This window comes from Bubalus kerabau, chromosome 4 (genome assembly GCF_029407905.1).
Source record: "Bubalus kerabau isolate K-KA32 ecotype Philippines breed swamp buffalo chromosome 4, PCC_UOA_SB_1v2, whole genome shotgun sequence".
NCBI lineage: Eukaryota > Metazoa > Chordata > Mammalia > Artiodactyla > Bovidae > Bubalus > Bubalus kerabau.
This window is the reverse complement of record NC_073627.1, coordinates 74,674,914-74,747,002: the sequence shown is the minus strand read 5'-3', so window position 1 is coordinate 74,747,002 and position 72,089 is coordinate 74,674,914. Positions and strand designations below refer to the sequence as shown.

Below are 72,089 nucleotides of genomic sequence, written 5' to 3'. Positions count from 1 at the left end.
GGGAGAGGGAGAGAGAGGGAGGGCGGGCGATAGCGAAATACGGAGAAGGGTCAGGGTGGGGAGCAAACTTAGTCTGTTATAACCTAATCAGAAGTGACATCCCATCACTTTACCTATAATATTTTGATTAAAGTCAGTCATCATTTTTTAGCCCAGTCCCAAGGTGATGGGATAAAACACAGTGTGGTGGGAATACTAGAAGGAAGTGTTCTTTGGGAGTCAACACAGAAGTTGCCAATTATACTGTGTGCTTTCATGAAAGAAAATGCCTTTGAATTTCATTTCCTTCCCATGCAAAATGGGGCTGCTCAAGCCTATCTCCTAGCACGTCTTGGTTTCTAACGTGTTATCATCAACTCATTTATTCTGTATTCCAAGCTCTGCATTGGCATTGGAGGAAAAAAATGACATATAGAGCCCCTGACCTCAAGCATATTCCCATGTGGTCAAGATGATTAAGTTCCTCTGATCTTCAAAATGATTGTCATTGGCCAGGAACCTGTGATGAGAAACGTCCATGAGCCGGAAGATCCTTAACACGTATCTAGCACTTCCCCAACAGAGACTAGATTAGGACGCTCCATCCAAGAGAGAATTCTGTCCTACTTTGAAAAGGAAAATGGGACCACCCTACCCTGGGGAGATGGTTGGACTCCTCTGGCTAAAATGAGGGTTTCTCAAATCCAGGTAGCCTCTGGATACCCTAGGATCTGCCAAGTCGTAATGGTGCTTAGATTTCTTTTCCTACTGTTCTTCTTTTTCTATTTCTTTCCTTCCTCACCTCCATTCTTTCCTTCTCTCTTTTTAAAAAATTTTCAGCATTTTAGTAACTCTTCTTATATTTCTCTGTGAGAAGACCAATTAAAAACTATTTTGGTGGGGGGCAGGTATATATTTTAACACTGGTCGTCTCAGAGTTATCTGAAAGATATGATGGTTCTTATTTGAGCCTTTGAAAAGCAAAAATTGTAAACCCAAGTTGATATTTCTTAATAAATTCAGTTTGGCAGACAAAATATCTCAAGTGGGTTAGTCTTCAGAAGTTGACTTAGGCTCTTTGTCGTTAAGTCGTGGTAAATGCTGCCCTCCTGTGGACACATTTAAACATTACAACCTATGAATGCCGCTTCAAGAGAAAAGTTGCTAGAGAACATGTTATTGAATGTCTTCTGCAAAGAGGACCCTGTTACTTCTTTTTTCTTTTGAGAATTCCTTGGGACCCTGAAAAATTCTCCTTCACCTTCTGAACCACTTTCCACATCCCAGGAGCTGCAGAATATCTGCAAGTCTCTGCAATATTGGTATTGCAATATCTGCAATACCAAAGTAGCTCTTAAAACTAGCTCCTTCCCTCTTGCCTGTGTGTGTGGCCCTGTTACAATATCTTGGTCACAAAGCACCAGGTGTCTCATTATCCCAGGATCCTAACAATTCCATTCACGTCCATCTATTGCTGCTGGGGAGTGAGGTGGAGAGCAAAGGGTACAAAGAGAGATTCTTTGTGAACAGGTAGGACCAAATATTGTTGGGCTTCTAATCTTGCAGGAATATTCATCACTTATAACATGTAAGGCCATTTATACGAAACATGTCAGTTAGCAAACCCCAGGAAGGCATCATTTTTGCCTTAAATAGCAAGAGAAGTGAGATGAAGCCATGTAGACAGACACTTAGGTGGAGAAACCAAGCGGGCTGAGGTCCTGGCACTTCCCAAATGTCATGGAGGCTCTGAGAAAGTCTCAGTCCCTCAGTTTCCCAGCTGTAAGCTGAGAGAGTTGGATAAAGGAGCTTTAAGAACAAGTTTAGCTCAACTTTTGTATGATTTATATTGCCTGGACGTTTCTTGGAATTGCTATTCAGGGGGACCTCTTCTGAGGATTTAGTTGCTCGTGTATAAAGATGCCCAGGAAGAGGTCTCAGACGGGCCTTCAAATACCTGATTGCCTGATATTAGTGGCGAGTATTTGTTCTCTATTTTGATGCACATTACCCAAACTTAGTGGCTCAAAACAACACGTGTCATCTCCCAGTCTCCACGGGTCAGGATCTGGCCATGACTGAGCTGGATGTCAGGTGTCAGACGGGGCTGCCGTCTCACCTGCTGGCTCAGCTGGGGGAGGATCCATCTGTTTTCCGCTCAGGTGTGTGGCCGCGGGCAGACCTCAGTTCCTCATGGGCCGCTGGATGGAAGGCCTCCGCTTCTTCCTGTGGGCGTCAACAGGGAGCTCCCAACATGGCAGCTTCCTTCATCAGAAGGGAACAGTGAGAAGAGCAGGAGGCAGGGGAAAGAGAGAGAGAGAGACAGAGAGAGGGAGAGAGAGAGGGAGGGAGGGAAGGAGGGAAGGAGAGATTGAGAGGGACAGGAACAGGGAGAGAGGGGTGGGGGGCGGCGAAGAAAGTTAGTCTTTTGTATCCTAATCTCAGAAGTGACATCCCATCACTTCTGCTGTCTTATTTTGATTAAATTGAGTCATTAGTTTTAGCCCAGTCCCAAGGCAAGGGGATAAAACACAGGGTGGTGGGGAAACCAGGAGGTACGTGTCTTTTGTACCTCATTTTCTTTCATTGTATAATGGGCCTGCTAGCCACTATGGAGAACAGTGTGGAGATTCCTTAAAAAACTGGAAATAAAATTGCCATATGACCCAGCAATCCCACTGCTGGGCATACACACCGAGGAAACCAGAATTGAAAGAGACACGTGTACTCTAATGTTCATCGCAGCACTGTTTATAATAGCCAGGACATGGAAGCAACCTAGTTGTCCATCAGCAGTTGAATGGGTAAGAAAGCTGTGGTACATATACACAATGGAATATTCAGTTCAGTTCAGTTCAGTCGCTCAGTTGTATCTGACTCTTTGCAACCCCATGAATTGCAGCATGCCAGGCCTCCCTGTCCATCATCAACTCCCAGAGTTCACTCAGACTCACGTCCATCGAGTCAGTGATGCCATCTCATCCTCTGTCATCCCCTTCTCCTCCTGCCCCCAATCCCTCCCAGCATCAGAGTCTTTTCGAAATTACTCAGCCCTTAAAAAGAATGCGTTTGAATCAGTTCTAATGAGGTGGATGAAACTGGAGCCTATTATACAGAGTGAAGTAAGTCAGAAAGAAAAACACCAACACAGTATACTAACGCATATATATGGAATTTAGAAAGATGGTGACAATAACCCTATATGCAAGACAGCAAAAGAGACACAAATGTGTAGAACAGTCTTTTAGACTCTGCGGGAGAGGGTGAGGGCGGGATGACTTGAGAGAATAGCACTGAAACATGTATATTATGACATGTGAAACAGATCACCAGTCCAGGTTTGATGCATGAGACAGGGTGCTCAGGGCCAGTGCACTGGGATGACCCAGAGGGACGGGATGGGGAGGGAGGTGGAAGGGGGGTTCAGGATGGGGAACCCGTGTACACCCATGGCTGATTCATGTCAATGTATGACAAAACCAATACAATATTGTAAGTAATTAGCCTCCAACTAAAATAAATAAATTAAAAAAAAAAAACAAAAACGGGCCTGCTAGATGTAAAGAGCAGACTTTTGGACTATGTGGGAGAAGGCAAGGGTGGGATGCTTGAAGAGAATAGCACTGAGACATGTATATTTGCCATATGTGAGATAGATGACCAGTCAAGCTTGATGCATGAAGCAGGGCGCTCAAAGCTGCTTCTCTGGGACGACCCAGAGGGATGGGGTGGGGAGGGAGGTGGGAGGGGGGTCCAGGACGGGGGACACATGTGCACCCGTGGCTGATTCATGTCGATGTTCGGCAAGAGCCACCACAATATTGTAAGGTAATTAGCCTTCAATTAAAATAATTAATTTAAAACATGGGCCTGCTAATGCCTAGGATGGAATCTAGGCCTGATGCTTTGGGAGCGAGAGTCTTAGCCACTGGACTACCACAGAGGTGTCCGCCTTCATTTTTAATGTGTTATCACTGACTCATTTATACGGTGTGCCAAGCTCTGCACTGGCATTGGAGGGAAAATGACATGTAGTACAGAGTCCCAGACTTCATGCAGATTACAGTCTGGTCAAGATGATTAAGTTCCTCTTACCTAGAATTGACCTCATGTCTCCTCCCTCTAAGCTTATGTTACCACAATATATGCAGACACCGATTCAGCTGAGGCCAAATACCACCCTCCAGCTCCAAAACCACTGTCATTGGCCAAGAACATGTGATGAGAAGCTTTCATCAGCTGGAAGATTCCTTTTACATGCATTTAGCACTTCCCCAGCGTAAGCTAGATTAAGAAGCTCCATCCAAAGAATGCCTGTCCTACTTTGAAAACAAAAATGGGACTACCCTACCCTGGGGAACGGGCTGGACACTTCTGGCTTAAGTCAGGGTTCTTCAAAACCAGAGCCTCTGGATTCGCAGACTTCTCTTACTTTTACCCTTTCTCTTTTTCCTTCCCTCCCGTCATTCCTTCTTTCTCACTTTTTAATTTTCAGCATTTTAATAACTCTTCTTGCATTTCTGTGTGAGAATCCTAAATAAAAAATGTTTTGTGGGGTACTGGAATTTTATAACACTGGCTTTCTCAGAGTGATCTGAAATATATGATGCCTATTATTTGTGCCCTTTAAAAGCAAAAATTGGAAAGCCAAGTTGATATTTCTTAATAAATTCAGTGTGGCAGACAAAATATCTCTTCAGTTCAGTTGTTCAATCATGTCCAACTCTTTGGGACCCCATGGACTGCAGCACGCCAGGCTTCCCTGCTCGTCACCAACTCCCAGAGCTTACTCAAACTCATGTCCATTGAGTCAGTGATGCCATCCAACCATCTCATCCTCTGTCATCCCCTTCTCCTCCTGCCTTCAATCTTTCCCAGCATCAGGGTCTTTTCCAGTGAGTCAGTTCTTTGCATCAGGTGGCCAAAGTATCGGAGTTTCAGCTTTAGCATCAGTCCTTCTAATGAATATTCAGGGCTGATTTCCTTTAGGATGGACTGGTTGGATCTCCTTGCAGTCCAAGGGACTCTCAAGAGTCTTCTCCAACACCACAGTTCAAAAGCATCAATTCTTTGGCACTCAGCTTTCCTTATAGTCCAGCTCTCACATCCATACATGACTACTGGAAAAAACATAGCTTTGACTAGACGGACTTTGTTGGCAAAGTAACGTCTCTGCTTTTTAATATGTTGTCTAAGTTTGTCATAGCTTTTCTTCCAAGGAGTAAGCATCTTTTAATTTCATGGCTGCAGTCTCCATCTTCAGTGATTTTGGAACCCAAAAAAAAATAAAGTCTGACACTGTTTCCACTATTTCTCCATCTATTTGCCATTAAGTGATGGGACTAGATGCCATGATCTTAGTTTTCTGAATGTTGAGTTTTAAGTCAACTTTTTCACTCTCTTTCACTTTCATCAAGAGGCTCTTTAGTTCTTTTTCACTTTCTGCCATAAGGGTGGTGTCATCTGCATATATGAGTTTATTGCTGGTTCTCCTGGCAATCTTGATTCCAGCTTGTGCTTCATCCAGCCTGGCATTTCTAGTGGCAAGTCTTTAGAGGATAACTTTGGAAATTCTGCTTTAAGACACTGTAAATGCTGCCATCTTGTGGATACATGTGGACATTACAACCTATGAATGAGGCTCCAAGAGAAAACTTGCTTCAGTTCAGTTCAGTCGCTCAGTCAAGTCCGACTCTTTCTGACCCCATGGACTGAGGCATGCCAGACCTCCTGTCCATCACCAACTCCCAGAGCTTACTCAAACTCATGTCCATCGAGTCGGTGATGCCATCCAACCATCTCATCTTCTGTCGTCCCCTTCTCCTCCTGCCTTCAATCTTTCCCAGCATCAGGGTCTTTTCAAATGAGTCAGCTCTTCGCATCAGGTAGCCAAAGTATTGGAGTTTCAGCTTCAACATCAGTCCTTCCAGTGAATATTCAGGACTGATATCCTTTAGGATGGACTGGTTGGATCTCCTTGCAGTCCAAGGGACTCTCAAGAGTCTTCTCCAACACCACAGTTCAAAAGCATCAATTCTTCGGCACTCAGCTTTCTTCACAGTCCAAGTCTCACATCCATACATGACCACTGGAAAAACCATAGCCTTGACTAGACAGGCCTTTGTTGGCAAAGTAATGTCTCTGCTTTTTAATATGCTGTCTAGGTTAGTCATAACTTTCCTTCCAAGGAGTAAGCGTCTTTTGATTTCATGGCTGCAATGAACATCTGCAGTAAATTTGGAGCCTAAAAAAATAAAGTCAGCCACTGTTTCCACTGTTTCCCCGTCTATTTGCCATGAAGTGATGGGACCAGATGCCATGATCTTAGTTTTCTGAATGTTGAGCTTTAAGCCAACTTTTTCACTCTCCTCTTTCACTTTCATCAAGGGGCTCTTGAGTTCTTCACTTTTTGCCATATGGGTGGTGTCATCTGCATAGCTGAGGTTAGTGATATTTCTCCCAGCAATCTTGAATCCAGCTTGTGCTTCATCCAACCCAGAGTTTCTCATGATGTACTCTGCATATAAGTTAAATAAACAGGGTGACAATATATAGCCTTGACTAATCCTCCTATTTGGAACCAGTCTGTTGTTCCATGTCCACTTCTAACTGTTGCTTCCTGATCTGCATACAGATTTCTCAGGAGGCAGGTCAGGTGGTCTGGTAATCCCATCCCTTTCAGAATTTTCCACAGTTTATTGTGATCCACACAGTCAAAGGCTTTGGCATAGTCAATAAAGCAGAAATAGATGTTTTTCTGGAACTCTCTTGGTTTTTCAATGATCCATCGGATGTTGGCAATTTGATCCCTGGTTCTCTGCCTTTTCTAAAAGCAGCTTGAACATCTGGAAGGTCACAGTTCATGTATTGTTGAAACCTGGCTTGGAGAATTTTAAGCATTACTTGACTAGTGTGTGAGATGAGTGCAATTGTGCAGTAGTTTGAGCATTCTTTGGCATTGCCTTTCTTTGGGATTGGAATGAAAACTGACCTTTTTCAGTCTTGTGGCCACTGCTGGGTTTTCCAAATTTCCATATTGAGTGCAGCACACAGCATCATCTTTTAGGATTTGAAATAGCTCAACTGGGATTCCATCACCTCCACTAGCGTTGTTCATAGTAATGCTTCCTAAGGCCCACTTGACTTCACATTCCAGGATGTCTGGCTCTAGGTGACTGATCACACCATCGTGATTATCTGGGTCATGAAGATCTTTTTTGTACAGTTCTTCTGTGTATTCTTGCTACCTCTTCTTAATATCTTCTGCTTCTGTTAGGTCCCCATTTCTGTCCTTTATTGAGCCCATCTTTGCATGAAATGTTCTCTTGGTATCTCTAATTTTCTTGAAGAGATCGCTAGTCTTTCCCATTCTATTATTTTCCTCTATTTCTTCACACTGATCACTGAGGAAGGCTTTCTTTTCTCTCCTTGAGATTCTTTGGAACTCTGCATTCAAATGGGAATATCTTTCTTTTCTCCTTTGCTTTTCACTTCTCTTCTTTTCACAGCTATTTGTAAGGCCTCCTCAGACAGCCATTTCGCTTTTTTGCATTTCTTTTTCTTGGGGATGGTCTTGATCCCTGTCTCCTTTACAATTTCATGAACCTCCACCCATAGTTCATCAGGCACTCTATCAGATCTAGTCCCTTAAATCTATTTCTCAGTTCCACTGTATAATCGTAAGGGATTTGATTTAGGTCATACCTAAACGGTCTAGTGGTTTTCCCTGCTTTCTTCAATTTAAGTCTGAATTTGGCAGTAAGCAGTTCATGATCTGAGCCACAGTCAGCTCCCTGTCTTGTTTTTGCTGACTATATAGAGTTTCCCCATCTTTGGCTGAAAAGAATATAATCAATCTGATATTGGTATTGACCATCTGGTGATGTCCATGTGTAGAGTCTTCTGTTGTGTTGTTGAAAGAGGGTATTTGCTATGACCAGTGCGTTCTCTTGGGAAAACTCTTAATTAGCCTTTGCCCTGCTTCATTCTGTACTCCAAGGCCAAATTTGCCTGTTACTCCAGGTGTTTCTTGACTTCCTACTTTTGCATTCCAGTCCTGTATAACGAAAAGAACATCTTTGTTGCTTGATAACTTGTTATTGAAAAAAGTTGCCTGATAATTTGTTATTGAATGTCTTCTGTAAAGAGGGTTGTTTTATTTTTTTCTTTTTCTTTTGAAGATTCCTTGGGACCCTGAAAAATACTCCTTCATCTTCTGAACCACCATCCACATCAGAGGAGCTAAAAAATATCTGCAATTCTCTGGCATCTAAGCTACCAAATATAGTTTATAACTCGCTCCTTCCCTCTTACCTATGTGTGGCCTGATTACAATTTCCTGTTTAGAAAGCATCCAGGTATCCCATTATCCAGAGCTCTTGAATAGGGCCTGATTCCATGTCCATTTCTTGCCACTGGGGTGGGAGGTGGAGTACAAAGCATATAAAGATATACTGAGCAACTTCTCTTTATTTGAATATCAAGGACCAAGTATTGTTGGGCTTCCACTCTTACACCAAATATTCATCACTACATAATATGTACGATCCATTTATACAAAACAGGTTAGTGAGCAAATCACAAATAGCCCTCATTTCTGCCTTAAATAGCAAGGGAAGTGGGGATGAAGCCATCTACACTTTGGGTGTGTAGACACACTAGGCTGAGGTCCTGGCCCTTCCCAGATGTCCTGGGGGCTCTGAGAAAGTCTGAAACCCTCAGTTTCCCGGCTGTAAAATGGGAGAGTTGGATAAAGGAGCTTAAGAACAAAGTTTAGCTTTACTTTTTTATGATAGATATTGTCTGGACCTTTCTTGAAATTCCTCTGTAGAGGTAAAGGTAACTCCTCTGAGGATTTAGTTGTTAGTGTATAAAGATGCCCAGGAAGCGGTCTGGGATGGACCTGCCGCACAGCTGATGGCCTGAGATTAATTGTGTGCATTCACTGTCTATTGTTAAACACACTGCTCCAAGCGTAGTGGCTCAAAGCAACACGTGTCCTCTCCCAGCCTCCAGGACCTGGAGAGTCAGGGTCTCCAGGTCAGGATCTGGCCGTGACTGAGCTGGATGTCAGGAGTCGGGCGGGGCTGCCGTCTCACCTGCTGGCTCAGCTGGGGGAGGATCCATCTGCTTTCTGTCAGGTGTGTGGCCGCGGGCAGACCTCAGTTCCTCATGGGCTGAAGGATGGAAGGCCTCCGCTTCTTCCTGTGGGCGTCCACAGGGAGCCCCAACATGGCAGCTTCCTTCATCAGAAGGGAACCGTGAGAAGAGCCAGGGAGGGAGGGAGGGAAAAAGAGAGACAGGAAGAGGGAGAGGGGTGGTAAGTCCATCTTTTTTAACCTAATCTCAGTAGTGATATTGCAATACTTTTACTATATTATTTTCACTAAATTGAGTCACTAGTTTTAGCCCAGTCCCTAGTGGAGGGGTTAAAACCCAGTGTGGTGGGGAAACCAGGAGACAGGGTTTTTTGGGATTCATTTCAAAAACTGCCTACCATACTTTGTGACTTCAGGAAAGGAAATGCCTTTGTACCTCATTTTCTTTAGCTGTAAAATGGGATGCTCTTGCCTATCTCCTAGCATACCCTGGTTTTTAATGTGTTATCATCGGCTTATTTATTCTGTGCTGCAAGCTCTGAACTGGCATTGGAGGGAAAATGATATATAATATAGAGTCCCAGACCTCAAGCCTATTACAGTCTGGTCAAGTAGGTTAAGTTCATTTTGCCTTCCACTGGCTTGATATTTCCTCCCTTTAAGCTTATGCCACCGAAATATTTGTAGACACAAATTCAGCTGATGCCCAATACCACCACTCCAACTCCACAAGAATTGTCATTAGCCAAGAACACGTGATGAGAAACTTCCATGAGCCGAAGATTTCCTTAACTTGTATTTAGCATTTCCCCAACACAGACTAGATTAGGAGGCTCCATCCAAGGAAGAACGCATGTCCTACTCTGAAAAGAAAAATGCCACTACACCACCATGGGGAGATGGTTTGACTCCTCTGGCTAAAATTAGGGTTTCTCAAACCAGAGCCTCTGGGTCCCCGGGTAACAGGAATTGCCGGGAGCCAGCGTAAGGAACTCCGCCCTTGGCAAAGGTCATGAGGATGGAGGCTCGACACACGCAAAGGTGGGATAGAGCCTCAGGAGTCCCCCTGGAAATTCTCGAGCATCTACCCCCAAAACCAGAGTCTGCCTACTTTACTGCTTTGTGCTCTCACCTACACCTCTGACTTTACGGGGGGCTGTCCCCCACCACCTCTTTCAGAGAAGGAGTTAACTTAGAGCTCCAGTTAATAATAATTCCTGGGCGTGACAGGAGTGTTTCAACCTACAAACTCCTCTGAAGGTTCTCTAGCCTGCCTGACAGGCTTGTCCAGCCACATGTGATTGTTCACAGCCTCCCAACCGTGAGAGGCACGAGATGCTCTAAACTTTCTAAAAACAGATTCTTTTGAGAAGTTAGAAAATTATTAGTATAGTATTAGTGGGCTAGTTAGGAATTATACCAGTGGAGGGTTTCATTGTTGAACCAATGTTTGCTGCTAAGTCTCCACATCTCCTGCCCTTATAGACATTAATGAATATATAGAAGAAATAAGTATTAACCTTTGATATTAATCACGTTAGACCTTAGGCTAAGCAAATTCTTTCCTTAATTAAAACCCACTACACCCTCACCCTATAGGAATGTAACTTTATCTGGTACCTTCGGAAGGTGGCGTCTGTTTTAAGAATAATCACTCCTGGAGAAATAAGTGTTCTGGTTGACTGACCGCTGTCATGAGGAGAGGGTCATAAATTGTCAGCAGGCCCCCTGGCCAGAAGATGATGTAACACCCCTAAGACCTTTGTATACATTTGTATAAAGCACCTGACTTTAATAAAAGTCAGGACTGCTGACCCTGCGTGACTTTTGTATAACATCTCAGTGTATAAAAACAGACCCTGGAAAATAAAAAAGGGGATCAGTTCCTCGAAAGACTGCTCTCCCCATGTTGTTCTTTCTCTCACCTTCTGGCTGAATTCCCATCTGGAACGTGGAGGCTCGTCAAGCCTACTAATTATGCCTGGGCTTCTAAGATCTGACCAGGGAGGCCTTAGTGTCTCCTCTCCTTCGGGAGAACAGGAGGATGCCTGCAGCCTACGTAGGTGACGTAAATTCCTTGCCTTGGAATTTTATTAGCTTTCCACGTAAACCAAGTTATTCAGCCTCTTTTCTCCACTGAATTTTCTCACTGAGCTATCCTTATTCTATTACTCTTTATATCTCTAATTAATATTTAATTAAAGCTATTGTATCCTGATCGCCAAAGCCGTCTCCCCTTTGAATTCCCTGGATCCACTGGGGCTGGACCCCGGCAGGGAATAGTATTGGTTCTCAGATTTTTTCTCTTACTATTCTCTTGACTCTCTTGATTTTCTTCCCTCCCTCCATTCCTGCCTTTCTTAATTTTCAGCATTTTAATAATACTTCTTTTTTTCACTTTTAACAATAATGTTTATTATACAAAGCATTATCATTTTCTCAATAGCCTTCACTCATTTATCAACAAACTTACACTGTACTCATTTTATAAATCAACAGTGTCAAACTACACTTCACTACTTTTTGACCTCCAAGCACTCAACTTAGAGACCAACAAAACAGTGCTTGCAGCACCGAAAGGAAAGAGAAGAAAACCTGGAAAGGTCAACTGAGATACTTAGGAGCAGTTAAAGGGGATGGGTGAGGGGAGGAATTAGATTCCCCAGCACCATCAGATTTCCCTCACGGGTCAAAGAGGTTTACAAAATCAGTTTTAAGACCTAAGGTTAGAATTAGGGAATCAGAGGAAGCCATACTCTGGGATATTGCAGGTCATCCAAGTTCCTGGGTTGGCAGAAGTAAGAAAAAGAGGGGCAGAGAAAGTGGGAATGGGGAGCAGAGGAGAGGCAGGACAGACAGGAGGTGAGGACAGAGGGAGAAAGCTGCGCCTAGAAGATGTAAAGGTCAGAACTTGTCATGAATTGGAAAAACGAAAAGCCATAGTCACAAATCTGGAAGATGGACTACGGGAAGGGAAAGCCTGGAGTTTCATACCTTCCAGGAGGTGATGACAAATCCTGAAGCCGTACAGTGGCAGGTAGTGAGGTGCACTTAAGACTAAACCGTCTGTTTTATAAGAATAAGACGTTGGCAATCTTGCTTAAATAATTCTACTCTGTAGATTTAAAAACATTATGTGTCCAGAAGGTAGCCACCCAGGCAGGTTACACGCCTAACAGGCAGTATAGAAGGGCTCCAAGCCGAGTGGGTCTGTAGAAAACAAAACACAATTAATGTTACCGTCAAGTGAAGAGAGCTGATTTCATTGTTTCTTCAACCCTTTTAACAATTTCCTAAAGCTAAGCCATTCTGATCACTTGAAATAAGCTAGTATTGCCAAATACTACATAATCAAATAGGTTGATTGTAATCAAACCCCAATTTTTCCTGAGCCTTAACTGCCTCTGTGATCTGGAACACAGTTGGCAGCATGGAAGTTATTATTACTTTTTTGGGGGGGGCAGGGAGGGAACTGGGGATCAACAATTGCCTAACTATATGTGTATGTAAACACAAGAGATCAAACTGACCAATTAAATTAGCCATTCAGAATCCCTCTTGCCAAAAAGTTATAACCTTGAGACTGATTAAGCAAAACAGGTTTCTGCTACTCAGATGCTCTGAGTCTGGGAAGCCCTGGCTTTGATGATAATCCTGATGATAATTCAGTTTTTATTTCGATCTTCTCAGGCTCTTCTGTCAAGACTACTCTGCGTAGCAGGAAGAAGCCTGACACAAACGTGTTCCAGGGTCGGCGTGGTTCCGTCCAAGGGGCGTCTCCCCACGCTCTTCAGTTGTCTCCCTTCTCTCTTCATTCTGTTCTTCCTCCTTCAGCCTTTCCTCATCTTTATCGTTGTCCTCATCCCTGCGCTTGTCCTGCTCTTCCGAATCTGTTTTGGTTTTTCTTGTCTTTGTTCTTCTTCTTTTGCTCTGAAGCTTCTTTCTTGCCTTTCTGCTCCCTCCAATAAGCTTCCAGAGCTTCTTTTAACCGGGTAAAGAACCGCTGAAACTCCATCTCCTCCATGGCAGACAGCAGATCGTTGGCATTCAGTGTCTTGAGCTTCCCTCTCATCGCGAAGCTGTTGGCACAGGATGTGGCATTAGCACAAAGACTCTGGCAGCGCGGGAGGTGGAGATGTTGACACCGTCCCAGAGCGCCTCCTTGATGATTCCGGTTATGACGGCGTTGCGAGGTTTAGGTCCTCGGGCCTCTCCGCCATGGCCACGGCCGGGGACCGTGCCTGCGATCTCCGCTTCAGGCCCCTACGGCGTCCGCACTTCCCGCATCGCCACGGTCTGACCCAGCGAGGCTTCCATCCTGCCCCGCGTGGCCCCAGTCATACCTCTTCTTACATTTCTCTCTGAGAAGGCCAAATACAAAAATCTGGGGTGTTGCTGGAATAACATAACACTGGTTATCTCAGAGTGATCTGAAACATAAGATGGTTCTTATTTGTGCCTCTGAAAAGCAAAAACTGGAAACCCAAGTTGATATTTCCTAATAAATTCAGTTTGGCAGACGTAGTATCGCAAGTGGTTAGTCGTTTGAGGACAGGTTTGGACACGTTGCTTTAAGTCATGGTAAATGCTGCCCTCCGGTGGACACATGTGGACATTACACTCTATGAATGAGGCGCCAAGAGCAAAGGTGCTTGAAAACTTGTTACTGAACATCTTCGCCTAAGGGGGTCTGTTGTTGTTTTTCTTTTCTCTTAGGGATTTCTTGGGACCCTGAAAAATTCTGAATCGTCTTCAGAACCACTTTCCACATCCCAGGAGCTACAAAATGTCTGCAATTTTCTGGCTTATAAGCTACCAAATCTAGCTTTTATAACTACCTCCTTCCCTCTTGCCTACCTGTGGCTTGCTTACAAAGTTTTCTTTTTAGAAAGCAACCAGGTATCCCTGTTTTCCAGGGCTCTTAACAATTCCATTCATGTCTGTTTCTTGCTGCTGGGGCAGGAGGTGGAGAACCAAGGGTATAAAGAGATAAAGAGATAGTGAGGAACTTGTTTTCATTGTGAACATCAAGGAGCAAATATAGTTGGGCTTCCACTCTTGCAATGAATATTCAAAGCTATGACAGACCTAGACAGCATATTAAAAAGCAGAGGCATTATTTCACTGACAAAGGTCTTGTATAGTCAAAGCTATGGTTTTTTTTAGTAGTCATGTATAGAAGTGAGAGTTGGACCATAAAGAAGGCTGAGCACAGCAGAATTGATGATTTTGAATTGTGGTGTTGGAGAAAACTCTTGAGAGTCCCTTTGACTTCAAGGAGATCAAACCGGTCAATCCTAAAGGAAATCAACCCTGAATGTTCATTGGAAGGACTGATGCTGAAGCTGAGGCTCCAATAACTTTGGTCACTTGATGCGAAGAGCCAACTAATTGGAAAAGACCCTGATGCTGGGAAAGACTGAGGGCAGGAGAAGGGGATGACACAGGACAAGATGGTTGGATGGCATCGTTGACTCAATGGACATGAGTTTGAGCACGCTCCAGGAGATGGGGAAGGACCAGGAAGCCTGGTGTGCTGCAGTCCATGGGATCACAAAGAGCTGGACATAGTTGAGCAGCAACAGCAACAACAAAACATGTACAAGCTATTTATATAAAACATATGAGTGCACAAAACCCAGGAAGGCATCATTGTGGCCTTAAATAGCAAGAGAGGTGAGGATGAAGTTGTGTAGACAGACACTTGGATGGAGAAGCAAACTGAGCTGAGTTCTTGGCCCTTCCAAATGTCATGGGGGCTCTGAGAAAGTCTCAGTTCCTCAGTTTCCCAGAGGTAAAATGAGGAAGTTGGATAAAGGAGCTTTAAGAACAAGTTTAGCTAGACTTTTGTATGATTTATATTGCCTGGGCCTTCTTGAAATTGCTATTCAGGGGCACTTCCTCTGAGGATTTAGTTGTTCATGTATAAAGATGCCCAGGAAGCAGTCTCAATGGAAGTGAAGGTGAAAGTCCTTCAGTCCTGTCTGACTCTTGGTGACCCTGTGGACTATAGTGGTCTCAGGTGGACCTTCAAATATCTGATTGCCTCGTTTTTAGTGGCGAGTATTTGTTCTCTATTTTGAAGCATATTACCCCAAACTTGGTGGCTCAAAACAACATGTGCCCTCTCCCAGTCTCCGTGGGTCAGGATCTGGCCGTGACTGAGCTGGATGTCAGGTATCGGATGGGGCTGCCGTCTCACCTGCTGACTCAGCTGGGGAAGGATCGATCTGCTTTCTGCTCAGGTGTGTGGTCACAGGCAGACCTCAGTTCCTCATGGGCTGAAGGACGGAAGGCCTCCGCTTCTTCCTGTGGATGTCTCCACAGGGAGCCCCAACTTGGCAACTTCCTTCATCAGAAGGGAACCGTGAGAAGAGCCAGGGAGGAAGGGAGGGATAAAGAGAGACAGGAAGAGGGAGAGGGGTGGTAAGTGAATCTTTTTTAACCTAATCTCAGTAGTGATATTGCAATACTTTTACTATATTATTTTCACTAAATTGAGTCACTAGTTTTAGCCCAGTCCCAAAGGCATGGGTTATAACCCAGTGTGGTGGGGAAGCCAGGAGACAGTGTTCTTTGGGATTTATTTCAGAAGTTGCCTGTCATACTGTGTGCCTTCAGAAAAGAATATGCCTTTGTACCTCATTTTCTTTAGGTAGAAATGGGATGCTAATGCCCATCTCATAGGTCTATGGTAAGAAACACATGCAGAGTACTGGGGACGTAGTAGTTAAGAACTCAGTGACCATTACTTTGCATGCATTTGCTATTGGAGGCCTTCCATAAAAACAACTGCAGAACTGAATTATCCAGTCTGTTTCATGTTTTCTCCCTCAACAAACTTCTGCTCTTTAGGTGTAGTAGCAATGGGAAATAGTGAAAACACTGTGATTTATCTTATCCTTAAAGTTATAAGTCAAAATAACAAAATAATCTTTAAGCCACCAATTACATCCAGGAAAGAAATTAAATAGTCATTGCAGCGCTGGTTTCTGTGTTTCTCACCATTATATTCCCAGCACCACAGCCTCTGGTTCATGGCAGACACTTATAAAATATCTCTTAAATTGTATGCTGTTTTGTTTTATAAATGGTTTCTCAAGGAAACCGGTTAAACATGTTGCTTGGACTTAAAGGGACAACAAGTTTATTGGTACTGCAGTGAATATTATTAAAAAGAAAAGAATGAAAACATCTTTGTCTTATCCTTATTTAAAGTTAGGGATTTCTAGATGCAACACCAGAAATTTCTGGTCTTTTAAGAAGGAAGCTTTCCAGGGAAGGCCATATCTTTAGGGTAAGGATGGACTGGCCCAACAATGCATCTGTTCTCCAGGCTTCTACCTTCTGGGTGGTATAGGAAACGTCAGACAGTGCCCGGACTGGTGGTTCATTCTCTGGACTCTGCAACAGGCAGGAGCAAATACAAATGCAAATCCCCTCTGGGAATAAGAAGATTTATCTGAGGCTTCAAATGCTTCCTATAAATATTTCCTCTAGGACAGTTAGAGCACACAGAGGTAATGCATGCAAAGAAGATCAAAACTGTGATTGAGAAGCAGAGAAAACAACAGGATGAGGGCCACAAAGGCACAGGCTATGGGAACTGTCAGGCACACGTGATCAACTATACTGGCTTATTATATTTAAACCTACTGCCCTCAGTTCAGTTCAGTTCAGTCATTCAGTCATGTCCGACTCTTTGTGACCCCATGGACTGCAGCACACCAGCTTCCCTGTCTTTCAGCATCTCCTGGAGCTTACTCAAAGTCATGTCCATTGAGTTGGTGATGTCATCCAACCATCTCATCCTCTGTTGTCCCCTTCTCCTCCCGCCTTCAATCTTTCCCAGCATCAGGGTCTTTTCCAATGAGTCAGCTCTTTGCTTTGGCCAAAGTATTGGAGCTTCAGCTTCAGCATCAGTCCTTCCAATGATATTCAGGACTGATTTCCCTTAGGATTTATTGGTTTCATCTCCTTGTGGTTCAAGGGACTCTCAAGAGTCTTCTCCAACTCCACAGTTCAAAAACATCAATTCTCTGGTGCTCAGCTTTCTTTATAGTCCAACTCTCACATCCATACATGATTATTGGAAAAACCATAGCTTTGACTAGGTGGACATTTGTTGGCAAAGTAAATGTCTGTGCTTTTTAATATGCTAAGTTGGTCATAGCTCTTCTTCCAAGGAGCAAGTGTCTTAATTTCATGGCTGCAGTCACCATCTGCAGTGATTTTGGAGTTCACTACTGCCCTCAGTCGGAGAAGGCAATGGCACCCCACTCCAGTACTCTTGCCTGGAAAAATACCATGGACGGAGGAGCCTGGAAGGCTGCAGCCCATGGGGTCACTGAGGGTTGGACACAACTGAGTGACTTCACTTTCACTTTTCACTTTCATGCATTGGAGAAGGAAATGGCAACCCACTCCAGTGTTCTTGCCTGGAGAATCCCGGGGGGGGGGGGAGCCTGGTGGGCTGCCATCTATGGGGTCGCACAGAGTCGGACACGACTGAAGCGACTCAGCAGCAGCAGCAGCAAACTGCCCTCAGTAGTGAATGTATGGAGTCCTGACCACCCGTCCACATATTCATAGGTTCTGAGGCTTAGGATGGAGTGAGCTATGAGGTACCACAGGTGGGAAGAGATACACCATGCAAATATTAACCAAAAAGAAGGTTGGTATGGTTTTATTTCTACTAGACAAGATAAACTTTAAGGAAGAAATAAAAGAAAACCTAAATAAGTGGTTATATATGCTCTGCTTGTCAACAGGAAGACTTAGTTCATGAAGGTACCCATTTTCTCTAGTTTGATCTATAGATTCAGTACCATCCCAAACAAAGGCTTAGCTGGAGATTTTGTAGACAGACAAGCTGAATCTAAAATTTACATAGCAAAAAACATAGGAAATAAAGTAGTCAAAATAATTTTGGAAAGAAACATGTTGGAAGATACACATTCCCTGACTTTAAAATTACAGGACAGTGAGGTACTGTTGAAGCAATAGACTGTATATCTATGTGTATGTAAATTAGATTCCCACAGATATGGTTGATTGATGTTTTTAACAAGGTTATGAAAGCAGTTCAAGGGAGAAAGAAGAATCTTTTCAACAAGTAATACAGGAACAGTTGGACAGTCATATGCAACCCTCTCCCAGACAAACAAATCACCAACTCCCCCCCCCAAAACTGTTGACCCATACCTCAGATTTTATACAAAAAATTGCCTTAAAATACATCATAGACTTTAATATAAAGCCTTAATTATTAAACTTCTCAAAGGAAACAGAGAAAACTTTTGTGACCTTGAGTTAAACTTTTTGGACATGGCACCAAAAACATTATCCTTATAAAAATTGTAAATGGGTTTAGATAAATTAAAAACTGTTTATCTGTGAAAGATGTTGTTAAGAGAAAGAAAAGATAAGCCACCTGCTGGGAGAAAATATTTGTAAATCACATTGGATGGCAAAGGGATTGTAAATAGAACTCTCAAAATTCAACAACAATAAAAAATAACCACTTTTTAAAATAAGCCAAAGATTTGAACAGATATTGTCAACAAAGATATATAGATGCAAATAAGCTCGTGCAAAGTTGTTCAACATTGATCATTGGGGAAAGGCATATTAAAAGTTCAATAAGATACTGCTATATACGTAATAGAATGGTTAAAACAAAATACACGTGGCTGTATTTAAAGTGGATAACCAGCAAGGACCTACTGTATAGCACAGGGAGCTCTGCTCAATATTATGTAACAACCTAAAAGAATCTGAAAAAGAAGAGATACAGGTATAACTAAATCACTCTGATGTACACCCAAAACTATCACAATATTATTATTCAACTGTAACATAAAATAAAATGTTGACAAAACAAAGCAAAGAAAAACCCAGTAATATCAACAGCTGGTAACGATGCTGAGTGATGGGAACTCTCACCCATCGCTGGTGGGAAGGCAAAATGGTCCAGCCACGTTGGTAACAGTCTGCCAGTTTCTTATGAAGTTAAACATACATTTATCACATACCCAGTAACTCCAAAGGAGGGAAATAAAATTTCTCTGGGAAACCTGTATGTAAATGTTTATAGCAGCTTTGTTCTGAACCACCAGAAACCTCGAGTGAACTTGAGTGTGCTTCAGCTGGTGAACGGATGAGCAGATCTTGCTACCAGACAGCGGAATACCGCTTAGCAACACAAAGAACAAATTACTGGTATGTACTTGCCACAACATAGATGAATCTTGAACTAGAGCGGTGTGAAAGAAGCCAGAGTCAAAAGGCTGTGTGCTTAATGGTTCTCTTTATATGCTATTCTGCAGAAGGGAGAACTGTAGTGATAATTCTGCAGAAGGGAGAACTATAGCGATAGGAAACAAAGTGGTGATGATCAGGGCCATCTACATAGGAAAGAACAAAAGGCCTTGGGGGAATGGGATTGTCCTGTATCTCGATTGCGGTGATGGTCATGGAACTCTATGCATTTCCCAGTAACTCTTAGAACTGTACCCAAAAGAATAAACTTCACTGTTTGTAAAATAAAAACACCTAAGGACTTTAAGGCAAAAAGCAAGAGTCATGTCAAAATGATAAAAGATCGATTCATCAGAAAGACTTTTTGATCTCCAAATCTGCATTTACCTAACAACCGTTTGCCAAATTTAATTAAAGATAATTTGACAGAATCGTAGGAGAAATAACCAATCTACAATCATGCTGGAAGATTAAAGACCCTTAACTCTCAATAATTGATAGAAGAAGGCGCAGGAGTCACACTGAGCCCAGTAACTGCATAATAACATTTTTTCTCTCTTTTTTTAAATTAAAAAATATCTTTTATTTATTTTATTTTTGGCTGTTCTGGGTCTTTGTTTCTGTGCTTGGGCTTTCTCTAGCTGTGGTGAGTGGGGGCTACTCTCCAGTTGCTATACACAGGCTTCTCACTGTGGCGGCTTCTCTGGTTGTGGACCCCAAGCCCTAGAACTTGGGCTCAATAGTGGTGGTTCACAGGCTTAGGTGGCCCATGGCATATGGAATCTTCCTGGGCTAGGGATCGAACCTGTGTCCCCTGCATCTGCCAGCGGATTCCCATCCACTGGACCACCAGGGAAGTCCCAGAATAACATTTTCTGAGTGCACATTTTATGTTTAAAATATTTCACTATGTTCTGGGCTGCAAGTAAATAATTTTGAAGTAGCAAAATCACACAATTTTTTTTTTTAACAAAATAGGATTATGCTAGAAATCAGTAATAAAAATGTGACAAAATGTCTCCATGAATTTGGAAATTAAGAAATGTACATCTAAATAATAATGAATGCAAAAGGAAATGATAATGGAAATTTTAAAATATTTTGAATTGAACAATAATAAAAACATTACATTTTAAAACTTGTAGCAAAAATAGTACTCAGTGGGAAATTTATAGCTCTTAAAAGGTATATTCTAAAAGGATAAAGACTGAAAAAAATGAGTTAAGTATATTTCTTAACTAATTAAAAATAAAATAAATTATCAAAAGTAAAAAGAAGGAATAGTTATGATAAAAGCAGAAATCAGTGGACTAGAAAATAGGGAGTTTTGATACAGTCAGAAATAGTTCTTCCAAAAAGATTAATAAGTTTGACAGACCTTTGGTGAGACTGATTGAGGAAAAAAAGAAAAATGTTACAAACAGGCATGAGTGCAAAGGGAACATAAATTAGATATAGTTAAAATGAATGATATAAAGGAAATCAATCCTGAATATTCACTGGAAGGACTGATGCTGAAGCTCCAATTCTTGGTCACTTGATGTGAAGAGCCAACTCACTGGAAAAGACCTTGACGCTGGGAAAGATTGAAGGCAGGAGGAGAAGGTATGACAGAGATGAGACTGTTAGATGGCATCAGCAACTCAACTGACAGGAGTTTGAGCAAACTCCAGGAGATGCTGAAGGACAGGGAAGCCTAGCGTGCTGCATTTCATGGGGTTGCAAAGAGTCAGACACAACTGAGCAACTGAATAGCAAGATATTATGAATAATGTTATGCCAAAAATGAGATAAAATGGACAAATTCCTGGAGAAAAGATTTACCAAAACTGAATATTGGTTCTAGAACAAGATTCTGGTTATGGATACACAAGAAATTATATTCTAAAAGTTGTTGAACTCTGCACTTAAAATGCTCAAGTTTGATAGTATATAAATTATACCTCAATATGGTTGTTTAAAATGAAAATTAACTCTGGAATTAAAAGAAAACCCCCAAATTCTTAAAATCATTGGAAACATTGATTTAGTAATGAAAAATCTTCCTGCAAACAAAATTCCAGGCCCAGATGGTTTCACCGAAAGTTCAACCCAATTATTCAAGGAACAAATAATTCTAATCTTACATAAACTTTTTAGAAAGTAGACAAAGAGGCTTATTCTAACTCATTTCTGAAGCTGTTATAACCTTGATAACAAATTCTGACATGGATAGTAGGCAAAAAAATATAGCCAACCTCACAGAAGCAGAAGATATTAAGAAGAGGTGGCAAGAGTATGCAGAAGAACTGTACAAAAAAGATCTTCATGACCCAGATAACCATGATGGTGTCACTCACTTAGAGCCAGACATCCTGGAATGCAAAGTCAAGTGGGCCTTAGGAGGCATCACTGCGAACAAAGCTAGTGGAGGTGATGAAATTTCAGTTGAGCTATTTCAAATCCTAAAAGATGATGCTGTGAAAGTGCTGTACTCAATATGCCAGCAAATTTGGAAATATCAATAACCTCAGATATGCAGATGACACTACCCTTATGGCAGAAAGTGAAGAGGAACTAAAGAGCCTCTTGATGAAGGTGAAAGAGGAAAGTGAAAAAGCTGGCTAAAAACTCAACATTCAAAAAAACAAAGATCATGGCATCTGGTCCCATCACTTCATTGCAAATAGGTGGGGAAACAATAGAAACAATGACACTTTATTTTCTCGGGCTCCAGAATCACTGCAGATGGTGCCTACAACCATGAAATTAAAAGATGCTTGCTCCTTAGAAGAAAAGCTATGACAAACCTAGAGAGCATATTGAAAAGCAGAGGCATTACTTTGCTGACAAAGGTCTGTAAAAGCTATGGTTTTTCCATTAGTCAAATATAGATATGAGAGCTGGACTATAAAGAAAGCTGAGTGTTGAAGAATTGATGCTTTTGAACTGTGGTGTTGGAGAAGACTCTTGAGAGTCCCTTGGACTGCAAGGAGATCCAACCAGTCCATCCTAAAGGAGATCAGTCCTGGGTGTTCATTGGAAGGACTGATGCTGAAGCTGAAGCTCCAATACTTTGGCCACCTGATGCAAAGAACTGACTCATTTGAAAAGACCTTGATGCTGGGAAAGATTGAAGGTGGGAGGAGAAGCGGACAACAGAGGATGAGATGGTTGGATGACATCACCAACTCAATGGACATGACTTTGAGTAAGCTCTGGGAGATGCTGATGGACAGGGAAGCTGGCATGCTGCAGTCCATGGGGTCACAAAGAGTCAGACATGACTGAGTGACTGAACAACAATAACAACAACAATTTCACATATATACAAAAATTCTAGGCAAAATATTAGCAAATAGGATCCAGCAATATATAAAAAGGATAATATATTGGATAATATATTGTCACAAAGTTGGTTTATTCTAGTGGTGGAGAAATAATTTTTTTTCAGGAAATAGTGTTAGGATGAATAGGTGTCCATTTGGGAAAAATATTAAGTTGGATTCCTATTTAATGTTATTTACAATAAAACATTTCTAGGTGGGTAAAATGAAAGAAAAATTAGTTAGGAGATGTTACAGGAGGGTATTAAATGATCTTGGAATATTTTAAATACTTTTACATGAGACACAAATTTCCTGACCTTATAGTCAGGAAAAGACCAAGTTTTTCACTATATAAAACATTAGGAATTCCTATTTATTAAGATTTTATAAAAAATTTTAAAAGCCACAGAAAAGAAAACTGATGTTTGTTTCAGCACATATTATTCATAAAGGACAGGTGTCTGGCACATAAAAAGAACCTCCATAAATCAATAAAAAGTCAGCTTTCCCCAAATGATGAAAACACTTGAATAAAGGAAATCCAGAAGTCCAATGAACAGATGAAAAATTGTTCAACTTTCTTAGTAATCAAGGAAATGCAAATTTAAACCACTGTAAAATACCAATATACCTTCATGTGTTGGAAGAAATAAAAATGTCCAACAACTATAAAACACTTAAAGAAAAATTAATACTAATTCTTTCCAAACTCTTACAAAAAATTGCAAGAAACCAATAACCTTGAAAAGGAAGGAACACTTTATTTTATGGGGCTAGTATTATCCTGATGGGGCTTCCCAGGTGGTGCAGTGGTAAAGAATCCACCTGCCAGTGCAGGAGATGTGGGTTCCAATCCCTGGATTGGGAAGATCTGCGGAAGAAGGAAATGGCAACCCGCTCCAGTATTCTTGCCTGGAAAATTCCATGGACAGAGGAGCCTGGTGGGCTACAGTCTATGGGGTCATAAAGAGTCAGACACAACTGAGCCACTGAGCATGCATAAACAATTATCTTGGTAGCAAACCCAGAAAAAGACATCACAAGAAAAGAAAACCACAGACCAATCAATGTCATGAACATAGACATAAAAATCCTCAAGAAAAGACTGGGAACTAGAACTTAATAATAAGTGAAAAGATTATACACTGGGAAAAGATATACAATGGGATTTTTCCCAGAAGAGGAAGTTTGGTTTAACATTCAAAAATTAATTAATGTAATATGCTGCATCAGTAGAATATAGGACAATAATATGGTCATCTGAATGCATGCAGAAAAACATTTCACAAAACTCAGCTCCTCATCATGATAAAAGCACTCAACAAACCAGGAATACAAGGAAAATTCCTCAATCTGATAAGGGGAATCTATGAAAAACCTACAGCTAACATCATACTTAACATGAAAGCTTTCCTACTAAAATCAGAAACAAGGCAAGGACATTCACTTTCACTATTCTATACATCATTGTGCTAGAGTTTCTAGACAGGGCAATAATGGAAGCAAATGAAATAAAATGCATACATACTGGTAAGGAAGAAATAAAAGTACTTGTATGTGATATGATTTTGTATATAGAAAATCCTAGGGAATCCACTAAAAATCTTTTAGAACTAATAAGTGAGTTCTACATGGTTGCAAGATACAAAGTCAATATACAATGACCATTTGTATTTCTATTAATATATAGTAGCAATGAGCAAGCCAAAATTGAAATTAAGAAAACTTTTCCATTTTCAATAGCACCAAAAACATAGATATGTAAGAATAAATTAACAAAGGCCATGTAAGATATGTATACTGAAAATTACAAAACATTATTGAAAGAAATTAAAGGCCTAAATAAATGGAGACATTCTATGCTCATGAATGAAAAGACTTACTATTGTTAAGATGGCAATTCTCTCCAAATCGATATACACTTTCAACATAATCACTATCAAAATCCCAGTTGAATTACAGAAGTCAGCAAGCTGATTCTAAAATTCATATGGAAATGCAAGGACCCATGCCAGCCAAAATGATCTAGATAAAGAAGGACCGAGTTGGACTCACATTTCCTGATTCAAAACTTGCAACAAAACAAAACTTACTGCAAAGTGACAGTAATCAAGACAGTGTGATACCGGTATAAAGACAGACGCGTACAGATCAATGGAATAGGATTGAGAACCCAGAAGTAAGCGTTCATTACATACAGTTAATTGATTTGTGACAAGAGTGCCAAAATAATTCAATGTAAATAGACATGTAAATAACCACCTACATGGAATAAAATTGGACTCACATCTCACACAATATACAAAAATTAAATCAAAATAGATAAAAGCTAATTGTAAGAGCTAAACTTAAATTCTTAAAAGAAAACATAGATGTAAATCTGCATGGCCTTGGATTATGTGATGGTTTCTTAAATATGATACCCAAAACACAAGCAATAAAATAAAATATAGCTAAACTGAACATCAAAATGTTAAACTTTTGTGCTTAAAAAAACACCATGAAGAAAGTGAAAACCCATAGTATGGGAGAAAATTTTTGCAAGTCATATATCTGGTAAGGGATATATATATAAAAGGATATATTGGGTATATATATATGGGGATATATATATATATATAGGAGATATATATATATATATATATACCCATATATATATTTGGAGAAGAAAGTGGCAACCCACTCCAGTATTCTTGCCTGGAGAATCCCATGGATGGAGGAGCCTGGCAGGCTCGCAAGAGCTGGACACGACTTAGTGACTAAACTACTACTATATATACATAAAGTAATAAAAAGGCAATCCAATTTTTAAATGGGCAATGGATCTGAATAGACATTACTTCAGAGAAGATAAACAAATGACCAATAAACACATGAAAAGGTGTGCGACATCATTGGCTATGATGGAGATGCAAATCAAAACAGAAGGAAATATCAAGTCACACCCACTGGAATGGCTATTATAAAAAAGAAAGATAGCAACAAGAAGAAGAAGATATGGAGAAATTGGAACCATCATAGGCTGCTGGTGAGAATGTAAAATGGTGCAGCTGCTTTGGAAAAGTGTCTGGCAGGTCCTTAACAGGGTAACCATAGAATTGCCATACGATCAGGGCCTCTACTCCTGGGAATGTATATACACAAGAGATTGAAACATGTCCACACAAAAACTTGTAAATGAATGTTCATAGTAGCATTTTCATAATAGCCAAAAAGAGGAAAAACCCTGATGCTCATCACTGATAAACGGATAAATATTAATAGTCATACAGTGGAAGATTATTTGGTATAAGAAATGAAACACTAATTCATGCTATGGTGTGGGTGAAGCTTGAGCAGCAATGCTTAGTGAAAGATGCCAGTCCCAAAGGCCCATATGATTCTACTTACATGAAATGAAATAAACAGGAAAACCTATAGGGAAAGAAAGTAGGCAACCATGTTGTCTAGGGAGTTGTGGGGATGAGCAGTGATGTCTAAGAGGTTTGGGGTTTTGTGGCAATTAAAACATCCTAAAATTTTAAAAATATTAATTCTTTTTTAAGCTTTATTGAGGTATTACTATTTATTTAAAGTGTATATTGTGATGACTTATGTATATAAAAATGTTCAAAAATTGTGATGATATAAGCACAGCTCTGTGAATATACTAAAAACCATCAAATTTTACAGTTTGAAAAGGTGAATTGTGTGGTATGTGAATTATACCCAGTAAAGCTGCTAAAAATTACAAAACAAACCAAAAAAACCCTCTGAAAATACCAGGTGTCAAGGAAGCTATAGAGTAATGGAAACTCTCAGGTGCTATTCATGGGAGATGCAAATTAGTATAACCATTTTTGTCTTTACTTTTATTTATTTTCTTTTTTGGCCTCAAGCTTTTATGTCTCATAGCTTGCAAGGACCTTAGTTCTCTGACCAGGGATTGAACCCACACACTTGGAGTGAAAGCTGAGTCTCCGCCAGAGAATTTCCAGTGTAACTACTTTGGGAAGATGTTTGGCAGTACTATCTAATAGTTGAAAATATGTATGCCTGTGACTCAGTAATTTCATTCCTGTCTATACCCCTAGAGAAAATTGTATACACAAGGCCCAGGATACATTTATAAGAATAAAAGCATTATTTGTAATAACTCCAACCTGGAAACAACCCAAATGTCCATCAGTAGAATTTGTAATTTAATTGTGATATAGTCCTATGATAGAAACAGATCAAGAAAGAGAATGAATGACTTAGAACTATTCTCAGCAAACATGGATGAATCCTAAAAACTTAATGTTGAGGGGAAGAAAGAAGGCACAAAAAATATAGACAGTTCATTTACATAAAATTCAAAGCAAGCTCAAACTACAGTTTAGCATTTAGGGGTATATCTGTAGGTAATAGAACATTTTAAAAAATACAAGAAAATGATTATTTCAAAAGTCAATATGGTATTTACCTTCTTGTCGTGGGGAAGAGACATGTGGGGGTTTGGGGACCCCCTTCCTTGACCTGGTGTGATTACATAGCTGTAGGGTTAATGTTGTTCATTAAACTGTACTTTTGTATGTTTTTGTCTTTTTCTGTATGTAATAATTTACAATAAAAAAAGGTCAAAGAAAAGCTTGACAGTTTTGGAACTAACAAAAGGAATATTTTGTTAATATTTTAAACTTACTTAAAATTTATTATTTATAGGTATTTGGAGTGAAGTGGGGGGAATTATATGTGCTTACATATTATGCTGCCCTCGTGACCCAGAAGTTGATATATTGCATTATAAAGAAAAGAACTCATTACCAGTAGTGGCTGTAGCGGGACTATATGCTGAGGTTCAGGACTGGTTTAGATGAATGGATGCAAGAGAGATCGCAAAGGGTGATACACAGTATAAATTCCTAACCTTTTGAAGCGGGTGTCAAAGAGGGTAATTGGATTCTCTTCAACATGCTTCTTGTTGCTGCTGTCAGATCGAAAGATACCCTGGATCGATGGAGGGGCTGACCCAGGAAGTCAAATCTCATCTCCTTCGGTAACAACAGAAGACACAAATTCTTCCCCAGAGGATCTCAGTCCATGCCCTGTGCCCAGAATGAAGGTCGCAGCTGATCAACCAGAGTTTGCCATGCAATTTAGGACTAGAGTAGATTCTAGGTCCCAGTTTTTAAATAATTTACAGTCTGACCGGGGAGACCAAAGGGACATCCTTGAATAGGAATTTTAAATTTTGAATTATGTGGTTTTAATTATAAAGGTATTAGAAGGAAAAATATTTGTAGATTTCATGCCAGAAAAACTTACAGATCAATAAGAAAAGTATAACCACCTAATAGAAAAATGGACAAAGGACCTGAATACACAGTTCCCAGAAAAAAAAAAAATTCAAATAGAAATAAGCATATGAAAAGCTGCTCACCTTCACTCATAATTTAAGAACTGTAGATCAAAGTGACAAGGGATTCCTAATCACCTATCAGATTGGCAAACATTTATAGGTTTGACAATAGCTAGTGTTGGTGAGTATATAGGGAAATAAATATTCTTTTTTTGCTGGTAGGAATGTAAATGTATTTGCTGCTGCTAGTATTTACTAAGTCCTAATACAGAAAACTAAGATCATGGCATCTGGTTCCATCACTTCATGGGAAATAGATGGGGAACCAGTGGAAACAGTGTCAGACTTTATTTTTGGGGGGATCCAAAATCACTGCAGGTGAGTCGGACACAACTGAGCAACTGAAGTGAACTGAACTGAACTGAATTAGTGTTACTAACCACTGAATATATATTTACTAATTACATCAGTATAATCTTTTTGAAGAACAGTTGGCAGCATCAACTATTAAAAAACAAAACCACGCACACTTTGACTCAACAAAAAGAGTATTTGGAAGTTAGCTCTTGGATAGCCTCTTAAAAGTATGGCAATGTAGACAGAGGTTAGAAAGGAGCGACATTAATAGCCTCCATGGAGAAGAACTGGGTGGCTGGAGGCCATGCAGGAAGCATGGAACAGGGATTATAGGAAAGAAGGGGAGGCTTTTACTTTTTATGCTCTTGTACATTAGGATTTTGAATCATGTGGATGTGTTACTTGTGTTTTAAAAATAAGACTTTAAAAAGGGCCTGCAGTATAAGTTTACCGGGACATTGTAGCAAGAATATAAATGGAATCATACAGTGTTTGTCCTTCTGTAACTGACTTCACTCAGCATAATGTCCTCAAGGTTTATCCATGTTGTAGCTTGTGTCAGAATTGTCTTCCTTTTACAGGCTAAGTAATATTCATAAATGTGCTTCCCTGGTGTTTCAGTGGCAAAGAATCTGCCTGTCAGTGCAGGAGACCTGGGTTTGATCTCTGGGCTGGGAAGATCCCCAGAGAAGGAAATGGCAAGCCACTCCAGTATTCCCATCAGGGAAATCCCATGGACAGAGGTAGGCTACAATCCATAGGGTTACAAAAGTGTCGTATAATACTTAGTAACTAACAACAATATTCATGTATATAGCATTTTTATTACTTCTCCCTCTTGGATGTTATGAACAGTGCTGCTATGGACATGGGTGAAAATATCCCTTTGAAACCCAGCTTTCAGTTCTTTTGGATATGTACCAGGAAGCGAAATTGCTAGATCATATGATAATTCTATTTTTAATTTTTTGAGGACTCATCATACTGTTTTCCATAGTAGTTGAACCATTTTATAATCCCACCAATTTCTCTACTTCCTTGCCAACACTTGTTATCATTATTTTTTATAGAAGTATCATCCTAATGGTTGTACATTGGTATCTCATTATGGTTTTGATTTGCATTTATCAAAAGATCTTTGGTAATATCAAATAACATTTAGATGTGATAACACTGAGATCTGACACTAAAGGCCTTTTCATGTACCTGTAGGCCATTTCTGTAATCATCTTTGGAGAAATGTCTATTCAGGTCTTTGGTCTTACTTTTAATTGGGTTATTTGAATTTTTTCTTGTTGAGTTGTAGAAGTTCTTTATATAGTTTGGCCATTGGTCTGGGTACTTTCATCATAAACATCTTTGCCACAAGATTCTTTGCTGCATAACTGATTGACTGTCAGGCAATTTTGCCACACAAGATAAAATAATGCAAAATAAAAGACGGACATTATTAAAAAGGGCACCATGAAACATGAGAAATGAGTAACATAATTAAGAAGTATTTATGGCAAAATAGAAAATAATTGCTGCTGCTGCTAAGTCGCTTCAGTCGTGTCCGACTCTGTATGACCCCATAGACGGCAGCCCATCAGGCTCCCCTGTCCCTGGGATTCTCCAGGCAAGAACACTGGAGTGGGTTGCCATTTCCTTCTCCAATGCATGAAAGTGAAAAGTGAAAGTGAAGTCGCTCAGTCGTGTCCGACTCTTAGTGACCCCATGGACTGTAGCCTACCAGGCTCCTCCGTCCATGGGATTTTCCAGGCAAGAGTACTGGAGTGGGGTGCCATTGCCTTCTCCGGCAAAATACTTGAATACTTTGCAAATGTGTGGCAATGTTGCACAAAGCATGGATTTTAGTTTGTGGGTTGTACCTGAGCACTTTTCTTTCAAGTCTTTCATCCATTGTGTTTTATACCTTTTTTGCTTGTTGATCCATTTCCTTGTTCAGCATGGCACTTTTTCTTTTTTCCTAACATTTCTTCCTTCATTAAGAGAGGCATCAACTTCTAAATACTGGGATAAATATTTTTAACTGATCTCTTCGTTGCTTTGTGAAAGCCTCTCCACTGTCTTATGCCCTTGGTGTGTTGTCACATGCATTGCTAATGCATTTGAATCATTTGAAACCAAAGTGTCAGACCAAAAATTGTCAAGCAGTTATTTCATCTTTCACAGCAAAACTGCCTTACGGCCAATTAGTTCTGCAGTCAAAATTTTTGCAGCAAAAATGCTCATGGCGTAGTGAAAATACTGAATAGTGTGTCTTGTGTTTTCAGATATATTATTTGTAAAATTTTCTCCCATTCCCTATCAGACATATTATTTGCAAATATTTTCTCTCATTCTATGGGTTCCGTTTTCACTCTGTTATTACCGTTTGATTCACAAGAGTTTCGAAGTTTTGATGCAATCCCATTTGTGTGTTTTTGCTTCTGTTGCTTATGCTTTTGAGGTCATATCCAAGATGTCAGTGCCAAATCCAGTGTCATAAAGATTTCCCCCTATGTTTCTTCTAAGAGATTTGTAATTTGGGGTCTTAAGTTGAAATAATGCATTGATTTTTTTAAAATTCCACAAGTCCACGGGAATAAGTGGAACAAAGATAAAAATAAAACTAATGGTGAAAGGAATGTTAGAAAACCATCATTTATAACCTCCAAAGCAATAGTTGATTCAGGTGAGGATCACTGATGGATAAATCCATTTGGTGAGGAATAAGATATTCTCATGGTCTCAAAGTTGTCACTTCTCCGAATTTTATTAATTACCAAGGGCAATTAATTAACAGTGTCTCTTTAGAGTTGAGAGAGCTAGGAGTCATCATCTGGACTCAGGAATTAAATTCAGCAACACTGATGATGGGACACCTTGACATTCTGTGTCTCCTGAAGTGATGTAACAAGAGCAATGAACTATCACTGAGCATGCAGTCTTGTCAAAAATGTTTAACTTGAAACTAGGCATAAGGGAATAATCAGACAAATCCCAAATATGAGCTATTCTGGACAAAATAGAAGACAACCAGATAAATGGCCCATGCTTGTCAAAAATACCATAATATACTATAATATTAATATATAATATTATAATTCTTATTGTCATTATTCAGTCACTTGGTTGTGTCCAGCTCTTTGAGACCCCATGGACTGCAGCATACCAGGCTTCCCTGTCCTTCACTATCTCCCAGAGTATGCTCAAACTCATGTCCATTGAGTCAATGATGCCATCCAACTATCTCATCCTCTGTCACCCCCTTCTCCTCCTGCCCTCAATCTTTCCCAGTATCAGGGTCTTTTAATTTTATACTTGTAATTATTTAATAATTATACTAAAAAAACAAGGAGACTGTTCCAAATTAAGAGAGCAGAAAGACATAATAAATGCAGTGCATGACATTTGATTTGATCTGGGATCAAAATCAAAACAACAGTAACAACAACTCTAAGAGATATTCTTGGACAACTGCAGTTCCTAGAGTGATCCCAAGGACATAGTAAGAATCTGATAAATATTTGTTGAATGAATTCCTGATGGTAGTAGTTAGTGGTGGTGGTTTGGGTAGATGGGGCTTTGGTCATAGCTAAATACCAAGATATACTAGGTTTGTGTTATTACTCTTATGTTCTGTGCTGTGCCTAGTCGCTGAGTCATGTCCGACTCTTTGCAACCCCATGGACTATAGCCCTCCAGGCTACTCTGTCCATGGGGATTCTCCAGGCAAGAATACTGGAGTGGGTTGCCATCTCCTTCTCCAGGGGATCTTCCCAACCCAGGTCTCCCGCATTTCAGGCGGATTCTTTACCGTCTAAGCCACCAGGAAGCTCTATTACTTTTATACTAATACATAAAATGCAGTGAGAAGAAAATTCATTGTTAATAAATGCAGAGAATAACAAGGGAAATTTTGGGTAGAGAAAATGTAACTAGGGGAAGGACCTAAGGAAGAAGCCCTGAGACTCCATGCCAGTGATAAGGAGCTAAATTCAAAAGAACATTAAGTGTGAAGTGAAAGAAGAGGCATTTCTGGAGGAGGAAGGAGTTTTGTAGCAAAAAGAAAGAAAATCCAAAAGAAGAAATGGAGGGCATTAAAAAAAGAATGCATGAGCCTCTGATGGGGAATGTTGATGATGGGGTGGCTGTGCATGTGTGTGGGGTCCGTCAGAAATCTCTGTACCTTCTGCTCAATTTAAAAAATAATTTTATTTATTTTTGGCTGGGCTGGGTCTTTGTAACTGCATGGGCTTTCTCTTATTGTGGCGATCGGGAGCTACTCTCGGTTGCAGTGTGTGGGCTTCTCCTTGCGGTGGCTTCTCGTGATGCAGATCATGGGCTCTATGGCATGTGGACTTCCATAGTTTCGCCACACGGGCTCAGTAGTCATGGCTCCCAGGCTCTAGAACACAAGCTCAGTCGTTGTGGAATCAGCATGTGGAATCTTCCCAGCCAGGGATTGAATCCTGCATTGGCAGGCAGATTCTTTACCACTGAGCCGCCAGAGAAGGCTTGTTCAATCTTTCTATATTAATTTTTATTGGAGTATAGTTGCTTACCTTCTGCTCAATTTTATAGTGAACCTAAAAGTGTTCTAACAAAGTAAAGTCTATCAAATAAAAAGTGAGGAAGAAGCAAAGCATGGAAGCAGGCAGTGACCTTTTCCTCTCCCTAAAATGTCTCTTCAAAGAAAGAAGCAGCTATTGATGAGCTGTAATTCATTCCTCCACTTGACATTTGGAGATGGTTGGAGAAATGCTGCCATGATCTATCTGGGGGTTGCACGCTTCAGCCTGCCTAATCCCGGATGGCTGGAAGGGGTGGGTTTCTTTCATCCTGACTTCTTTGAAGATGCCTTTCAGGAGAGGATCCCACGGCCTCGTAAGAACACAAACAGAAAAGTGAGTGAGCTTCCCCAGGAGCAGGAAGGCAATCTGGGTGGAGTGGGGGGTGTGGGGCCCTGACGCAGGGTTTCTCTGGTGACCTGTGATTCCACCATTGTCACATCTTCAAGGCCCTGTGGACACATGTCCGTGCAAATACCATTCCATCTCAGCAGACATCCAGCTGGCAAGAGCACGTGCCCATGTCAGGGCTGATCCACAAGATCTGTCCAGCAAAAAAAGCAAGAAGGCTCTTCTGAAACCAACCTCCAAGAAGCAATAAGCCTTTCTTGTTTCTCCTGGGGACACCCATTGGCCTAAGGTAGTAAGCGTTTCACGCAGAGAGAAGGAATTGGAGGGTTCAAGTTTCTCAGGTGGCTCAGTGGTAAAGAATCTGCCTGCCGATGCAGGGGACATGAGTTTGATCCTTGGTCCGGGAAGATCCCACAGGCAGTGAAGAACTATTGAGCCTGTGCTCTAGAGGCCCGCGAGCTGCAACTATCGAGCACACGGGCTACAACTACAGAAGCCCATATGGCCTAGAGTCTGTGCTCCTGTGCCCCGCAACAAGAGATATCACTGCAGTGAGAAGCCTGTGCACCGCAAGGAGAGAACAGCCTTGGTTTGCAGCAACAAAGACCCGGCACAGCCAAAAATAAATACATACACATTTTTTTTTTTAAAGATTCATTAAAGTTTTTCAAGAGTGAGAGTGATCAGGGACTTCCATGGTGGTCCTGGTTAAGACTCCATCCTTCCAATGCAAGGGGGTGTTGGTTCAATCCCTGGTCAGGGAACTAAGTAAGATCTCATATACTTCAGGTTGTGGCCAAAACAAAAGAAGGAGAGCGATCATGCTTTGGTTTAAAATCTTTCTATATTATTGGCCCCTTTTAGCAATATTTGCAAAGCCACTTTATCTATTAGGATCTACAGTCACACTATAGATCCACACTACAGACCAGTAGTTTCGTCATCTGATGCAGACAGACACTCATCAGAAAAGTCCCTGATGCTGGGAAAAATTGAGGACAGAAGGAGAAGAGAGTGTCAGAGGATGAGATGGCTGGATGGCATCACCAAGGTAATAGACATGAGCTTAGAACATCTCCAGGAGATGGTGAGGGGTAGGGAGGCATGGCATGCTGCAGTCCATGGGGTCACAAGGAGTCAGACATGAATGGGCGACTGAACAACGTAGTCACACTGCCTGATGCCTATCGGCTTCTAAAGAGCTGAAAAAATGCCTGATACCTTGGGGGCAAAAAAAGTCTCTCTCTCCAAAATTAAGAGAAAAGAAACATCACATGTTGAAGTATTCACAAAATATAACTTTAGATCTATTGAATGAATTATTAAATTTATTATTTTTCAACTTTCATTATATGAAAAAACTATAAGCAAGGGGGAGGAAGGGGCAAGGAAGGGAAAGAATGGGTTTAGGAAGGAGTTTGCGTTTAGCAGAGGCAAACTAGTACATACAGGATGGATAAACAGCAAGGCCCTACTGTATAGCACAGGGAACGATATTCAGTACCCTGTGACAAACAATAGTGGAAAAGAACATGAAAAAGAAAATAAACATGTATAACTGAATCATTTTTCTCTACAGAAAACATTAACACAGCATTGTAAATCAACTATACCTCAATAAAATTTTTAAAAATGAATTAAGAAGAAACAAACAAACAAACCTATCTGTGGATTTGATTTTTTTCACTTCACAAGAATTCCGGTATAAGCTAAATGATTGCTGAGAATTCATATGCAAATTAAATGATTTCCTTGGAGCTAAACAATTTCAAAAGCAACTTAGAAAAATCCATTTAATATTTTACAGCAAAACCATATTTAATGTGAGTTGAAGGTATATTTTACAATGTTTGGTCCACTTGGGGCGAGGCTGTAAGCATGGAAACGGTCTATAAAATCTTTTAGAAATTTTATTTATTTATTTAGCCACACCATGTGGCAGGAAGGATCTTAGTCCCTCAACCAGCAATCAAATCTGTGCCCCCTACAGTGGAAGCCTGGAGTCTCAACCACTGGACCACCAGGGAAGTCCCGAGTCTATGAAATCTTAAAGTGGCAATACGTGCAAATATTTACCTATAAGGATATTCATCCCAGTGTGATTTACCAACAAGGCTGTTCATCACGTTGTGCTTTATGATACTAAATATAAATAACTCAAAACAACCTAACTCCCCAGCAAGTGGAGACTAGTTTAACAAATGCTGCTGCTGCTGCTGCTAAGTCGCTTTTGTCGTTTCCGACTCTGTGCAACCCCATGGACTGCAGCCTATCAGGCTTCTCCGTCCATGGGATTCTCCAGGCAAGAACACTGGTACCACAAAATGGATACTAAGGGATCAGTGAAAATGAAGTCGTAGGAGAATATTTAATGATCCAGAAATATATTTGAACTATGTTAAAATATAAAACAGTTTGTACAATATGGTTGATCTTGTTTGTAACAGAAAAAAATATCCATAGAAAAAGACCGGCAGGAAATATTCCAACAAAGGTAATGTTAGTGGTTATTTTTGGATGGTAAATTATGAGTTAAATTTACTTTCTTTTTAAAAATTCTCTATATTTTCTGCTATGCACATTTATTGGTTCTGGAAAGCAGACAGGAAAGATTTATAAAGATGGGAAAACCGTGATAGATGACAACTCTTTCTCTGGTAATCAGTAAATTCTAACCCAAGAAGCCTCTGTAGGGGCTTGAGTGGACAGATTGAGTGGAAATTGCCAACATTTACCTCTCTTATGTCTGAAGTTGAACATCATGGAGCCATCACTTAGAGACAGATTTTTGACTAAATAATGACAACACACACTCATATCACAACCAGTAGTTTGAATAAGCCATTTAAAAAATAAATTGAATTTTGCAGCACTTCTGTATCTTCTCCTTCTACTTAGGATAAGATCTCAAACCTTTATCACAGCCATGTCCATCAATCTCCCCAACTCTACCCCCATCTCTAGGGTCATCTTTAGCTCCTCACAGGCTCCAGAGTGAGAATCTGTAGCCATAGAAAGATGTTCCTACCACACTGGTGGGAAAAAAGCAAATTATGATTCATGTGTGGTTTATTCCCATCTGTGAAGAATGCAGCCACAGTGTCCCCTTTTTTGGGCTTCCCAGGTGGCGTCAGTGGTAAATAACCCTCCTGCCAATGCATGAGACATAATAAATTCAGGTTCAGTCCCTGGGTAGGGAAGATTCCCTGGAGAAGGGCATGGCAACCCACTCCAGTATTCTTGCCTGGAGAATCCCATGGACAGAGGAACCTGGCGGGCAACAGTCCATAGGGTCGCAAAGGGTCGGACACAGCTGAAGTGACTTAGCATGCTTACACATACATGTCCAGAACTTTCTAATAGGATGCACTCAAAATGTTAACAGTGGTTACCCCCGAATGATGTCATTCTGAGTAATTTTAAAAATGTATGGGTTTCCCTGGTGGTTTAGTGGTAAAGAATCTGCCTGCCAATGCAGGAGACACGAGTTCCATCCCTGATCCGGGAAGATCCCACATGCTGTGGAGCAACTAAGCCCCTCACCACAACCATTGAGCTAGGAGCCACGACTACTAAGCCCATGGGATGCAACTACTGAAGCCCTCGTGCCCTACAGCCCATTCTCTGCAACAAGAGAAGCTACTGCAATGAGAAGCCTGAGCGCCGCACCTGGAGAGTAGCCTCTGCTCTCTGCAACTAGAGAAAGCCTGCACGCAGCAATGAAGAACCAGCACTGCTAAAAATATATAAATAAAATTATTTGTAAAGCACATGGCTTGAAACTCTTACAGAGATAAAGTGTCAGTCTTACAAAATGGATCTGTGACTCTTACATTGCTTTGCTCACTCTCAGTACTCTAACATCTCTAATGGGAAAGAGCAAATTAGATAAGATTGCAAAGTTACCTTTTAAAGAAGAAAATGGATAGAGATGCTTCTAGGGTGGAAGGCAAATAGATGGGGAAACAGTGGAAACAGTGTCAGACTTTATTTTTTGGGGCTCCAAAATCACTGCAGATGGTGATTGCAGCCATGAAATTAAAAGACGCTTACTCCTTGGAAGGAAAGTTATGACCAACCTAGATAGTATATTGAAAAGCAGAGACATTACTTTGCCAACAAAGGTCCGTCTAGTCAAGGCTACGATTTTTCCAGTGGTCATGTATAGATGTGAGAGTTGGACTGTGAAAAAAGCTGAACGCTGAAGAATTGATGCTTTTGAACTGTGGTGTTGGAGAAGACTCTTGAGAGTCCCTTGGACTGCAAGGAGGTCCAACCAGTCCATCCTAAAGGAGATCAGTCTTGGGTGTTCATTGGAAGGACTGATGCTAAAGCTGAAACTCCAATACTTTGGCTACCTCGTGCAAAGAGTTGACTTGTTGGAAAAGACCCTGATGCTGGGAGGGATTGGGAGCAGGAGGAGAAGGGGATGACAGAGGATGAGATGGCTGGATGGTATCACTGACTTGATGGACACGAGTTTGGGTGAACTCCGGGAGTTGGTGATGGACAGACAGGGAGGCCTGGCGTGCTGCAATTCATGGGGTCACAAAGAGTCGGACACGACTGAGCAACTGAACTGAACTGAACTGAGGGTAGAAGGATGAAGTGGGACTGCTGAAATACTGGATTTCATTCTGTGGACACTTATGTTTGGTCTCAAGGCTGAAGTGACTGCTGAGCATATATGAGGGGGACAGAGCTATCTGTTGATTTTCCCCAGGCTAAGGGCTCAGGATGTCAACACTGCTGAGGCTACCACCATTGTTCCTTAGGTAGGGCACAGGGTCATCCCTCTTTAGGCAAGAATCATAAATGTACCCCAGGGGCCAACCAGCTTGGAGGAGGGTACTGATTTTCCGACAAAGCACATGAAAAAAGAAAACTACCTGTGACAGCTGAACATTCAACATTCAGTTTAAAGCGTTGTGGGAAATGCTGTAGAAAGATGGTTGACTAGAAGGATCTAGAATCAGAGGGGCTCTGTCCCAAGCCTGCCCCTACCACTCAAGGGTTGTGGGATCGTCTCAACATTCTGGACACAGTGATGTGAAACTCAATTCCTGGGTCAGTGAAGGACTTGCTGGCCCAGCTACTGGAAGTGTGGTCAGCAGGCTGTCACCAGCCATCAGCCCCTTTGAGCTCTGCCCCGACTGCAGAGCCATCTTGCCCAAAGTCCACCCTCCTGAGGGGTCCCATGTCCCATAACTGATTGAGAGGGAATATAAAGACTTGTTCATCCCAGCTCAACCTGAGATAACTCTGAAGGGCTACTCTAGCTCCAGAGTTTTCTGTAGTTTGGCTGAGGCCAGCAGTGGGTGCATCAGAGCTCAACTTCTCCTTCTGTTCACTCTTGTTCCCATCCCCTCTCCCTCCAGGCATGTTGATCTCAGGGGCACTCTCAGTACCATGCTAAACCACCCCTACTCAAGGGCATGCCCTAAAAAGCATGCTGCCCAATAATCCAGTGTCTGCTTCCTGAGGAGCCCAACTTGGGACAAATAAGTTATTTTTTTTTTTCAAATAAGTTATTGAATTAACCTGAGCCTCCATTTCTTCATCTATAAAACCCAGGATGACAATATCAGTGCCCACTACCTGAGGCTGAGAATGATGAGAGATTGTGTACGTAAAATGCTTGACATGTGACAGTTACTCAATAAATGGCAACTATTATGACTGTAATTTAAAAAGAAGTAGCCTGCCCTTGACCACTCACCATCATCACATTTATCAGATAGTTTACCCTCAGTGAGAGGGATCTTGAAGACATGGACATAAGGTAAATCTACATTGGTGGAATACAAGGTTTGGGGCAAGAGATGTTACCAAAGAGGGCAGTGTAAAGGGGGTGCCTCCTCCAAATAAAAGTCAGTCCACAGACATCTGGTTTACCAACAAGTCTCTTACGAGTTTGGTCAGTACAGGGCAGCCCTGTAGGGTCCGACCACTTCTCAGCAAACTGACCAAATTGAGGTCCTGGCCTGCCATGCCACGATGGGGAGCAGCAGCTGTGTGCCTTCTACACGATGGACGCACCCTAGACAGGGCACTCCCTCCATGTGTCATATTTGACACCAGGGATGGTGGCCCACACTTCAGGGCTGTGCACACAGTTGTGTTGTTTCGTTGCTCAGTCCTGTCTGACTCTTTGCAACCCCATGGACTGTAGCCCGCCAGCCTCCTCTGTACATGGGATTTCCCAGGCAAGAATACTGGAATGGGTTGCCATTTCCTTCTCCAGGGGATCTTCCTGACCCAGGGATTCCTCCCAAGTCTCCTGCATTGGTAGGCAGATTCTTTACCTCTGAGCCACCTGGGAAGCTCCCATGCACACAGTAGGGCCATGAATATGTGTGAAGCTGGGTCTTCACACCCTAACAAGGAAGGGAGAGAAAGTGGACTGTGTTGTTGGTAGAGCATATGCCCTCCCTACTGTCACCCCTGCCTTCTGCTGACCTCTGCTCGCCCCACATGTTTTCTGGGCTTTGGCATCTGGCTCTTGGTCCTCCCCACCCCCGGGTCTGCTGTCCCACTGCGCATGTGCAACTCAATGCTGAGCCGCAGAGTTGATCGATGACATTATAGTGACTGGGACTTTTTGTTCCCTGAGTTGTTTTTGTATCTGCCTTGGCTGCATTTTCCCCTCAAAATCTGTGTCCTGGGTATAGATTTGGCTTTGGGAGAGCTGTCCATCTGGATCTATTTGATTGTAAAATGCTGTCTTGTATTTAAAGCTACGGTTGTCCATGCTGAAGCGCAGACACGTGGCGGTGGTTTTCTGGTCCAGGAATGGCATAAGCCTCTGAGTCTTAGAAGAATACAGGAGGCATGGGGTCTGTAAAGTCATCTGGTGTTCTTTGACACTTGGTTTGTCCCTGGGCTCTGGCAAGGGAATCTGGGAGCAGCCTTAGGCTGCCAATCTCTTTACACAGAGCCTGGAAATTTTTAGAAATCTTACTTTGAAGATATCATTTAGCTAGCACATAATTTTTCTCATGGTTTATTGACACGCAAAAATGATGTTTATAAGACTCCAAGTTTGGACTAGTGTGTGTTGATGGTCTCCCATCTGGCATCATTGGGAAATAAGGTAATTCTCTCTCTAAAAAAATAAAAAATAAAAATAATAATAATTCCATAAATAGAAAAATCACTTTCAAGGCAAATCTTCCTTCTGTATAATACATACTTTTCCATCTTTTAAAAAAATTCCTTGCATTATTGAATACTATTTACCAGCCCTTTATATACATTATTGCATTCAGCCCTTAACATTTCTGCAAAGTGGATATTATCATCATTTAGCCAGTAAGAAAACCCAAAGCTTGGAGAAATTATGTAACTTGGCTAAAATCACAGGTTGGGTGACTGCCAGAATGGAGCTTTGAATCCAATTTCATCCAACTCCAAAACCCACGTGATTGCTACCACACTGCAAAAACGCTCCTACTTTTCTCAAAGTCGGTATTATAAGCATATTTTTAAACTTTACTGGATGGATTAGAGACGAAATTATAAAAATCAGTGATAATATAGGGCTGAAATACTGACTTAGGCGAGACCCTTGGTTGAGGTAACAAATTCAGTGGTGTTTGCTCAAGCCAAAAAAGAAGGATTTATTATTATTTATTATTTATTTATTATTAGAAGATCAGGTGCATTAAAAGATTTGAGGAAAGCATGCAACCAACTCTCAAGAATGAGCTGAGACTTGAGACTTAAACTTATTAGACCCTCTCCGACCCTCATCTCTGCTTTACTCTGTGCCTCTGTTTCTGTTTTCTCCTTTTGCAGACCAATTTGAAGGTAGGTAGTCCAGGGTTGGTACTGTGGCTCTTCAATATTATTAGAACCTAGATACCTCTTTTGCTATTGTTCTCATTATCAGAAGGTAGCTGCCATATCTCCAGACATCAGGCTCTTATTCCAGGCTAGAATACAGGAAAGGTTAGGGGCAATAGAGACTTTTCCTTTTTATTCAGGGGAAGCCCAGTGGACAGATTTCTCCCTACCTTCAAAAAGCTTATACTCCTTCAGGGAAGATAAACATAAACCATTAAAGATTTTTGATAAGAAGATGTCAGAGTACTCAAGAGAGGGACTTCCCTGGTGGTCCAGAGGCTAAGACGCAATATTTTCAACGTGGGGGCCCCAGGTTCAATCCCTGGTCAGGGAACTAGATCCTACATGCCACAGCTAAAGGTTTGCATGCCGTAACTAAAGATCCTGAGTGGGGCAATGAAGATCAAAGAACTGGCACAGCCATATAAATAAACAAAATGAATATACAAAAAAAGAGTAGCCAAAAGAAATAAGTGTCTATGTCTGAAAGACGGCAGTGAGAATATTCATATATCTTTATAATAGCACCAAATTGCAAATAACCAAAACATACATCAACTGAAGAAAAGACAGGTAAATTGTAGCATATTCATACAATGGGAGATTTCTTAGCAAAATTCCCTCTGCAATCCCTCCCCAAAGCCCCCAAACCACTACCACATGCAGCAACATGGATCAGTCTCACAGATGTAAGTTTGGATGAAAGAAGCCGGATACATTCCATTTACATGAAGTTCAAGAAGAAACAACAGAGGGACTTGCCTGGTGGTCCAGTGGCTAAGACTCTCTGCACTCTCAATGTAGGGGACCGGTTTAAATCCCTGATCAGGGAACTAGATCCCACATGCCCAAAGTAAGAGTTCACGTGCTGCAACTAAGGAGCCTGTGTGCTGCGGCTAAGACGTATAGCCAATATTTTAAGAAAGAAGAAACAATAGAAGTCAGAATAGTGGTTGCCTGTGGAAGGGGGATTATTGATTGAGAGGAGTCATGCAGGACCTTCTAGGGGACTAGGAATGGTCTGCCTCTTGTTCTGAATGCAGGTGTATACTTATGTAAATTCACCAAGATGTACTCCTATTGTGCTCTCTTTTCTGTTTGCATTAGATCTCAACTTTTAAAAAGGTAAGTATGTATGGCACCTAAAAGAGAATGTTGAATCTTTTCCAAAACAAACAAACAAGTAGTAAATAGCTCAGAAAACTTGTCCTCGGACTTGTTTTCACGGTCAGCTCGTGATTGTGTAGCACAGAGGTTCTCAATCCTGGCTGTACACGAGCATCACTTTCCTTCTATTTTAATTTTGTGAACTTCAATTTGGTTTTTGACATAGGCAATCTATTTACCTGGTTTCATAGTCAACAGATTTGAAAAATAGGCGGTGAAAAGTTGCCCTCTGACCGCAATCCTGCATCCACCAAAAACTTCTTCAGAGACAACCACTGTCGCTCGAGTCTTATAAATCCTTCCAGGATATTTTATGCCTAGATAAGTGAAGACATGTGCACATTTTCATCTCCTAAACAAGTGGTTCAGTTCAATTCAGTCCCTCAGTCATGTCGGACTCTTTGCAACTTCCCTGTCCATCACCAACTCCTGGAGCTTGATTAAACTCATGTTCATTGAGTTGGTGATGCTGTCCAACCATCTCATCCTCTGTTGTCCCCTTCTGCTCCTGCCTTCAGTCTTTCCCACCATCAGGGTCTTTTCCAATGAGTCAGTTCTTCACATCAGGTAGCCAAAGTATTGGAGTTTCAGCTTCAGCATCAGTCCTTCCAATGAATATTGAGGTCTGATTCCTTTAGGATTGACCAGTTTGATCTCCTTGCAGTCCAAGGGACTCTCAAGAGTCTTCCCCAACATCATAGTTCAAAAGCATCAATTCTTCAGCACTCAGCTTTATAGTCCAACTCTCATACCCATACATGACTACTGGAAAAACCATAACCTTGACTAGACAGACCTTCGTTGGCAAAGTAATGTCTCTGCTTTTTAATATGCTGTCTAGGTTGGTCATAGCTTTCCTTCTAAGGAGCAAGTGTCTTTTAATTTCATGGCTGAAGTCACCATCTGCAGTGATTTTGGAGCCCCCCCAAAATAAAGTCTGTCACTATTTCCATTGTTTTCCCATCTATTTGCTATGAAGTGATGGTACTGGATGCCATGATCTTTGTTTTCTGAATGTTGAGTTTTAAGCCAACTTTTCCACTCTCCTCTTTCACTTTCATCAAGAGGCTCTTTACTTCTTAGTTTTCTGCCATAAGGGTGGTATCATCTGTGTATCTGAGGTTATTAATATTTCTCCCAGAAATCTTGATTCCAGCTTGTGCTTCATCCAGGCATTTTGAATAATGTACTCTGCATAGAAGTTAAATAAGCAGGATGACAATATACAGTCTTGACGTACTCCTTTCCCAATTTTTAAACCAGTCCATTGTTCCACGTTCAGTTCTAACTGTTGCTTCTCGACCTGTATACAGATTTCTCAGGAGGCAGGTCAGGTGGTATGGTATTCCCATCTCTTTAAGAATTTTCCACAGTTTGTTGTGATCCACACAGTCAAAATCTTTGGGGTAGTCAATAAAACAGAAATAAATGTTTTTCTGGAACTCTCTTGTTTTTTTCTATGATCCAGTGGATATTGGCAATTTGATCTCTGGTTCCTCTGCCTTTTCTAAATCCAGCTTGAACATCTGGAATTTCATGGTTCACATACTGTTGAAGCCTGGTTTGGAGAATTTTGAGGATTACTTTGCTAGTGTGTGAGATGAGTGCAATTGTGTGGTAATTTGAACATTCTCTAGCATTGCCTTTCTTTGGGATTGGAATGAAAACTGATCTTTTCCAGTCCTGTGGCCACTGCTGAGTTTTCCAGATTTGCTGGCGTATGGATTTAAGCCAATTTTATTCATATAGCACTCTACTTAGGAGATTTTTTTCTTATATGTTGATATAACTTCCTCAGTCTTAAGTTTGAATTGTATTCCAACATAAGGGCTTACTGTAATTTGAGTTCTGAGGACTTTTTAAAAAAAGTAAATTTATTTGTTGCCATACAGAATCTTTGCTGCCGTGCGGGTTTTTCTCTAGTTGCGGTGAGTGGGGGCTAGAGCTTTTCACTGTGGTGGCTTCTCTTGATGTGGAACACAGGCTCTAGGGCGCTTGGGCTCCAGTAGTTGCAGCTCCCAGGCTGCAGAGCACAGCCTCAGTAGTTGTAGCTCATGGGCTTAGTTGCTCCATGGCTTACGGGCCAGATCAGAGGTTGAACCTGTGTCTCCTGCATTGGCAGGTGGATTCTTTATCACTGAGCCATCAGGGAAGCCTTTCCTGAGGACTTCTGAAAAATGTTCATGCCCTGGGTTTTCCCTGGATTTAATGCATTGGAAGTGAACCCTGAATATGATGTGCAGACAGACATGGGAAGCACTGGTGTGGCTTACATTTCTGTTTCAACCTATGACAGGAAGGATGCTGGTTTCCTAGAGCTCAGAAAGCTGGCTCAGGGTTTTGGAAAGACAGATAAATTCCTTCCTTCTGATGAACAGAGAGTGTTCCTAGCTAAGACTCTCATTAGCAAGAGACACAGTGACAAGTAATTGAGAAAAGCTGGCCACAAGCCCTGGACCTGTATACAATGTGAGCAGCATTCCCCAAGTCTACAGATTTCGTAGGACTTACCAGGCAGCGAGAACATAAAAGATGAAGGAAGATCTTTCTAGATTCTCCGAGCTGCAGAAAAGCAGCAGATGAGTTTCAAGATGGGTAAATGAAAGATGGAATATTGAGAAAAATAATAATCCAAATTATACTTATAGTTCCTTGGGCTAAAATATGTCTATGCACTATCTGAGACTGTCCTCTGAGCTTATCATATTCCAGTAGCCAAAGAAGTTGACTACAGGTAGGGCCCAGCCAGGAAAGGTGTTAGAAATTTGAGGGGAAACACTGTGCAGTATCATAAAAAATATTGTGTTTTTCAGGTTGAATTCTATGTTGGAATTTTGGTGGATAAATCTCAGAAAAATATTCTAGTACTTGAAAAGGGCACTGAAAACAGTTAAAGGAATGAGAAAGGAAACAAAGTATTTGGGCTTTTGAATATGGTAAAACTGATGGTTGATACCCTTATTTATCATTTTATTTATTTCTTCTTTCATTTTTGGCTCTGCTGGGTCTTTGCTGATCTAAGGGCTCTTCTCTGGTTGTGGCATGTGGGCTTCTCATTGTGGTGGCTTCTCTGTTGCAGAGCGCAGTCTCCATAGTTGTGGTGCTTGGGCTTAGTTGCTCCGAGGCATGTAGAATCTTCCCGGATCAGGGATTGAACCCGAATCCACTGCATTGGCAGGTGGATTCTTTACCACTGAGCCACCAGGGAAACCCTGAAACACTTATTTAAAAGCTAAAATCAAATAGATTTCCAAGTTGGAAACAACCCAAATGACCTTCAGCGGGTGAATGGTTAAACTGTGCTACACCCATACTGTAGCACAGTTTAACTACAGTATGGATATAGTTAAGTACATTTTATTGCAGAATACTACTCAGCAATAAAAAGAAATAGGCTATTGGTATGGATAGCCACTGCTGCTGCTGCTGCTAAGTCGCGGCAGTCATGTCCGACTCTGTGTGACCCCGCAGACAGCAGCCCACCAGGCTCCCCTGTCCCTGGGATTCTCCAGGCAAGAACACTGGAGTGGGTTGCCATTTCCTTCTCCAATGCAGGAAAGTGAAAAGTGAAAGTGAAGTCACTCAGTCGTGTCCGACTCTTAGCGACCCCATGGACTGCAGCCTACCAGGCTCCTCCGCCCATGGGATTTTCCAGGCAAGAGTACTGGAGTGATAGCCACTTGGGTGGATCTCAAATCTCAAAACATTACATGCTGTATGGGTCCATTTATATAACATTCTATAAACAGAATTATAAAGATGGAGAACAGATTCGTGGTTGCCAGGAGTTGCAGACAGGGCAGGAAGTATTGTAGGTGGGTGTGTAGAAGGGTGGCATGAGGGATCGTTGTGTCAGGGAAACTGTCCTGAGGCTTCACTGTGGGAGGGAACTTACAAATCTACACATGTGATAAAACTGCATAGAACTAAACACACACGTACACACACAAATGATATTCCCAGTTGTGATATTGTACTATGGTCATGCAAAATGATACCATTAGTAAGAGATTGGGTGAGGAGTCCATGGACTCACTCTGTACTATTTTTCACCACTGCATGTGAATGTGCAATTATCTCAAAATCTAATTTAAAAAATTAAATAAGCCTAGAATGTTAGTGCTAGAGAAATGTAGAAATGGACAAAGCTACATTGACATTGATTTTTATCCAATTCAAAAGGGGCAGCTCTTGACCTTTAATATAAGTAGATTTAAAATCAATAGAACTATGTGCCTGTTCATACATTGAGTAATAAACTTAAGAAATGTATTCACCTAAGAGATGTAAGGGCTTCCCTGATGGCGCAGTGGGAAAGAATCCATCTGCAATGCAGGAAATGCAGGACACAGTGGCTCAATTCCCGGGTCAGGAATATCCCCTGGAGGAGGAAATGGCAACCCACTCCAGTATTTTTGCCTGGAGAATCCCATGAACAGAGGAGCCTGGTGGGATACACTCTATGGGGCCACAAAAGAGTCGGACACAATTGAGCACACACACACACACACAAGAGGTGTAGGAAAATAAAGACGCAAGTATAACATTAAAAAGCACGAATGGGTCTCTAAGACACATTAAGACATTTTGGAAGCTCACCTAACCTTGGAGCTTGATGTCCCGTAGTTTCACAACAGGCTCACAATGTGACAAGGAGGGACTTAAAAATTACTCCCACAAACATTTGCTGAGCTCTTCTATGAGTCAGGCACTGTCCCAGGTGCTCTGTGTTGGAAAGGCAGAAGACACAGCCTCTCTTTCCAAAGCTCATTACCCAGAGTTCTTCTGTAACTTTGTACATGTCCCACTGTTAAGAAATTCAATGCTGGTGACATTATTTATGGAACAGAAATGAATGTCATCCTGACAGATATTATTTTTAATGATATACTGATTAATAGTCACACTTGAGGCTATTTTAAAAATGGAAGCAGTCACCATGAAGTGTGATAGGAATTACCCCAAAATAGACCATTTTATCCTCTGTGAATAATTTAGACCCTGGCACTTGGAATGCAGTGAAGAGCGCGAGGATGGTAAAAGAACCGATTGGGAGCTTTCAGAAAGTAGGGTTGGTATCTTATTATCCCTGTATCGCTGAACTTAACAGTGTGTGCTTGGTATGCACCAGGAGCTCAATAAATGCTGAGGTGGCAACCCAGGGGCTCTTTTTGTTTGTTTTATATGAGTTCAGGCCAGAAGGCCATCTGCCATTGATGACTGGAAATTGATTTTGACTGGTGTCAGGATCTGGGATGGGATGTAAAATAAAATAACTGAATGGAGATGCGAAAGGCCATCGGCCCAGGGCTGACTCGCTACTGTACCTAGGAAATGCCTTTGGCAATCAGAGCTCTCAGGTCTGCATGGCTCTGCTACCGCCGATTCCAGTTTTTTGCTTCTGGGTAAAGGAACAGAATTCTACCTGCTTGCTCCCTTCCTTTCGAAGGTCATGTGGGGATACAGCTTGATTCCCCATTTAACTTTCACATGCAGAGACTAGCCGAGCATCATGAACACTATAAAAATGATACTTAAACTTCCCTAGTGGTCCAGTGCTTAAGAATCCACCTGCCAATGCAGGAGACACCCGTTTGATCCCTGGTCTGGGACGATCCCACGTGCCACAGAGCAGCTGAGCCTGTAAGCCACAACTACAGAGCCTGCATTTTAGAGCCTGCAAGCAGCAACGTCTGAAGACTGATTGTCCTAGAGCCTGTGCTCCACAACTAGAGAAGACCCTGCGATAAGAAGCCCATGCACCGTAATGAAGGGTAGTCCCCACTCTCTGCAACTAGAGAAAGCCCTCATAACAATTAAGACCCAGCACAACCAAAAAGCAAGATAAATTAACAAATAATTTTTCAAAATATACCATGGCAATGGGAAAATATTCTGAATACTTCTTGATGGTGAACTTCCCAGAAAGACAAGTATTGAAAAGATGTGGGAGAAAATGAACGTGATCTTCAACAAATCTGGGCTTCCCTCATATCTCAGTTGGTAAAGATCAGCCTGCAATGCAGGAGACCCCGGTTTGATTCCTGGGTTGGGAAATCCGCTGAAGAAGGGCTAGGCTACCCACTTCAGTATTCTTGGGCTTCGCTTTTGGCTCAGCTGGTAAAGAATTCGCCTGCCACGAGGGAGACTTTGGTTTGATCCCTGGGTTGGGAAGATCCCCTAGAGAAAGGAAAGGCTACCCACTCCAGTATTCTGGCCTGGAGAATTCCATGGACGGTATAGTCCATGGGGTAGCAAAGAGTCAGACACAACTAAGCAACTTTCACTTTCACTTTTCATTTTCGGCCACCAAGGACAGCATTTACTTTGACTTGTAGGGGAAAAATAACAGTTACCAACATGGTGGAGACTATGCAACGATCAGAAAGTTTATCTCTGTGGCTTTTTGGCAGACATGGGTATTTAGATCAATACTCAAGGACTAAGAAACACCCTGTGCTTACTCTTTTGTTGACTGCAACTCTTTTTTCATTCTGCCCAACTGGAGTCAGGGGAAGTCTGGAACAGGGTAGAGTGGCGATTGTACCTCTCAGACCTCGAAGTAGAGGGATCATAGTTGACCTGTGACCCCTGGTACTTAACTCTGGAATCCAGAGCAATATATTTGTGCTGAGTCCATGCTTCCCACCGGGGGGCTGCCAGCCAGTGACTAAGTATGCAAGGATACCAGGGCTTCTCTGACGGTGGCTTTGGCTTGATCCTTGTTGAAACTTCCTTAGATGTTGTGGTAGCCTAGGATGCTTCCATCCGGTTCCCTCCTTCCCTCTCTCTTTCACGTGTGGCAAGACTTGCTTTGAGGTCTGACATGGCTCTCCAGCATTTTGGGCTCCCTTCCAATTTGTTCCCCCCATGGGCATAAAAATCTTTGCATGCTTAACCCCTCCTTGATGATTGCACCTCAGAGGACCTGGACTAACACAAGCGGTCTTGAGAGTGGCCTGAGAGAACAAGGGGGAAGCTGGGGATGTGGGCCTGGGTTGCCCACCACCCAACATATGAAGAGGAAGATTAGGTGCAGCTGGATAGTCTCTGGTACAGTGTGGTGGCTCAATTGCCAAAGATTTCACTGGTGATGGCCTGGGACATGTCATGGTAGGGGGTGGGGGGAAATGCCGTGACAGGTGTGACGATGCAGGAATTTGAAAAAGATGGAGGGAACAATGCCTCCAAAGACAATGGAAGTCATGGTTTACTGAAAAGTTGCACTGATGCTCTGCAAAAGGATAATGAGAGACCTGAGGCCATTAACAAGCAGATAAATGCTGAATGCAAGAGTCAGAATGCCTCCATGGTGGTTCACAAAGAGGCCTTGCTACCAGAGTGGAAAGGCAGAGATGCTTGAGCATCAGACAGAAGACCTCATCGCGAGTCACAGCTCCAAAGATGTTAGAATGCTCAGCTAAGGTGGGTCTGTTATACAGAGGACAGGGCCATGAGAAAATCTGTGCTATGGACTGAACTGTGTTCTACCCAAATTCATTTGTTGAATCATTAATCCCCAAAGTGATTATATTTGGAGATAAGACTTTTAGGAGATAATTAAATTTAAATGTGATTATAGGGGTGGGGCTCTAGTCTCATAGGTCTGTGGCCTAATAAGAAGAGGGAGATCTTTTTCTCTTTGGCACTTCCTTCCTCCATGCCATGTGAGGACACAGCAAGAAGGCAGCCATCGCAAGCCAATAAGAGAGTTCTCACCAGAAACCAAACTGCCTGATACCTTGATCTTAGAGTTTCCAGCTTCCAGAACCATGAAAACTAATGTCTATTGTTTAAGCAATGCAGTCTGTGGTCTTTTCTTATGGCAGGCCCAGGAGACTGAGACGGTCTGGGACCTTGAAACGTGGGACACACCTTATAGCTAAGGATGCTCAGAAGTGTATAATTATATCACATACCACACCACCTTCAGATAGTCGGCCTCACAGAATTCTGGAATGGCCTTCTAAGGGAGCAACTGGGGACTTCCCTGGTGTGCCAGTGGCTAAGACTCAGAGCTCCCAATGTAGGGGACCCAGGTTTGATCCTTGGTCAGGGAACTAGATCCCACGTGCAGCCACTAAGAGTTCATGTGCCACAACTACAGATACCACATGCCTCAACAAATATGGAAGACCCTGTGTGCTGCACCTAAGAGCAGGCACAGACAAACAAACAAATAAATATTAAAAAATAATAAGACCTTCTAAAGTAAATAAAGGAGTAACTGAAATGTCAGCTTATAGGAAGTACCCTGAAAGGATGAGGTACCATCCTCCAGTGCCCAAAGATCTATTTATGGCATTGGGTTCCTAAAAGGAAAAATACATAAGTCTGGAAACTGTGGAATTAAAGACTCTTCAGCTAAAATTGGAGTTGAGATAGGCTTGTTGGGGGCAGATCTTACGCCCTGTGGTGATTGCTTGGCTGCACAGTTGTGTCTGACTCTTTGCAACTCTGTGGACTGTAGCCCACCAGAATCTTCTGTCCCTGGGATTTCTCAGGTGAGAATACTGGAGTACCTTTCCATTTACTCCTTGAGGGGATCTTCCTGACCCAAGGACTGAACTCTCATCTCCTGTGTCTCCTGTATTGCAGGTGGATTCTTTACCTACTGGCTGAGCCATCAGGGAAGCCTCCATGCCCTGCCATATATCATTAATTACTCTACACAGGGAGTGGTGTAGGCCTACATTGCTGACAGGAAGATTTTGCCTGCTGCTAAGTCGCTTCAGTCGTGTCCGACTCTGTGCGACCCCATAGATGGCAGCCCACTAGGCTCCTCTGTCCCTGGGATTCTCCAGGCAAGAATACTGGAGTGGGTTGCCATTTCCTACTTTACCCTTTATCAGGAAGAAGAAAATTCTCCACCCCATGACAGTCCGGCCAATTAGAGACTGTAGCAGTACAAGCAATGAGAAGCCTCCACACTTTGGACTTCCAGAGTTCTTCCAGTGGATTCTGGTTCAGCCCCTCCCAACTCTTCTCTTTTCCTGTTGAAAGCAAGTTCCCCTGCCTTGCTCTCTGGATTCCCCTGTGAGTGAGTGAGTGAGTGAGTGAGTGAGTGAAAGTTGCTCAGTCATGTCCAACTTTTTGCAATCCTATGAATTATACAGTCCATAGAATTCTCCAGGCCAGAATACTGGAGTGGGTAGGGTAGCCTTTCCCTTCTCCAGGGGATCTTCCCAACCCAGGGATAGAACTCAGGTCTCCTGCATTGCAGGCAGATTCTTTACCAACTAAGCCACGAGGGAAGCCCAGATTCCCCTGTGGTACATCATAATCACATAATCTCAAATGACAATTCCTCTGGACTTTCCTGAATAAAGTTGCTTTTGCTGGTAAAATAAATGGGTGTTATAATATTAAAGTTGACATTTTTGGTGTCAGAAGTGGGGTTCAAATGAGGCAAATCTTGAGAGGTGATGGACCCCCAGAACTGAATGAAGTACTCATACCAAACCCCTGTGCTCCTTGCTTCCATGAGTGGCCTCCTGTTTTCAGTTTGGTGGGTCTTCTCTGAGATTTCAAGCTTTGCTCTTGGTGCTCTTTGAGTTCTCTGACTTTATTCTGGATCCAGAAAGGCTGTCCCATCAGGGAAAAGATTTCATCTTTTCTAATTTAAGGTTTTGTCCTTGGTGACTATTTAGTTGTTTCCTGAAGTGCAAGGTAGTGAGGTTCTCTTTGGGAGATCAGATGAACTGAAATCCAGGAATTTTTGTTTTTAGATTCCTTTCGGGATTTGGACTAGGACTCTAGCAACTTATGTTTTCAGAAGAGTTTAGGAAAATGGGATCCCAGTCACCTAAATGCTGTAAGGGCAGCCCTCCTTTGGGGACTCAGGCTCACTTGATGTTTAAAAACTGTGACCTCCTACAAGCACATCTTTAAACTAAGTGGTCTGAACAAACTAAGAGTGGTTTCACATTACAATGGTCATTATGGAGAACTTTCAATTTCTCCAAATTCATTTTTTCTTAAGATTAAATTGGAGTACTGCAGTTCTAAAATTAAGCTAAACGAATGGTATATTTATTTTCATTGGTATGCAGAAGCTTCCAATTGTGCACAAAAAATCTAAAATTGCCTCTTTGCAAGATACCATTTCTACGTTGGCTGGAACAACTAAAAAGCTAAGAAAAAAATAAAATGGCTTCTGAAGCTTCCTCCAAGGGTAGCATGATCAAATGAATTTTGGGAACAGTAAGTTAAACAAAGTGAGTCGAGTTTCTTTATGTTAGGACTTAGCATAAGGCATTGTCTCTAGGACTGTGCATTATCTCCCAAACTTTTTCAACTATAGCTCCCTTCCCCTGCTTTTCCCCCACAGCATCTCAGGGAACTAGCTTTCTGTGGAACACACTATGGAAATGCTGGCTATGATGGATTAGAGGACAAAACCCAAACTCCTTGGTCTAGCCATTGAGGCTGTGTTGTCTTGGCTTCAACAGTTGTTGAACCTTATTTTCCTTCCTGAACGCTTTGTCCCAGGAAATTTAAACCTACTCATCGTGCCTGCCTATTGATGCTTCACTGCTTTTGGATATTTCACGTTCTTCCTTATACCTCTGAAGCCCTTTTTCCTCTTCTTTTCTTTTTTAAAGATTTTTTTTTTTAATGTGGACCGTTTTTAATGTCTTTATTGAATTTGTTATAATATTGCCTGTGTTTTATGTTTTGTTCTGTTTTGGGTTTTTTTTGGCCATGAGGCATGTGAGATCTTAATTCTCTGACCAGGGATCAAAACCATGCCCTCTGAACTGGAAGGCAAAGTTTTAACCACTGGACCACCAGGGAAGTGTCTTCCTCTTCTTTATCTATTGAAATGTATCTGCCCTTTCAAGCCCAGATCAGTGCCAACTCAGAGACTTCTGGGAAGTTTCATCTGAAACAACATGATGTTTTTAACAAATGTGGGGTGGGGGTTGCCAAATAGAGGTGGGGAGTGAGATATACGGGCTTCCCAGGTGGCACAATGGTAAAAAATCTGCCTGCCAAAGCAGGAGACGCAAGAGACATGGGTTTGATCCCTGGGTCGGGCAAATGCCCTGGAGTAGGAAATGGCAACCTAATCTAGTGTTCTTGCCTGGGGAATCCCATGAAGAGAGGAGCCTGGTGGGCTATAGTCCCTGGGGTCACAAAGAGTCTAATTTGACTGAGCATGCACACAGCAGGAGATATAAGCTATTTGGTATAAGATAGGCTCGAGGATGTGTTGTACAACATGGGGAATATAACGAATATTTGTAATAACTGTAAACAGAAACTAATCTTCAAACATTGCATAAATTTTTTAAGAAATAAAAAAATCATGATAAAACTACATTATATAAAATTCACCATCATAGCCATTTTTAAGTGCACAGTTCAATGGCATTGAGTACACACATATTATTGTATAACCACCACCACCCGTCCATAGATCTCTACATCTTATAAAGCTGAAACTGTACCCATTAAACCATAACCCCATATTACTCCCCTCAACTCCACCCCCAGGCACCCACCATTCTACTTTCAGTCTCTCTGAATCTGACTACTGTAGGACCTCATATGAGTGGAATCAAACAGTATTTGCCCTTTCGTGACTCGTTTATTTCATTTAGCATAATGTCTTCAAGTTTCATCCATGTGGTAACACATGTCAGAATTTTGTTCCTTTTTAAGGCTAAGTAATATTGTATGTATATACTGTGTTTTGGAGAAGGCAGTGGCACCACACTCCACTCTTGCCTGGAAAACCCCAGGGATGGAGGAGCCTGGTAGGCTGCAGTCCATGGGGTCGCTAAGAGTCGGACACGACTGAGTGACTTCACTTTCACTTTTCACATTCATGCATTGGAGAAGGAAATGGCAACCCACTCCAGTGTTCTTGCCTGGAGAATCCCAGGGATGGCAGAGCCTGGTGGGCTGCCCTCTCAGGGGTTGCACAGAGTCGGATACGACTGAAGCAACTTAGCAGCAGCAGCAGCAGACTATGTTTTCTTTATTGATTCGTTTGTTGATAGACACCTGGGTTGCCTTCACCTTTTGGCTGTTGTGAATAATGCTGCGAACATGTGTGTACAAATACGTGTTTGAGTCCTTGCTTTCAATTTTTTTGAATTTATACCCAGCCGTGGGATTGCTAGATCTCATGGTAACTCTATTTTTAATTTTTTGAGGAACTGCTATACTCTTTTTCACAGTGGCTGTACCATTTTACGTTCTTGATAATACATGACCTTTTTTTACAGTACTCTGTGTTAGGTATTACTTTCCATTATGCTTTTAGTCACTGATACAAGTCTTTTCTTTCCTGATTATAAGTTCCTAAAAGGTAAGATCCATGTCCAATTTTTCTGTTTCCTCCCAGGTTTCTATATAAGTGTCTTAATATTGTGCTCATAGATATTCTGCCCCTTAATGCTGGTGCCTTACTCGTTATTGAAGGCTGACTTTCTTTCTTTTTTTTTTTTAAGCTCTTTTATTTTATTTTTAAGTATTTAGCTGGCTGCACTGAGTTTTAGTTGGGGCATATGGGATAAATTCCCCAACAAGGGATCGAAACCAGGCCACCTGCATTGGGAGCTCAGAGTCCTAACCCCTGGACCACCAGGGAAGTCTCAAAGTGCTGAATTTCTGTACACGCCAATAACCTATCAATGATTCACAAGTAGTCACACAAAACAGTCGTATCATAGTCTTTCTGCTCTTCATCATGGTAAATGAAGTGTCTACTAAAGGATCTCAAGGAATATCAAGATGTTGATTTGCACCAAGAATATTGTCCTGATACAACGAAGTACCCCTAAACACTGAGCAAAGATGGTACTTTTCCAGTGTTAGCTACTTATTGCATCAGAACAAACTCACCCCACAGACTAATTCACAAAGATGCGCTATGAACTGCATCTCATACATATGTGCTACGTATTGTTCAGTCACTAAGTTGTGTCTGACTCTTTGTGACTCCATGAACTTCAGCACACCAGGCTTCCCTGTCCTTCACTATCGTTGCTCAAACTCATGTTCATTGAGTTGGTGATGCCATCCAACCATCTCATTCTCTGTCTCCCCCTTCTCCTCCTGTCCTCAATCTTTCTCAGCATCAGGGTCTTTTCCAATGAGTCGGCTCTTCTCATCAAGCGGACGAAGTACTGGAGCTTCAGCTTCAGCGTCAGTGCTTCCAATGAATATTCAGAGTTGATTTCCTTTAGGATTAACTGATTTGATTTCCTTGCTGTCCTTGGGACTCTCAAAAGTCTTCTCCAGCACCCCACTCCCAAAATCCATAAGTTGAACCTTAATCTCCAATGTGTTGGTGTTTGGAGGTGGGGCTTTTGTGAAGTAATTGGATTTGGATGATGTCATGGGGGTGGGGCCCAAATGATGGGATTGATGCCCTTATAAGGCGATGAAGAGACCACAGCCATGTGGGAGAAGGCACTGTCCGCAAGCAAAGAAGGGGGTCCTCACCAGGAATCACATTGAGTGGCATCTTAACCTTGGACTTCAAGCCTCCAGAACTGTGAGAAATAAATGTCCGTTTTTAAAGCCACTAAGTCCAGGGTATTTGTTGTGTGTGCATGTATGTATACTCAGTCAGTCGTGTCCAACTCTTTGCCACCCCATGGACTGTAGCCCACCAGGCTCCTCTGTCCATGGGATTTTCTAGGCAATAGTACTGGAGTGGATTGCCATTTCCTTCTCCAGGGGATCTTCCCAACCCAGGGATTGAACCCGGGTCTCCTGCATTGTAGACAGATGCTTTACCATCTGAGCCACCAGGGAAGTTCTAAGAATACTGGAAGGGGTTGCCATTTCCTCCTCCAGAGGATCTTCCTAGCCCAGGGATCAAATCCATACCTCCTGCATTGGCAGGCAGATTCTTTACCACTGAGTCACCTGTGAAGCCCATGGCATTTGCTATAGCAACCCAAATTGACTAAGACAGGATACAAAACTGAAAGCGTTCTAGGAGGCTCCTGACCTGGTTCCTCCAAGGTCAGGGTTGGTAACCTTCCTGCTTCCATTTTCATCCTAGAATCTAGCTTCTCTGAGAAATGAAGATGTTGCAAATCTCCATCTCTCCTGCCTGATAAGGAAACAAGATTGAATGGGAAACAGGTCCTCAACTATTTTGGGAAGAAGATGTTCACCCACCCAGAAGGCTGGTCTTTCTGTTTCTTTCTTCCTATTTCTCTCCCATGGTTACTATCCCTCTTTCCTCAGGTTAACATTTAACTTGAAAAAAAAAAGTCAGCTACTTAGAATTTTGAGCAAATGTTAATCACCACCAGCAGTCTCAGTAATCTGCTTTTACCGTTTCTTCTGAGGTGGGCAGGCTAATTTAGCTTGTCAGTGGAGGCTTTGTCTGCTATTAACCTCTTCACCTCTTTGTCTTTCTCTAGTCTACTTGCTTTTGCAGGGTTTAATTGGATTAGGGTTAGGGTCTCAGAGACTTTCAGATCTGGAGCTTTTATTAGATGAGACAGTGGAAAACAGGAGGCATGGAGAGGAGGGCAGTAATTCAATGCCTGGCTCACAGGAGAGAATTAAATCCTGAATTAGTGAGACCCGGGGGCAGAGCCCCTCCATGGGGGTTTCCTTTAGGTCCCAAATTACTCTACTCAAGGCATATGCATTGCTATACCTGGGAGAGGTGAGCATAGGCATTTCTGGCTCTTCTCTCCCTTTTTTTCTTGTGTAGAGAGGAGACAAGAAATACTGGTGGCTTGCTAGGGAGAAAGACAGCACAGTAAGTCGTAAGCAGTGCGGTGTTGTGAAAAGCACCAAATGTTATACAGTTGGTGAAAAAAAAAAGTAACGATTTATGGTCTCCACAGAAGCTTCTATCATAACACTAAACTTGGACTCTGAAGTGTGCTGGGAACTTGTCTGGAGGGTTAGGAGAAATGGCCAATATTTCAAACCACAGAACTCCAGAGGATGTGATGGACTCAGTGCTGAGGTCTTCCAAGGAAGGGGGATGCAGGAGGGAGATACCAACTGGTAGGTTGGAATCCAGGAATAAGCTGTTCTACTGGAACCTCCATCACACGGGGTGTGCACGGCACAACTTCAGATGCACCATTCATAGGACACTGGTGATAATACCAGTGATATTACTTGGTCAGGACTTATTTCTAGGCAGCTGTCCCTCCCTCCCTTCCATGGGAGCTCCATGTACACGCTTCACTCACATTTGACCAATCGGGGTTTCCTGTGCTTTTGGTTAAGTTCATTGGTCCAGGGGTAGGCACTTAACTTAATCTGAGCTATAAAATATAAAGTCTGGGAAATCCCAATGGCCATGTTTCTTGCTGTGTAGACCTGGGAAGCAGAGGCTAGTTTGAAGAAAGAGAGAAGAATTAAATATGTGCAGAGAGGAGCAGATGCTGGAGACACAAAGATGTCTGAGTCCATGTTTCTAGCTGTCCTTGAGTAACAACTGGATTCTGTGGGATGATAAATCCCACTTTGTGTTTAAGCTGGTTCAAATTGTGCTTCTGTCGCTTGACATCAGAGTTCTGAATAATATGCTAGAAGTCAGGGTCAGGGTTGTGAGTCTATTGTTCTTCTTAAACCTTTATTGAATTTGTTATAGTATTGCCTCTGTTTCATGTTTTGGTTTTTCGGCCACAAGGCATGTGGGATCTTAGCTTCCCGACCAGGGATCAAACCCTCACCCCCTGCACAGCAAGTGTGGAGTCTTAACCACTGGACTGCCAGGAAAGTCCTTTTACTGTTAAGTCCTTTATCAGATTTGCAGCAGGAGTTCCCCAGAGATCAAGGCTAGCTCTCAGAAATTAGAGGCAGGCGAGATGTAGGAAGGGTTTCAGAGACCCAACCAAGGAGACCAGTTTGAGGATTTAAGCACAAACTGCCAGAAGATAGATGACAGTCAATGGGCATGCAGGTGACCAGCTCAATGACTTGATACCCATCTTAGGACAGAAAGACTGTACTCAGTGGGTAAGGGACTGCTGCCTCCACTCCATTTGTCAGAACATCCTAGGATTTGCCAACAAATCACCTGATTTAAAAAATGAACTGAGGCCTTGAATTGACATTTTGCTAAAGAAGACATACAAATGGCTAATAAACACTTGAAAAGATTCTCAACATCACTAATCTTTAGGGGAAATGCAAGTCAAAAATCACAACGAAGCATCATCATTAGGTTGGCTACTAAAAATGAAAAAACAAAACAATCCCCCCTCCCCCACCCTGCCCCGCCCCTCCCCCCCAAAACCAGAAAATAAGTGTTGGCAAGGATGTAGAGAAACTGAAACTCTTGTGTGTTGTCGCTAGAAAGGCAAATGGTGCAACCACTGTGGAAAACAGTATGGAGGGTCTTCAAAAAATTAAAAATAGAATTCCTATGTGCTGTGGACTGAATTGTGACTCCCTCCAACCTCAGCTTTGTAGGCTGAAGCCCTGACTCCCAAGGTAATGGTATTTGGAGACGGCAGATGGTGCTTGGGAGGCGATTCTGTTCAGATGAGTGGGGTCATCATGATGGCCCATATAGGACCAAACCAGAGCCTCCTCTCTCTCTTTGCCACATGAGAAGACAGCAAGAAGGCAGCCATCTGCAAGTCAGAAACAGAGCTTTCACTAGAACTCGACCACGCTGGCACCCTGATCTTGGACTTCCAGCCTCCAGAAAGGGGAGAAAATAAATTTCTGTTGTTTAAGCCAGCCAGTCTGTGGTATTTTGTTAGGGCAGCCTGGGCTGACTAAGACACTATATGATCCAGCAATTCCCACATGCAATCTGGCCCCGCACTTTCTTTCTGCTATATTGTCATTATACCTATGCTTTGTTCTGCAAATCCTCCCCACCCCAGGACGATGCTCTTGTTCATCTTACTATTTAAGCTGCTCCCCCCACTCCCAAATTCTATCTCTTGAAATTTCCCTCATTGTCTTATTGGAAAAGGCATCTCATTTATTTGAACTCCTCTAGCATTTTGACTTTTCTCTTGTACGATATCAACCATGTTTGATTTCATTGTAATTATTTAAGTATTTCTTAATTTTTTCTACTGGACTCAAAGATTATGGGGGGCAGGGAAGGAGGGGCCCTAAGTATCCACAAATTCCTCCTGGCTGATATTGAACAGCAAGATTTCAATAAAATTGCTTGCAAATGAATCCAGGGAGCAGAGATTTATAATCAAGAACACAAGAATTAGCACGGGGATAAATTTAGGGTGTTCCTCTCACATCAACCTTCTCCCATATCCAGCGGTCTCTAAATATGCACCCAAGTCAGTCACGGGTGTGGCCATGTCAGTTCTGTCTTTCCTTCTGCACAGATGTACCAAGTGAGTGTTTCCAAGACTAATTCTCCACAAAAGCCTTACTAACCTCACTCCTTACACACATCAGTTCAGTTCAGTTCAGTCGCTTAGTCATGTCCTACTCTTTGCAACCCCATGGACTACACACCAGGCCTCCCTGCCCATCATCAACTCCTGGAGCTTGCACAAGCTCATGTCCATTGAGTTGGTGATGCCATCCAACCATCTCATACTCTTGTCCCCTTCTCCTCCTGCCTTCAATGTTTCGCAGCATCAGGGTCTTTTAGGCACACAGGCAAATAATCCTGGAAGACTTCCTAAAGTTACAGTGGGGAAAATCAGGGAGATGCTTCTGGGAAATGGCCCCATCTGTGACAGCGAAATTGTCCCTGTAGAGGCCCTGGAGTTGCTGGGCCTGGGCTCGTTTCACAGGCTGTGTGTGGAGCAAATGACAGCCTGGCAGCCAATCTGGAGTCTGAGGGAGGAGAAGGCACTGCTCCCTATTCCCATCTGGGGAGAGAAGGGGCCCTAAGAGCAATGGCTTAGTTCACTTCAGTTCAGTTCAATTGCTCAGTCGTGTCTGACTCCTTGCGACCCCATGAATCACAGCATGCCAGGCCTCCCTGTCCATCACCAACTCCCAGAGTTCACTCAAACTCATGTCCATCGAGTTGGTGATGCCATCCAGCCATCTCATCCTCTGTCGTCCCCTTCTCCTCCTGCCCCCAATCCCTCCCAGCATCAGGATCTTTTCCAATGAGTCAACTCTTTGCATGAGGTGGCCAAAGTATTGGAGTTTCAGCTTTAGCGTCAGTCCTTCCAATGAACACCCAGGACTGATCTCCTTTAGGATGGACTGGTTGGATCTCCTTGCAGTCCAAGGGACACTCAAGAGTCTTCTCCAACACCACAGTTCAAAAGCATCAATTCTTCAGTGCTCAGTTTTCTTCACAGTCCAACTCTCACATCCATACATGACCACTGGAAAAACCATAGCCTTGACTAGACGGACCTTTGTTGGCAAAGTAATATCTCTGCTTTTGAATATGCTATCTAGGTTGGTCATAACTTTCCTTCCAAGGAGTAAGTGTCTTTTAATTTCATGGCTGCAATCACCATCTGCAGTGATTTTGGATCCCCCCAAAAATAAAGTCTGACACTGTTTCCACATCTATTTCCCATGAAGGGATGGGACCAGATGCCATGATCTTAGTTTTCTGAATGTTGAGCTTTAAGCCAACTTTTTGACTCTCCTCTTTTACTTTCATCAAGAGGCTTTTTAGTTCCTCTTCACTTTCTGCCATAAGGGTGGTGTCATCTGCATATCTGAGGTTATTGATATTTCTCCCGGCAATCTTGATTCCAGCTTGTGCTTCTTCCAGCCCAGCGTTTCTCATCATGTATTCTGCACGTAAGTTAAATAGGCAGGGTGACAATATGCAGCCTTGACGTACTCCTTTTCCTATTTGGAACCAGTCTGTTGTTCCATGTCCAGTTCTAACTGTTGCTTCCTGACCTGCATATAGGGTTCTCAAGAGGCAGGTCATGTGGTCTGGTATTCCCATCTCTTTCAGAATTTTCCACAGTTTATTGTGATCCACACAGTCAAAGGCTTTGGCATAGTCAATAAAGCAGAAATAGATGTTTTTCTGGAACTCTCTTGCTTTTTCCATGATCCATCGGATGTTGGCAATTTGATCTCTGGTTCCTCTGCCTTTTCTAAAACCAGCTTGAACATCTGGAAGTTCACGGTTCACATACAGCTGAAGCCTGGCTTAGAGAATTTTGAGCATTACTTTACTAGCGTGTGAGATGAGTGCAATTGTGCGGTAGTTTGAGTATTCTTTGGCATTGCCTTTCTTTGGGATTGGAATGAAAACTGACCTTTTCCAGTCCTGTGGCCACTGCTGAGTTTTCCAGATTTGCTGGCATATTGAGCGCAGCACTTTCACAGCATCATCTTTCAGGATCTGAAATAGCTCAACTGGAATTCCATCACCTCCACTAGCTTTGTTCGTAGTGATGCTTTCTAAGGCCCACTTGACTTCACATTCCAGGACGTCTGGCTCTAGGTGAGTGATCACACCATCGTGATTATCTGGGTTGTGAAGCTCTTTTTTGTATAGTTCTTCTGTGTATTCTTGCCACGTCTTCTAATATCTTCTGCTTCTGTTAGGTCCATACCATTTCTGTCCTTTATCGAGCCCATCTTTGCATGAAATGTTCCCTTGGTATCTCTAATTTTCTTGAAGAGATCTCTCGTCTTTCCCATTCTGTTGTTTTCCTTTATTTCTTTGCATTGATCACTGAGGAAGGCTTTCTTATCTCTCCTTGCTATTCTTTGGAACTCTGCATTCAGATGCTTATATCTTTCCTTTTCTCCTTTGTACAGGAGACAGGGATCAAGACCATCCCCATGGAAAAGAAATTCAAAAAAGCAAAATGGCTGTCTGACAAGGCCTTACAAATAGCTGTGAAAAGAAGAGAAGCGAAAAGCAAAGGAGAAAAGGAAAGATATAAGCATCTGAATGCAGAGCAATGGCTAGTGAATGTTTATTGAGCACTGACCATATGCCAGGTATTATGCTGAAACCTGCATTGCCTGATGGGAGAGCCACTAACTACATGTAGCTATGGAGCTCTTGACAGGTGGCTACTGCAATTGAAGAACAGATCTTTGATATAATTTAAGCTTAAAAACAAATACTCTAGGGACTGTCCTAGAGGCCCAGTGGTTAAGAATCCGCTTGCCAATGCAGCTGACATGGGTTTGATCCCTGGTCCAGGAAGATGCCACATGGCGGGGGTTGGTGGTAAATAAACCCATGCACCACAACTACTGAGCCCACACCCTAGAGCTTGTGCTCTGCCACAAAAGAAGCCGCCACAATGCGAAACCGGCACACCCTAGCTAGAGAGTAGCCCCTGACCTCCACCACTAGAGAAAGCCCGCGCACAGCAGCCAAGACCAGCACAGTCAAAAATAAATAAATAAACAAAAATGTAATGAAAGAACTCATTTGGAAAATAGCAAGTACTCTCCTGGGTTATTAGAAAATACTTTTAAATGGTTGGAACTATGTTGGGTGTGTGAATTAGTTCTTCAACTCTAGATTGTATGAAGTCTAATAGGAAGCTTTCTGTTGAAAATTCAGTAACTGAACTGGGTAGCATGGTGTGTATTAGTTACACATCGGATTTTGAAGATGTAGCCTGAATAAAAGAATGTTACATGTCGCATGAATAGTTTTTACTCTGTTTAACATGTTGAAATTATTTGGGGTTCTATGTATTGGGTTAAATAAAATATATGATTAAAGTCAATGTTATACGTCTCTTCACTTTTTAAAATGCGGCTACCAAAGAGATTAAGTTTTGTATATACTTGCATTATATTTCTATTGAACAGTGCTAAATGTTTTAAGGGGGATGACAGAGGATGAGATGGTTGGATGGCATCACCGACTCAATGGACATGAGTTTGAGCAAACTCCAGGAGATAGTGAAGGACAGGGAAGCCTGGCATGCTGCAGTTCACGGGGTCGCAAAGGGTTGGACATGAGTGAGCGACTGAACAATAACAAAATGTTTTTAACATGCATTATCTAATTTAATCCATAAAACAGCTCTATGAAGTAGACACCATTATTATCATCACCTTTTTGCAAAAGACATTCAGAGAGATTTAGCAACTTACCCAAAGTCATTACATTAGGCTGTGCTCTCTCTGGGGGCTGGGCCTGGGTCTAGGGGGCCCTCGTGACTCTGGCCTCTGCTTGGGTGCCAGAATCACGAAGGGTCTCATATGCAGACTTTTTGGTAATACTTTTGGAAGATGCTGTACAGACAGCATAGGTACAGTAACAGAACTGAAAGCAGATATTAATCATTTAATTTCAAATTCTTAACTCTAAGCATGAAAAAGACATCACAATTTTGGTAACCCTTGCTTTGGCATTTCTTAATTTTGGAATAGCCTGGGAGCCTCAGGAAATGGAAGGGACCAAATCTCTCCAGACTCCTGAGAGACCCTGGTATCACATTAAATAATTTTCCTAGCCATCCCAAATGCTAGGGATAGCTTTTAGTCAGTCATATGAGGAGGGATTCAGGAACTGGATAAGACAGGTTTATCGAAACAGGGGTGGGTGCAGGCGGGTGGCGGAATCATGCTCCTAATTTCTTGGGCTAGGCTGTTACTCTCGATTAATCATCCCGGCAAAGGCAGCAAGATGCTAAGGCAGAAGGGAAAGAGAGGAAACCCAAACTTTCTCCAAGACCAAGTTTTCTGAGAGGCTAGCGGGAACCCAGGAAGGCTCTGGCAAGATTCGAACCTGCTGGCTTCAAGCTCACTAACAAAAGTCACAGCCCACTCGATTCCTTGCCCTGAAAGAATCTGCTCTGGATCCTGGCTTGGCACTGTTTTCAGCGTTGCTACTCCAAGAAAAATGGATGCTGTCAGGGTTATCAAGGAGATGATGGAATTCCACTTAGACCAGGGAAGGCTGGCTAGGGAGAGGAGAGTGAACAAAAACAACTCAGGGAGGTACCAAAGCCACGTGCTGCATCCTGACGGGCTATGAGACTATACTTAACCAGCTTTAAAACCGAAGAAAAAGCCCAGACTCAGCGACAGAGATATCAATAGTTAATGGATGGGGGACATCCCTGGTGGTCCAGTGACGGAGTATCCACCTGCCAATGCACGGGACATAGGTTTGATCACTGGTCTGGGAAGATTCCATATGCCACGGAGGCTATGCACCCCCACCACTAATCCCGTGCTTTAGGGCCTGGGAGCGGCAAGTACTGAATCCTACACCTAGAAGTGGTGCTCCACAACGAAGACTAGCCCCCGATTGTTGCAACTAGCAAAAGCCTGCGCAAAAGCGATGAAGACCCAGCACAGCCAAAAATAAAATCAATTTTTAAAAATAGTTCATGGATGGGGAAACTTACATGTCTGGAGCAAGATCCTGGGGCAACACCCCATTGTGTGGGGCAGGCTGTGGGCAGGAAATGGCAGCGGTTTTCCCTGAGGGTGGTGAGGGGAGAGGTTACTGGTGATGGTGGTAATTGATGTCAGCTGGGCTTGTTGGTTAGCAGGGAAACCAGCAGAGGAGCAAAACCTTCCCCTTTGAGGAGGAGCCATCAAGTTGGGCCTGTTCTGATCCAAAGATTAGGGCAATCACCAGCTGGGCCAGGGCAAGTATGTAGGAAGGCCAGTCATTTGAATAGGGTTTAGGTGAAGCAGGAACTGGTGGAGCAGGGGATGTTCTGAGAGCAAGGAAACAGCCATCTTGGGTAGCCTAATCTTATACAACTTGATTCCCAGGTTCACCAGCTTAGATTCTATTTTGAGTCACTGTAGGGAACTGGGCTCGCTGGGTCACAGCGTCCAGTGTTTAATCAAATAATTAAGTGTGACTCTTTATGGAACAGTAAAGTCAGAATTCACAATTATGCAAACTGACATGAGCAGACTGGCCTTAAATGTAGTGGCCTTAACCTAGACTGATGGCATATAATATGCAGAAGTCACAGGTGTCTCAGTTCAAGGCTCAGGGTGCTCTTACCAGCCTTCAATTGGGAGAGGAAACCAAAGAGGGTTCCCCCGAGGTTCTTTTTTTTTATTTGGCTGCCCCAGGTCTTAGTTGCAGCACTCGGGATTTTTGTTTCAGTATGCAGAATCTTTTAGTTGAGGCACACAGGATCTAGTTCCCCGACCAGGGATTGAACCTTGGCCCTTTGCATGGGGAGCGCCAAGTCTTAGCCACTGGACCACCAGGGAAGTCCCCACCTGGAGTTCTTGAAATGTGTTTCCTTATTAACTGTGTCATATGTTAGGGCTCCCCTGGTGGCTCAATGGTAAAGAACCTGCCTACCAATGCACAAGACATGGGTTCGATCCTTGGGTTGGGAAGATCTTCTGGAGAAGGAAATGGCAACCTATTCCAGTATTCTTGCCTGGGAATCCCATGGACAGAGGAGCCTGGTGGGCTATAGTCCATGGGGTTGCAATGAGTTGGACACAACGTAGCAACTAAACAATAACAATAATGAGTGTTTGGAGCATCAATATGTCTAGAAGGAAGGGGTGTTTTCCTCAAACAAATGGGGAAGTTGATGCTATTCTCCCCCCTTTTAGACGCATTCACAAGAAACTCCAACCTAGATTCCACTTAGTGCCTAAGATGTAAATATCTCCAGGAAATTTGAGACAAAGCAATTCACGTATTTGTGTGATATGGCTTAACTTCACTGCTCTTCTCCTAACACCTCTTGACCATTGAAAATATACCTATTTTCATGGGGCTGGGGGGAGGAGACTAGAGGAGAGAGAAACTGGTATTTATTTATTTATGGCATACACCTGTCAGGAAGGGGCTTCCCAGGTGGTGTAAAGAACCTGCCCGCCAATGCAGGAGACGTGATATGGGGGTTTGATCCCTGGTTGGGAAGATCCCCTGGAGAAGGGCATGGCAAGCCAAGTATGGCAAGAACCCACGTATTCTTGCCAAGAGAATCCCCATGGACAGAGGAGCCTGTCGGGCTACAGTCCATGGGGTTGCAAAGAGTCGGACATAACTGAAGTGACTTAACTCGCACGCATCATTGGGGACACCTTGGTTGCAGTGTGAATTGAGGGTGGTGAAGGAAGAGATTTGAGTTGTAGGGGTTGTTAGAAAGGAGAACAAGTACTCTACAAGGAAGGCAAAAGGGCTCAAAGGAGATTTTTTTACTCCTTTTTCTTTTTTTTGCTATGCTGGGTCTTCACTGCTGCATGGGCTTTGCTCTAGCTGAAGAGAGAGGGGGCTACTTTGGTTTCGGTGCACAGGTGCTCATTGCCGTGGCTTCTCTTACTGCAGAGCATGGGGCTCTAGGGCGCTCAGGCTTCAGTATTGCAGTTCCTGGGCTCTAAAGCATAGGTTCAGTAGTCATGGTGGGATTGTCCCGGATCTGGAATCAAACCTGTGTCTCCTGCGTTGGCAGGCAATGCTTTACCACTGAGCCACAAGAGAAGCCAAGTTTTTTTTTTCTTCTTTTTTTTAACTCTTTGATTTTATGTGTGGGAATTGGCATGTATGTGGTCTCTCAACCATGCATGAAGTATCTGAAAATCAAGTCCACACATCTGGATGAGTTAAGCAGGGCTGGGGCCAGCGGATAAACCAGAAACAGTTTTCAGCCCCTTCCTTGCCGATGAGGCCACTCTATTTTCTATCCAAGAGGTCTTCACGCATAATTGTAGTTTTTTTTGCAGCCAAAGAAGAAGGGCAGCTGCTGCTAATTTAATGACATCCAATTTAGGTGGTATTTATTGAGCCTTATGTGGACGACACCTTCTTAACAATGTCCCAGCCTGACACAACACTCGCCCTCATGTTGGCCCAACAAGAAACCCACAGGATTCCCAGACCAGAATGAAGGCCTCCGACCCCCTCAGCAGTGGGGCAATACGAGGCCTCAGCCGTCACCAGCTGCTCTGACATTTTGCTTTCTCTCAGTTCAGTTCTGATGCCGACATGAGGCAGGTTGCTATAGAACTGTTAGAGGTAACTGAAAGAGCCTGCTAGAGCATTTAAAGCGTTATTTCAAAATGGGGAAGAAGGGAAAAAAAAACAGGCAAAGAAGGATCTCGCTGGGAGGGGAGTTTGGGGCAGAATGGATACACGTATACGTATGGCTGAGTCCCTTTGCTGTTCGCCTGAAACCATCACAGCATTGTTAATCAGCTATACCCCAAGAGAAAATAAAAAGTTAAAAAAATAAGGATCTCTCTGCTTGTCGTTCTGATTTTTCCTTTTATTTTCCTGTTTCCAGAGCACCCATAAGCGGAAGTGCTCACTTCCAGATATCAGTGAATTCTGGGCACACAAATAAAACAAGGCAAAAGACTTTTTTTTTAAGGCAATAGCCCCTAATTGTGACCGCTCCACACGGTCAGGAAGTGAAGCAGGAGCGGTTTCCAGGGCATCCATGGGAGAGGAGACAAAAGCTTGCCTCTTTATCTCCGAAAAGGGTGCTTTTCCCAAATTGCTTTCTCCTTTCCCTCCTCAAAACATGAAATGACAAGGTTCTAGCTCTCCGTGAATCGATGGTGTTATATCAGGGTCCTAAGCTCTCAGGCCAGCCCCGGTTGGGCTCCTGGGGAAGTGAGGGAGGGCTGGGAATGGGGAGGGGGGAAGAAGGGGAGGCCTCCAGTGTCTTGTCTCATGGAAAAGTGCCGCTCCAAATTCAACTCTACTCAATATCCTGTAATGAACCATAATGGAAAATTTTTTTAAAAAATGGCTCCAGAGAAAGCAAGCCCAGAAGTGGTGACTAGAGGAAGGAAAAACTTAGATTCCCTTTTTTTATAAAGTCGGAATTACTGACTTCAAGGGCAAAGAAGAAATCTCCCACAAAAGGAGAAAAAAAAAAAAAAAGCCTGAGGGTAACTGCCCCCCTCCCTCCCCCACTGGGCTAAGTGCTGGGACAAACAAACAAGAAGACGAATGTGCCCAGTAAATCATCTTGGGGTGGGGGAGGGGTTTGAATAGAGGCAAGGAAGAAACGCAGAAGCCAGGCCTAGTGTTCGCTGATTCCAGCAGAGGCCGTAAGCAGCAAGGGGCCCGGGCTATGGGCTACATAATTGGCTAACGAATAATAAAGCCAAAATTGGATATTAACAGCAATTAGTTTCTGTAGAGGCACTGGGGAAAAGAACTGTAGAAAACCCCACAGGGCCTTAAACCGAGGTGATGTGAAATTAAACCAGTGTCTCAATTAAATGGGAATAAATATTGCCACATCAATCTGAGGACGGGTGACGGGCTGAAGGGAAGCCCCCGGGTGATGATGTCCAGGTGCACCTGCCTGTGTGTTGCAAGCTATCCGTGGTGTGACCTTTGTCAGGCACCTTCTGCTCCTGACCTGTGTGTGTGGCCTCTGGTGGCCAACCGGCCCCTTTCCTTGGGTACGTCACCTTGGCTGCAGGACTCTGAAGAGGATTTTAAGGATCTGTTAATCCTATGGAGACTTGTATCACTAAGGCTGTACCGGGGTGGGCGCAGCAGCTAAGAAAAAGGAAGAATTGAGTTCTCTTAAAAACGGAGACCAGGTCCAGTGGATGGAAGGGCCCTATCACTTTCTGTCTGGGTCGGAGGACTGGGGTTTGGAGGTTCCCAGAACCAGCAAGAGGAAGTCAGACCCACTTCTCAGCCACTGGGTCCCCTCTGGCACGAAGGCTGCAGGAGAAATGTGTCTTTTTCTTCTGCATTGAGGGTTCTGCTGTTGTTTTGGCTTCTTTCGAGTTGTGGGGGTGGGGGAAGGAGAGTGTTTGGGGAGGGCCAGGGCGTGTTGCTGGGGGTTGTGGATCACTGGGTCCCGGGGGAAGAAGCCTACGCCCTGGAGAGAGGATGGAGGAGGCTGGGTGGGCTTAAAGGGGGGTCCGGAGGATTCCACCCCAAAACCGCCATTCACCAAGGACTTTAACCCTTGCACTCTGCTGGTGGGAAGCCACAGGGATGGCTAAGAAGGGCTTTCAGGTCGAGTCCTCTCCCAGCCTGTTCGCAGGTACCCCCTTTCTGGCTCAGTCTGAAGCTTTCTAGAGTGAGGGATGAGCTGGTGAGCGCCATAGGGCCCGGATAGACGATGAGGAGGCCCGGATGAGGATGAGGGGAGAGGGACCGAGGAGCCCGCACCCTGCCATCCCCGCGCAAAAGCCAGGCCGGGAAGCACTGGGGAGCTGGGAGGACAGGCTGTTTATCTGCCAAGGCCTTCCGTTGTGCCGGTCTTAGAATCTGAAGGTGTATCCCCGCCCTCCCTTCCTATCCAGACTCTGTAATCTTCTCTGTTGACCACTGTGTGTCCATCTGTGAAACTAGAGAGCAGAGGTGCATGGAAAAGCAGCCTCTCTGGGGACTGTCCCACTGGGAGCCATGGGGAGAGGGTGCTCTGCCCTCTCTGTGTCAGTCCGGAAGCTTCGGGAAATGAGTGTGGACCTAGGTCTTTGGGTCCCCAACTTACTTGATTTGAGCAAGGGAGGAAAATAAAAAAAGGAAAGCAACTCTGTTCATCTTTGCCTGGCTCAATTTAGGGGTCTCAGGGCATGAGCAGAAAAAGCATGCAGGTCACTGGGAGCCTAGCACAGTGCCTCCTCTAGCCTGCAGCTCCTGGAAAGGGACTAACCCTAAACTCTAAGAATGTGGCATGAAGCAGCAAATGGAACCTGCAGCCTCCTAGGATCCTAGGTCTCTGTATTTGTGTATGTTTAAGAAATAAATAGATTGGATTTTAGTTTAAAATAAACCTCTCTCCTCCCTTTAATTTGGAGAAAGTCCCTAGTGATTCACAAGGTTTAATTTTTGGGGTTTATGCAGCTCTGACTCAGGTCCTCATTTTTGGGGTATCATTTCCATTTTAAGACAAACGGAAGGATTAGAAAATGAAAAGGTGAATCCATTGAGAGTTGCTGACACTTCATTTCTGACCCCTGGAACATTCCTTGTTCTCAATAAAGTCTGCTTTAAAAAAAATTTTTTTTGAGGCCATCTAAATTTGGCACTTCTCTGCAGGCCTCCAGCAGACCCGCATACAGTGGCTCATAGCAGCACACATGGACAGGAATGCATCCTGTTTGAAGTCTTTTTCTTGTTCTATGCCTGTATGGGAGATGCAATTATGTATTTTTTATATATATTTAAACTGAAGTCAAATTGAGTAAGATTTGGCAAAAACATCCAAATAAAAGAATTGTAGATTGGACTTGGAAGAAAACATCTTTATTAGGTATTAAAACTGTCATAATTGTTATTGACATACTCAGCACCGTGAATCAGCCAGGCAAGCCACAAACACAAGCCACCAGAACATCCCTCAGCCCCTATTGACTCACTAAACCCACCCACAGAGTAGCTGAGGAAGGGTGGTTCCATCTGTCCTAGGAAGAAGGCTTTACAGCTGCCCCCGGAGGACTCACGTCTAAGGTTGGAACAAGGGGTGGGGATATTATGTAAGTTCAGTAGAAGGAAAGAGAAAATTATTTCTCTCCAGAGACAGGATAGGTGGATGGATTGTGTGTGTGTGTGTTTGTGTGATTCAATACTTTCCGATAAATACCAGCAATAGATATGACTGTGTGAGAAAAATCTCCATTTATGTGTATATGAGCATATGCCTGCTGAGAAATTACCCCTACTCCCAAATATTTATTTCTCTGGCTAAGGCTCCTCAAGAGCTCACAAAAACTGTCCCCTTTCCCCACCCTGTGGGCAACAGGAAAGTAGTGGTGATGGTTGGAATTTACCTTTGCCTTTGTTAAAAGTTCAGTTGCTTTTCTGCTTAGAGTTCTGGGCCTGGGCGGTCTCTGGCAGGGGAAAGAAGAATGTTACCAATTTTTCCTTTGATACATTTCTAAATCCATCTTAAAGTATCTGATACTGACTCCTTGAGAAACCTATGAGCGGCCATCACGATGAGGACCATAATGATGCTTTTCACGTTGAGGACCATAATAATGGTGGTGTGTGTGAACGATGGCATGGGTCTTCAGAGCATATTCAGTCGGCAAACTGCCTCAAACATGTCCCATATTTTTTAAAAAAAAAATAGTTTTTCCTTCATTTAAGCCATAGGTTGTAATTAGAGGGGCTCAAATGGGTAGAGGTGAAGATATGTCGAGAGTTAAAAGAAGACTCTACCTTCCAATACAGGGGGTGTAGGTTCCATCCCCAGTGGGCAGCCAAGATCCCATATGCCTCCCGGCCAAAAAACCCCAACAAAACAAAAGCAGTATTGTAACAAATACAGACTTAAAAAAAAATGCTTTGAAAGAGCAGAAATGGTTAGGTTTCTTACCTAGGTATCGCTAGGCATAAACAAGCCTCTAACAGAGCCGAAAGAAGATGCCGGGACTGACCTTCACCCCACACCTCTATTTGGTGCTCACAAAAGGGGCCTTGAAATTACCCAGGGGGCAGAGCGGTGTATTCATCGCTGCCATTTCAGCCATTAAAGCCCCCTCCATACAAACACATTTCATAATGAGACCTGGTGAATACCGGAAAAGCCCCAACAAACCCAGAACACTCCCCACACGTAAGAGCTTTCTGGAACAAGAGTTTACATAAGTAATAAAATAAAGCATGCCCCTCCCTCCTAATGATCTGCAGCAGGAAGCCGGAAGCCTGGTCCATGGTGCCTGCGGTTTAAACTCTCAGGGAGAAGCGTGTTAGGTTTCCACCTTAGAGGGACATTACTCGGGAAAGGCGTCTGGAGATGCTGGCAGCAGGCACATCAGCAGAGGGCACGGCCACATCTGATGGAATTACAGGGAAGCAATTAGGGAGATAAAGCTCATTTATGTGAACAACTGTGGGGTCGAGGGTTGGTCATCAGAGGCTTAAGATCAGCCCCAAAGAACTGTAAGAGCAGCCCTCAGAGGAGGGAGAGGAGAACCAAAGAGGGACTGTTTAGAGGGAGGACTACTTTGAAGGCGGTGGCTGCGGGCGCCTCTTAAGACAACACTGGCTAAGGCTCAGGGGCCAGAGAAGCTGCTTTGTCTTCTGTCCTCC

At 42.7% G+C, this 72,089-nt stretch overlaps 3 long non-coding RNA genes and 1 pseudogene across 3 annotated transcripts; 1 reads left to right on the top strand and 3 right to left on the bottom strand.

The window, feature by feature from the left end:
* Positions 1 to 12,782: 12,782 nt before the first annotated feature.
* Positions 12,783 to 13,297, bottom strand: LOC129650910 (DNA polymerase epsilon subunit 3-like; annotated as a pseudogene).
* Positions 13,298 to 32,847: 19,550 nt separating this feature from the next.
* On the bottom strand, positions 32,848 to 64,716 carry LOC129649834 (uncharacterized). Its single transcript, XR_008713306.1, has 2 exons — positions 64,492 to 64,716; positions 32,848 to 33,422 (listed from the first exon to the last, which is right to left on the bottom strand). It is a non-coding gene; the product is annotated as an uncharacterized LOC129649834 (long non-coding RNA).
* Positions 53,603 to 58,889, top strand: LOC129649836 (uncharacterized). Its single transcript, XR_008713307.1, has 3 exons — positions 53,603 to 56,350; positions 57,070 to 57,235; positions 58,647 to 58,889. It is a non-coding gene; the product is annotated as an uncharacterized LOC129649836 (long non-coding RNA).
* A 5,462-nt stretch (positions 64,717 to 70,178) lies between the features above and the next one.
* Positions 70,179 to 71,442, bottom strand: LOC129651472 (uncharacterized). The gene is made up of 3 exons (XR_008714165.1): positions 71,374 to 71,442; positions 70,823 to 70,882; positions 70,179 to 70,497 (listed from the first exon to the last, which is right to left on the bottom strand). It is a non-coding gene; the product is annotated as an uncharacterized LOC129651472 (long non-coding RNA).
* Positions 71,443 to 72,089: the final 647 nt, after the last annotated feature.